The sequence below is a fragment of the Salvia hispanica genome, chromosome 5 (assembly GCF_029641045.1).
Source record: "Salvia hispanica isolate PSC_SH4W2 chromosome 5, Shi_PSC_v1, whole genome shotgun sequence".
NCBI lineage: Eukaryota > Viridiplantae > Streptophyta > Magnoliopsida > Lamiales > Lamiaceae > Salvia > Salvia hispanica.
The window spans coordinates 8880944-8950623 of record NC_142696.1 but is presented as its reverse complement, the minus strand read 5'-3'; the positions used below and the strand labels follow the sequence as shown (position 1 = coordinate 8950623).

At 40.7% G+C, this 69680-nt stretch overlaps 3 long non-coding RNA genes across 7 annotated transcripts; 1 reads left to right on the top strand and 2 right to left on the bottom strand.

Annotated features, from left to right (window-relative positions):
- Positions 1-35272: 35272 nt before the first annotated feature.
- Positions 35273-37216, bottom strand: LOC125186631 (uncharacterized). The gene is made up of 2 exons (XR_007170477.2): positions 36822-37216; positions 35273-35760 (listed from the first exon to the last, which is right to left on the bottom strand). It is a non-coding gene; the product is annotated as an uncharacterized LOC125186631 (long non-coding RNA).
- On the top strand, positions 35756-47981 carry LOC125186632 (uncharacterized). Of its 4 annotated transcripts, none has more exons than XR_007170479.2 (6): positions 35756-36426; positions 36536-36568; positions 36630-36692; positions 37872-37936; positions 39379-39497; positions 47733-47981. It is a non-coding gene; the product is annotated as an uncharacterized LOC125186632 (long non-coding RNA). The 4 variants fall into 4 exon arrangements; XR_016130852.1 differs by lacking the exon at positions 47733-47981 and adding an exon at positions 45700-46063; XR_016130853.1 differs by lacking the exon at positions 47733-47981 and adding an exon at positions 43306-45688.
- Positions 47982-48155: 174 nt separating this feature from the next.
- LOC148924323 (uncharacterized) lies at positions 48156-59482 on the bottom strand. Of its 2 annotated transcripts, XR_016130850.1 has the most exons (5): positions 59201-59482; positions 58029-58120; positions 57053-57132; positions 56409-56833; positions 48156-48448 (listed from the first exon to the last, which is right to left on the bottom strand). It is a non-coding gene; the product is annotated as an uncharacterized LOC148924323 (long non-coding RNA). The 2 variants fall into 2 exon arrangements; XR_016130849.1 differs by lacking the exons at positions 48156-48448; positions 56409-56833 and having other exon boundaries at positions 56854-57132; positions 59201-59476.
- Positions 59483-69680: the final 10198 nt, after the last annotated feature.

Genomic DNA, 69680 nt, shown 5'->3' with positions numbered 1-69680 from the left:
TGAGCTCTTACTGGTCCCGGTTCAAAGGACTGTTGGATGCTTGTCCGAACCACAGGATGATCAAGGCAGAGACTTATTATCTGTTTTACGAAGGTGCAAACCTTGAATCAAAGGATTTGATGAATTCCTCGAGCGGGGGAATTTTGCCAAAAATAAAGCAAGTGAAGCCAGAGAAACATTGGGGAGATTGATCGAGGCGAAGAAGGCCTATGATAACCCGAGGAGTATTTTGAGAAGGGGATCAGCCAATGCAGTGACAGAGCAAGATGATAAGAAAGTGGAGGACATGATAGATAAGTTGGAGAAAGCACTGTTGAATGCAATTGAGAAGTACAACCCTCATGCCCCACAAGAGAATGAGAAACCCCCGGGTCCAGAGGAAAGGCAACTTCAACCTTATTACGGTCAACCCGGTGAAGGAGAGTACCAAGCCTAGGCGAATTCGATGGGGAGCTGGAATCCAGATGGAAGTTGGAATCAGGGAAGGCAAAAGGAGGCCCCATGGAGAACTCACCCTAATTTTAGATGGACTGACAATGATCAAAGTCAACTGCCTCCACTGCAGATCACAAATTATGCACACCCTCCAGAGAGGCAGTCCAACTGGTCTGGGAGGAATCAGAGGGGGCTACTGCAATTGGGATACAGGAATCAGGATCATGCTAATTAGGGAAGCAGAAATCAGAACAATCCAGGGAGCTCCTATGTGCCACCACATCAGAGGAATAACCAAGGGAATTACCAAAGCTCCCAACCTAACAATCAAGGGAATCAAGGATCTGACAACCAGTACAATAACCACCAAGGGAATCAAGGGAATTATCGGCAGAACTAGGGACAGAACCAAGGTCAAGGGTCGAATTCAAATCAATTCAACTCCAGACCACAAAGGAGTTTGGATGACATGGTCCATGACCTAGTGAATTCACAGCAGTTCATGCAGAATAACCTGCATTCCAACAATGACGTGGTGCACAAACTGCAAGACGCTCAGTTGGAACACAAAACAGCCATGGACATGATGGCAAAGCAGCTGTCTCAGATTGCGGTTTCTTTAAATGAGATGCGAGGAAATGAAGGAAAACTTCCTGCCACCGTCAAGCCACCTGACCGAGCAAACATTAGTCAGATCACCTTGAGATCCGGGCGGGGCTATGAAGGACCGACGCTGGAGATCGAGGAAGACACACCCGCACAGGCAAGTAAGGGGAAGGAGAGCCAAGTGTTTCACAAGGACAGCCCTAGACCCAGAGAAGTTCATGCTTAGGATGACCTCCAGGAGGGAGATTTAGAAGGATCTTTACCTCGAGCAGTTGATCCTTTTTTCCTAGATCCAGAGCCTGAGTTAGAAAGTAAGGGAGTGAGTAGGGAAACTGGCAAAACCCCGGCTGGGAGTTCCACAAATGCGGTGAAGCGAATGAAGCTGTTTCCATACCGAGGGGAAGCAAATAAGAGCATAGATAAACTAAAAGCAAATAAATCAAGAGAAAGACAATAGAGATAAGGGAATCCCAGGGATGTGTGTTCACAGTTATGGTTATACAAAATTCCAACTACAATACCCTAGCACAGTTATTACTTTGATAGAACGAGTCACCTAGATTATGCTCATGCGAAACAAACATTGATTACAAGATTAGGGTTGTCAATCCTAACACGTAACTCCAAAAATCTCCTAAGACCCTTGAAAAGTCCTCCCTCTCAATTAACAGTGCCGTTTTAAAGGAAGCTAACTGTAGTGTCTACTAAGTGGACCTAACTCGCTAGAACTCTGTCACAGTTATGAAGCAAGTTATATTAAATCATACACGATTGTGTCACTCAATCATGAAGCATCAAGATTAACTTAGGGAAGAAACAAAGTAAAAACAAAACGGATATTAAACAGAAAACGGAACGTGTATAACCAAAGTCGTTACTAACACATCCCTAGAATCCTATGAGTTTAGTTACACACAATTGAATAAGCTAAAAACATAGATTGAAGGGAAGACAATTTGAACATAAAACTAAAGCAAATACAACTCGTAGGTTGAATCCTTGTCGTTCTTGATGTTCTTGAAATCCTGCTCCAACTCCTTGCACCAGTGAAGTACTCTAAGCCTTGATCTCTATGAAGTATTTTGCAATTAGAAGTTCTCCCTTTTTTATGAAGCTTGAGGCCTTATTTATAGGGAAAAGCCATGCCTTGTTGTAGAAGAAAAAAATCTCCAAAATATGGTAAAACTGAGCGCAAATCTAGGGCTTTTCGGATTCGCCGCCTTTCTCCGGCGGGCCACCGTACCTTGGCCGATGGTCGCCGCGTTGGAGTCCAGAGAGTCTGTTCCCTCGGCGGCGGACCGCCGCACATCTTCCGGCGGTCGCCGGACGAGACTTCTCTTCTAAGCACATTTTTCCGAGGCGGACCGTTGCGTTGATCTGCCCACCGGGCACCGGCGGTCGCTGCACACATCCGCGGCGGTCGTCGGTCGCCTTCTGACTCCAGATTTTCAAACTTGGCATTTTGGCTCCCTTTTTCGGCTCAATTATGCACATTTCTCACAAAACACGTCAAAATACCAAAATAGACAAAATATGCAAATAATGGACGTGTAGAGTGACTTTGACATAAAAAACGGACCAAATAATGGCCTTAAAACAGTTCAAAATCCGAGCGTATCAACTCCTCCAAACTTACATTTTTGTTTGTCCTCAAACAAAATAATAAAGACACCAAAAAGACGCACGGAATGCACAAGGACTAGACATCATAATTGCCTCAAAAGATGGAAGAACAGTTTAAACATGTATTAACGCAATGAAATCAAGCAAGGCTTATTAGTGCACTTTCATTACTAACTCGTGGAACACTTTGAATTCAAGCCCTCACATGTGGCAAACTTCCAAAGATGGGAAGTGTTCTCTCACTCTCAAAGTGTATTAGGGTAATGTGTACATAAGCACTCAAATCATACATCATGCAAAGTTTACCATAGGCTTGCTCAAAGTCTACTCCCTCCTCTACTAAATGTGATTAAGCTTCAAAAGTCCGAAAGGTCTTTATCTTTGGTTGTAATGTAGGCTCTTTGGTAGGTGAGGAATATTTGGCTAAAAAGTGACTAAAAATAAAAATATCCCAAGTAGAGTAAAGATAACTCCACTTATTTATATTTGGTTCTAACCCAAGACACTTTTAACACTTCATTTATTTTTCTCCTTCAACTCACTTTCCAATCCTTTGATTTTCTTCTTCTTTATTTTTTTTTTCAACCTTTCACATTTTTTTCTTTTTCTTTTTTTTTTCTTACACATCCTTTCTTATTTTTTTCTAAGACCAAGCACATGTTTGCATTCTTTCTCAATTTCACAACTTGTACTTTCTTTACATTAAGCACACTACTTTTATACTTTCCCCTTATCTCTCCAATTTCTTTACAAATAAGATAGCAAAAACTAACTAACCCGAGGAATTGTCCCCATTATTTTGGCTTCTAAAGAAAAGGCTTAAAGGCTCAAACTTGGCTCCAAAGGGAAAAATTTTAAATTTTTGAGAGGGTCAAAATTTTGGATAAAAGTAGGCTAAGAAAAGATGGCCAATCATCCTCCTAAATCAACTTAAACACTATGTAAACCCTAAACAAGGAGCAAGTTCTAGAAACATATACATGCATGCAGATAAATCACACAAGAACAAATTTTTGGCTCAAATCCTCACAAGGTATAAGCATGATTCAAGGCGAACAAGCAATTCACTAATTATGCACCTTTTTACCAAACCATCAAATCAAAACGTTAAGCCACACTTAAACATTAGATGGAATGTAATATCATCGGCAACTCGATCTAAAGTATGTCCCTAAGCATGCGTGTTTCTAAGTTCTTCATGTTGAGTTCACGACATGGATTCAAGAAAACATTTTTAGAATCCAATTGCCATTAGAATTGTAGTATCCTGCGGCGTTTGCTTGCTCCACATCTGCCGAGTTGTCCGGCTGATCATATGGTAGTTCTGGGGCCTCTTTTCTTCCAGTCGGAGAAGGTGGTGGAGTGTTTTGCTTGATTGCAGTCAGTAATTCCTTCTTTAGAAAGTTAAAGGCGATAACTAAATCTAACTTTCCTAGGCAGAATGAAGCAAACTCAAACCAAAGAGACATTCGGAATAGAAATTACATAACTTAAACGTTTGGATCTTCACCAAGTACTTCAAAAGGCAACAAAGATAAATGTTTGCAATAGATCCAACGAAGTAAACATGTAAAATTAAACTAGAAAGCAAATAACGATTGTTTTGCCAGTCCAGGCGGTGATACTGCTATACTACTACGGCAACTGGCTGGAACGGTAGATCGATGACTTCTCCGACAGACTCTTGGACGTCAAGTGACCATAGCTGTGGCGAGGAATGAGAGATTGGACAATGCTGAAGGATTGATCTTCTAGAGAGAATTCTACTAAGTGTGTATGAGAACCGAACTTGCAAACTCCAAAGAACGAACTCCATTTCTCTCTCCAAGTGGCTTCTTTTATAGGGAGGCTTGCCCTTGCTTTTAGGGTAGACTTCCTTCACGATTTGACTTTTCTGCCCTTGTTAATGATAATCCCAGCTATCCTTCTTCTCCATCTCGAGCCTTTTCTCTGGCATGCATCCTGGTCAGTATTGCACCCTTCTAGCGCTCTTTTCACTTGCGTCACCTGAATCGTCTCCTACTGGCTTGGATCCCTTAATCCTGCACACTTGAGCAACTGTTTTGCAGATAATACATGCATTTCACGACATACTGACCAGTAACCAAGGCTTAGAATACGACTTATCAAACTGCTCACACTTACCACATGCTTGTCCTCAAGCGTGAAGACAAACAAAAAGAAATAAGTCGAATTCGAGCCTGGTTACTCCCCCTGACCGACTCTACTTAACTAGACTCAAGACTCTGACGCAAAGAAAAAAAAACAACAACAACACAAACACATGACACATATAAATAACTTAAACACATACAACATGCTATATTTTCAACTATCCCTCCCCTCGAGATCAGGTGCAATCCGGTCTTAGGCAGCCTTGAACTTCCGCCGCCCCTCTTTTCCTCCCCAGTCAGTATATCCGCTTGTCAGGATCACCAAATCCTAGGACAAACACTGGGTTCACTCAGTCACTCATTCCTCACAGGGGATGTTAGGACTGTTTTCTCTCAATGCCGAACCACAGATGCTTCGGACTCAGATCTCACGTGCAGCTCCTGAAGGTCTTTAAGGCTTGTAACAGGGCTATTGGTTTGTAATGTTTGGGGTGGTTGTTCCTAAGGCTCTAAGGTTCAAAAACTAACTACTTATTACAGTGTGGGAGAACTGAGTGCATTTGGGCTTCTGGCTAGGGCTTCTTCTCCGGCTGGACAATTTCTGACATTGGCTTCCAACTGGTTAGTAGCTTCCTTGTGGCTTCGCCACCCTTATTCCTTCTTCCTCCCTTTTCTTTTTGCGGTCAAGTATCTGCGACCATTTTCTTCGATTTTCTTTTCTGTGGATTTGCCACCCTTATACCTTCTTATATTTTTGGATCTGGATTTTTTTAGATCGATTTTCTCCTTCTTTCTTTGCTTTTCAGTTGGTTTCTTTTGTATGTCCTCCTGGGCAGTTGTCTCCTTGCCTTATGTCTTGCACACACACAGTTCCAGTGGTTGATGGGTTATTTCGGGGTATAGATCAGGTTAGAAAATGGGGTTCTAAGGATAGGTTTTTTTTTTTTCGGAGGGTTTCCTACTGTCTTCAGGGTTTGCTACACGCGGTGACCTCGCCCTAGACATCATGTAGTAGCCACTCTTCTTTTCTTTTCAGTGTTTAGTGGAAAGCAGTTCCACTTTGGGCTTCTAACTCACCTTTTAAGAGGGCTTTCGTGTCTGACCTAAGGGATGGGTTTTTTCCTTCATACTTGCATCATCTATACTGACTAGGGGTTACTGGAGGGGGTGGTTTCTGTTTTCCGGCATGCCTTATCTCCCTCAATTCCCCTCACCGTCAGTTCGAGGCAGTTGAGTTTTAAGCCCATTCATAAAAAAAAACACATAACACATAATTCCTAGATCTAAACAAACCCTAAAAACACTAACATGCACTGACTCACATAACACATTTACACATGTCATACTGGCCATTTGCTCCCCCCTCTCCCTTCACAAGTTTCTGCCCCAGATACGGGCTGTGAAGTGAAAAATGGGAATGGCTAGTATGACAGACACACATTTATAACAGCACATATTATATCTAAAAACTTGGAATAGGCTAAGTGGGAGAGTTTCAGGTATATACATAGAATTAACAAAACAGAACAGAATATTACAAAACATGCTATATACACATATAAACTCCTCACACTTAGACTACACATTAGGCTAAGTGTGAGTTAGCATGGTTATGAAAAAACACAAAAAACTTAAACAAGACACATGCACCGAAGTAGCAAACCCTTTACTTCTCACACTTAGACTATTAGATAGGCTAAGTGATATGAATGGGGTTTGCTCACCTTATATACACATAATTCTACTTATTTAACAAAAGTAAAAGAAAACAGAAATAAAAGAAAACTAAAAATTATAAAGAAAACTAACTGGTCAGTTTGGGGGGTGGTTCGATCAAACGTTCCTCCTGCTCCTCCTTGGCGCAGGGGTCTGTGCAGGTGGTTCCTCTTCAGTGGGTTCCGGTTGGTTGTCATCTGCTTTCTCTTGTTCATCACCTTCTTCTTCCTCAGGTTCGGTGGGTGCATCGTTCTGGCCTCCATGTCCACTTGTTCCAGCTCCAGTGCTTTCCTTTCCTCTCGCTAATTCCTTTAGTATGCTCTCCATCAGGGTTGTCAGCTTTGCCATCTCAGCCCGTGATTGTCTATTTTCCTCAGCTAGCTCAGTGACTGCCCTCTCCAGATTTTCTTGCCTTAGCCTTTGCGCTTGTTCAATCTGCCCAGCTTGCCCCTCTTGGACCTGTTGTGCCCTTCCACCAGGGGCTTCTCCCATTGGGTAGAATTGGGGCACTCATTCTCTATAGTATACCAAGTTTGTGCGGACGAAGAAGGGTATGTCGAATAGGCCAGGAGCGTCGACCATGTACATCGGAGATAGGTCTTCTGCCTCTGTTATGATGATGTTGTTGCACACGAAGGCTCCTAGTATGTGGCAGAGGGACAAGTTCCTAGCTGGGTGGGTTGCTATCAGGTGGTATTGGTAGGCTGTCCAGAATCCCAAATGCAGCCTCCTACCGTGATTAGCGCACCACACCATGTACAATTCAGTCATAGATGTTCTGGCAGCCGAATTACTCTGTCCCAGTAAGTTGTATCCCAAGTAGAGTTACACAAGTCTGAGCATGGAATTGTTGAAATGGATGGATCTGGATGTAGTGGAGGCGAACTGACCAGCATCGGGGTGGGTTTGCTCCTCCCAGGCTTCCTGGGGCTCAAAGTCTATGTGTCTCCTCGGTACCCCCCTCTCTCGGCTTCTCCATTCTGGTCCTATAGCCTCCTCCAGGCTACAAATTCCCAGTCGCACGGTCCACTCGATCAGACTCATGGACAGCTCTCCACCGAATATCTGAAGGAAATTGACACCTCGTCTAGGTCCGTTGTGACTTGGAACCTAAACGTGGTGAAGAACTCCTTCGCTAATCTCACAGATATCTCTGGGTCCCTATTCTCTAACAGCCACTCAAACCCCAATGCTTCCATACTGGCTAGGAAGGAATCACGAACAGATAACTCATCCAAAGAGGGTATGTGGAGTACCTTTCCGCATTTGACTTGCTTGGTGCTATCTTCCTTGTCGTCAAATGCGTCTTGAAGCTTTTTGGTGTTGTAGTGCTTCATGTCCTCCATAAGCTCATCAGTGAGCTCTACCCTCCACTGTCGGTACACAATCCTCTCTACCGGAGGGTGGACTAGTTCTTGGTGGTTGTCGGGGAGCTACTGCTCATGATACACTTCCCCTTCTAGAGAGATATCGCTCTCTAAGTCTGACTCCTCGCTGGAAGTGTAGTCGCTGCCACTTAACCTCCTTCTTTCTTCTGTCTCTCTGATCACTATGCTGGCATTGGTTGTGCGCTGTTTCTTTACGATTTGCTTTGTCTTGACAGGGGCCTTCCCCTTTCTCTTTCTTTCCTGGATGTACTTTTCTTCGACTTCCATTGCCTTTGCTTCTTCGTCGGCTTGTGTTGAAGTGGCCTCCTAGGTAGTAGGCTCGGTCACCATGCGGGTACTAGTATCACTTCTTGTCGCCTCCTCCCGACCTACTGACTCTGATGCGAGGTCCAGACCCTCAGCCACCTTGTCAGCATTCTCCTTCTGGTCAGTCGGCGTTGATGATACTATCCTTGTTGCCATTTGGGTGTCCTTCTGGCTAGCTTTCGAGGGCTCCTCCCCAGGTTTTGTAGGAGTAGTCTTCTCGTCTTCGCTAGAGACCTCCACTGCATCTGCTGCTGTGTTTGCTCCTGCCTTGTTGGACTTCCACTTTCCTAAGCATCTCTGTGACACTCTCTGGGGTTTCTGCCTTTCTGCCTTGGGGTCGTTCTTCAACACTAGCTTCCTCTTTACTAGCTTTGGTTTAGACACTATTGAGGCTTCCTCTGGTTGTGTTTCTGGTTCCTGCCTCTTCTCTTCATGTTTTTCAGCTTTCTCGGGTTGTTCTTCTGTCATCTCCTCCACGGATTGGTGGACTACCCCCTCTGACTCATCTGCTTCCATGACTGTTTTCCATCTTCCTACTGCCTGGGATGCGAGGTCCAGTACCTCAGCCACCCCTTCAGTATTTACCACGATCCTATCTCCCTTGTGTAAAACCGATTGGAACTCCTCATCCGCCATTAACCCTTGCTTCTTGGCCGTTTCGTTCAGGTCTATCTCCTCCTTCTCTGCTTCATCGGCTGTGGCTTCAGTGGCCATTATCTCCTCTGCTTCGCCCTTCTCGCCCTCGCTTACTCCCTCTCCGCTCTCTTTTTCCTCTGTTTCTCCCTAGTTGGGATCTTGATAGGCGGAAAGAGGGCTAACGTCGAGCGGCTCTGTTTGTTGGTGTATGGGAGAAAGGTGAGAGGGTTCTGATTGTGCAGTTACTGTTGGGGAGGTCTTTTCGGATGTCGGGTTTGAGGTTTTTAGGGTGGTGAAGGATGAGTTTACTGTGGTTGCAATTGGGGTAGGGTTTGGTGTCGCCGGCATTCCTCCGGTCAGGCTAAATCCGGCCAGGGTCGCTGTCCAATCCTTGTTCGGGTCCTGTTGCCTCAGGTACGCCGCCAGTGCGTCTAAAGGAACCATTGCCGGAATTTGTGTCGTCGGCGTTGGCTGTGATCGTTGTGGACTCGGTGGCTGCGATTCGGCTGTCGCTCGGACTTCTGGGGGGTCTTAGCTGGTGGTAGATGCCGGGTTGTTGGTTGCTTTTCTCTTCGCCATGGTCTGTATCGGTGGTGGTTCTTTTTTTCAGTTAGTGGTTCACGGTGGTTTTAGGATTTGGGTGGTAGTTTCCAGAGTGGGGTGGTGGTTGTGGGTGAGAGAATGCACGTAAGGGTTTGTAAAGTGAAGGGGAGTAGGCGGTGGGGTATTTTATAGTGGGGTGGGCAGTTGAGGGTTTTGACGGGTTGTAGGCGGTTGCCAGGTTGCGACGCTTCGGGTGGGAAGCGGTTGGGCGTTCTCGCAGCTGATTGGACGTCCCCTGTCACATCTCTGCTCCACGCGCCCTCCCAGTCTCTGCACTCGCCTGCAAAGTTGCAGCACCACAAAATTCAAACTTCACTCATCTCCCCCTTCTCAATTAGCTAAAAATAGAAATAAAGCAATTAAATGGCTCTTAAATATAATTCAGAATTTCACCCAAGTGGTATCCTCGTGGTCAGTACGGACTCCAAATTAATATTTAAGATCCGAAAATCTTTTTGGTATTTTTCTTACTTAACTTAAGTTAAATTACTAAATATTCACAATATTTACATCATTACTAAGGGTATTTAAAGTTTTACCTGGTCAATAAGCACAAATCATATTACGTTGACCAGGTGGAACTCCAAACCCCTTTTCTACTGGTCATTTAGACGCTATTGAAGTGTAGTGGAATTTCTTCCACTATACACATCTCTTCATTTTCCCTATATATTTTTAATCTATGCCCATTAACGACAAAAGGTTCAGAGTTAGGGACACTCCCTGAAATCTCAACCGCTCCATTAGCACGTAGTGCAGTGATAATGTAAGGTCCTGCCCATTTTGACTTGAGTTTCCCAGGCATAAGCTTCAATCTTGACTGGAAGAGTAGTACTTTCTGACCAAGTTGGAGATCCTTGGTTCTCAGATTTTTATCGTGCCACATCTTTGTTTTCTCCTTGTACCACATGGCTGAGTCAAACGACTCCAATCTGAGTTCTTCCAGCTCTTGTAGCTGCAACTTCCTTTCCTCTTCACAGGCCTTAGCATCCATGTTAACTTGCTGAACTGCCCAGTACGCTCGGTGCTCAATTCCCACTGGCAAGTGGCACATCTTCCCAAAGACGATGCGATATGGGGACATCCCGATAGGCGTTTTGTAGGCTGTCCGATATGCCCACAGAGCATCCTCCAACCTTATGCTCCAATCTTTTCTAGAGGGGTTGATTGTCTTCTTTAAGATGCTCTTTATTTCCCTGTTTGAGATCTCCGCTTGCCCGTTGGCTTGAGGGTGGTAAGGACTAGATAGGCAGTGATGGACCCCGTACTTCTTCATCAATGTTTCGACCGTTCGGTTGCAGAAGAGAGTCTCTTGATCGGAGATGATTGCCCTTGGTATCCCAAATCGGCTGAATATATGACTCTTGAGGAACTTGGTGACTTCTTTAGATTCACAAGTGCTCGTGGCTTTGGCTTCTATCCACTTTGATACATAGTCAACTGCCACCAGGATGTAGGAATTCCAATAAGATGAGGGAAAAGGACCCATGAAGTCCATGCCCCCGATGTCGAACACTTCGCAAACAATCACTGGAACTTGTGGCATTTCATCCCTCGCGTAGATCCCACCGGTCAGTTGGCAGCGGTCACAGCCCTTGCAGAACTCGTACGCATCTCTGTTCAGAGTCGGCCAATAGAATCCGCTATCCAGCACTTTTCTGGCAGTCTTCCTTGGTCCGAAATGTCCTCCACATGCCAAGGAGTAGCAGTGCGTTAGTACATCCCGTTGCTCCCAGTCAGGAACACATCTCCTTATAACTTGGTCGGTTCCTGCCTTCCACAAGTATGGGTCGTCCCAGAAATAATACTTTGCTTCACTCTTGATCTTCATCCTTTGAGCCTTTGTCACGTTTGGCACCATTGGTAGCTCTCCCGTCACTAGGTAGTTGGCCAAGTCCGCATACCAGGGTTCTTGTCCTACTTTCTCCTTACCCTTGGTTGTTGCGTCCTGCCCAGTAAGCCTCATTACTTCTTCCCAGTCGATCTTCCTTGCAGAGAAAATCACTTCACACAAATGCTCTTTCGGGAATCGATCTCTCACATCCTCACTGTTCCCTTCTTGTACTATTCTGCTCAAGTGGTCCGCTACTTTGTTTTCAACCCCCTTTTTGTCTTCTACTTCCCAATCAAATTCTTGTAAAAGCAGCACCCATCTGATCAGTCGGGGTTTTGATTCCTTCTTCGCAATGAGATTAATTGCCGCATGATCAGTATAGACGATGACTCTGGATCCTAATAGGTACTGCCTGAACTTCTCGAATGAATAGACAACAACCAACATCTCCTTCTCGGTGGTGTCATAGTTCCGTTGGGCTTGATTCAAGGTCTTAGATGCATAGAATATCACGTTCCATTGGGCTTGATTCAAGGTCTTAGATGCATAGAATATCATTTACCTCTTCCCATCGATCTTCTGACCCAGTATGGCCTCCACGACATAGTCACTGGCATCGCACATCACCTCGAAGGGGTGATTCCAGTTAGGAGCTTGAATAATCGGTGTAGAGATCAATTTTTCCTTAAGAAGGTTGAAAGCAGCCTTGCAATGCTCGTCGAAAATGAATTCCACCTCGTTCTGGAGAAGTCTGGTAAGGGGTTGGGCAATCTTGGCGAAATCCTTGATAAATCTTCGATAAAATCCAGCATGGCCCAGAAAACCTCATATTCATTTCTGGTCAGTAGGTAAGGACAGTTTGGATATGACTTCCACCTTAGCTTGATCCACTTGGATTCCCTTTTCTAACACCACGTGTCCTAAGACGATTCCTTCTGTAACCATAAAGTGGCATTTCTCAAAATTTAAAACCAAACTCCTTGCTTGGCACCTTTCTAGCACCACATCCAAATGTTGCAAGCACGAGTCGAAAGAGTCTCCGTAGATAGTGAAATCATCCATAAAGATCTCTATGCAATCTTCAATCAAATCCGAGAATATGCTCATCATACATCGTTGGAAAGTACCGGGAGCGTTGCATAGGCCATACGGCATACGCCTATACGCATAGGTTCCAAAAGGACAGGTGAACGCGGTCTTATCCTGGTCCTCCGGATTCACGTAGATTTGAAAGTAGCCACAGTACCCATCCAAAAAACAGAAGTACTCCCTCCCAGCCAGTCGCTCCAGCATTTGATCGATGAATGGCAAGGGGAAATGGTCCTTCCTGGTTGCAGTGTTCAGCTTCCGGTAATCTATACACATTCGCCATCCCGTGACTAGTCTGGTGGGCACTAGCTCATTCATCTCATTCTTAACCACCTGGATCCCTGACTTCTTGGGGACCATATGGATTGGGCTGACCCATTCACTATCGGGTACCGAGTATATAATGCCCAGCGAGAGCAACTTCAAGATTTCCTTCAGTATCTCTTCCCGCATGTTTGGGTTCACCTTTCTTTGTGAATCTCTATGCGCCTTGGCTCCCTCCTCCAGCCTAATGTGGTGCATGCATACATCCGGGCTTATCCCCACCAGGTCCGTAAGGCTCCATCCAATAGCCTTCTTGTTTTTGCTCAGCACAGTTAGTAGTTTTGCCTCTTGCTCTTCAGTCAGCCCGCTATTGATGATTACAGGGAACGAGCCTTCCTCCCCGAGGTAGGCATACTTAAGGTTCGCTGGCAACATTTTTAACTCCACTTGAGGGGGTAGCGTGTCTGTAGGTAGAGGGTTCTTTTTAGAATCCTCCTCTCGCTTTTGTTCACCATCTGATTTTTCCTCCATACTGGCCGGTAGTAAAGCCCCTACAGATCCTGCTAGTTCCGACTTCTGACAGAATTCCGTAATTGCTCCTTCGATCTCCTCGTCAGTTAACCCTCGGCTACTGATCAGATCACACCATGCAGCTGCTTCCACATCAGCCTGGGCATACACATCCAAAGCTTGGAGTTTTTCATGCAATAATTCGGTCTCAAGAAATTCTTGGACTAAGGGCTCAATGACATCAACATAGCATAGATTTTCAGAATCTATTGGCTTTTTCATGGCTTCATTGATGTCAAAAACAAATTTTTCATCATTAAAGTCAATGCAGATTGTCCCCTCAGCCATATCCACAATTGTCTTAGCCGTTCTTAAAAATGGTCTCCCTAACAATATCCCGCTAGACTCCCTAGCTTCTGGTTCACTCATTTTAATTACATAAAAATCAACGGGATAAGTAAAGCCCTGTACCCTGACCAACACATTTTCTAACACACCCTCCGTATTTATATATGACCTATCAGCCAGTTGGATCAATGCTCCTAAATCACACATTGCATGCTCAATTTTTACATCTCCAATTGTTATGGGTAAAGTAAACATACCTGGGTCAGCTCTCTTGGGTGGTAGTTTTTCCTGTACAATAGCTGACGCTATCCTTCCACCATGATTTTTCCATCCTCCTGGGCCTTTCCGACTATGAACTCCTTTATAAACTTCCCCAGAGGGGGCAGTCTCACGGCTTGGAGGAATGGTATGGTGACATCCAGCTTTCCGAAGATCGACATGAAATCCACAGGGTTTTCTTTCTTCCTCTTCATAACAAACTGGTATGGAAACGGTTTTTCTCCTTTAGCCTCTTCAGTTAGCCTTGGTGGAATTTCCTTTGGTTCCTCCTGGGTTTGAGGTCCCGATGTGGGTATTGCTTCTTCAGGTTGCTCGTTTCCAGGTTGTGTTTCTCCCTTCTTTCCTTCCTCAGTAGGCTTCTCGTTCAGAAAAAACGGATCCTCCATCTGAGGTAGAGGCCTCTTGAGCTCTTCCGCAGAGACGGTGTCGCTCAACATCCTTGCTCTACTAGATTCCCCAATAGGGTTTTTGAGTTGAGGTCCTTTATAGGCTGTTCCGGACCGTAGTGTAATCTTACTCACATTTGCCTTTTCAGGTACATGGACTGTAGATAGGAGTTTCCCTGAGTTCCCTTTCATTTCGCCCACCGAGTTAGCGAGCTGGGCCAACTGCCTGTTCATCATATCCATATTTGCCCTATGCTCCATCTGGGCACTTTGCATCCCTTGCATTGTTTCATTACTGGACTGCAAGTCGCTTTTAATGCTCTGCTGCGAAGCAAGCATCTCTCCCATCATGTTCTCCATGGACCTCCTCGACCTGTTTGGGTGATGGAATTGGTTCGAGCCCTGGTGCTGGTAATGCTGGGGTGGTGGGTTTGACTGATAGCCCGAGAAATTTTGCTGGTTTGGGTTTTGTGGGTACTGGTTATACTGGGCAGGAGGGTTGTACTGGTCGTGGTTGTGCTGGTACTGATTTTGGCTTTGGTTGTGGATGTTATGTTGAGGCCCTAGGTTGAATTGGTTCTTGTTTTGGTTCTGGTTGTTTCGCTGATGGGATGGCACATAGGCAGGGTTCGGGTTCTGGTTTTGAGGGTTTTGGTTCTGAGGATGCTGGTTTCTTCCTACCCAGTTAGACTGGTAGTCAGGGTTCGTTGGGCCACAATTGGAATTTTGGTTTGGCTAGGGGTTGGGTTGATTTTGAGCCTGATTTTGGTTTTGATTCTGTTTTCCATCTCCCAATCGGAAGTTTTGGTAGTATCCTGCGGCATTTGCTTGCTCCACATCTGGCGAATTGTCCGGCTGATCATATGGTAGTTCTGGGGCCTCTTTTCTTCCAGTCGGAGAAGGTGGTGGAGTGTTTTGCTTGATTGCAGTCAGTAATTCCTTCTTTAGTTCCTCCATCTTCAAATCCATCCTTTCCTCCTGGTCAGTAGCAGAAGCACTTGCTACCCTTTCTCTGCTGTACCCATCCCTTGCGTTGTCGTACGTCTTCTTTGCATTCAACAGTTTGCGTAACACCTTCTTGGCTTCGCTGACTCTCAACTGTGTGAAATCGCCTCCGGATGATGAATTCGCCAGATCCTTTGTTTCCTTGTTCATCCCCTCATAGAAGGTGTGGTGCACCTCTATCTCCTTCATGCGATGGTTGAGGCATGACTCCAGAAGACTCATGTACTTCTCCCAGTACTCACTCAGGGTCTCATCGTATTCTTGTCTTATACACGATATTTTCCTCTTCAATGCACTTGTCTTTGAAGACGGGAAGAACTCAGCTAGGAAAACTGACTTGAAATCGGCCCATGTATTGATGGAGTCGGCTGGCAAGCGCATGAACCAGGTGTTGGCCTCTCCCTTTAGGACAAAAGGTAAGGCTTTCAGTCTGTTATCATCCTCGCTTGCTCCTGCTGGCCGCCTCTGCGCCTTACAGATTTTGCAGAACTCATTTAAGAATTCATAGGGTCCCTCGTAACTCTTCCCACAGTACGTCGGTAGGATTACAATAACGTGGGGTTTCACATCACAGGCGGTCTGGCCTGGGGTGACCACTATGGCTTGTGGGGGATCTTCGTCAGCATGTGCAGTAAGTGTTGCGAGCTCGGGATCGTCCTCACCTTGGTCAGCCATTCTCACTAGTGTTCTTACTTGTTGGAGTGGAAGCTCCGGGATTTGGTACTCTAGATCTTCTTTCTCCTCGTCGCTGCTCGTGCCTAGGTCGGACAGTGCTGTCGACAGGCCAGAACGAGTGGTAACGAGTATCGTTCCTCGGGGAAGTATCCTTGGTCTCCACTGGTCAGGAGCCGAGCCACTTCTCATAAACTGAAAATAAAAAGAAAAAGAAAATTATAAACAGTATGTACACCAAAAAGATCACACACAATAACAGGTATGAACGCCATCCTTCCCCGGCAACGGCGCCATTTTGAAAGCGCAGGTTTTCTCTCGGTCAACGTATGTAACTGCAAGATTGTATTCAACTGATCAGGATGAGATTCCCGACCTAGCTGAGTCGTCGGCACGATAACCGGAACTTGTTATCAAACAAATATTCCTCAACCCACTTCTACTGATTAGTATAATGGAGGTAAGGGTCGAATCCCACAAGGATGGACACTTTCGGATACTGCGGTGACATTCCTGGGTGTTTTTGGTTAGCTACCACGCTTGGGTTGAGATTTTACCTAGGCAAGAAATAAAGGTGGTACTCTACTGACTAGTAGGCGTGAAAATAACAGGCATGTGGTTGTGTTCGTGAAATTAGGGGACAAGGTGTCTCAGAGGTATATGAAAAGTAGAAAGTTACTAAAAAAGGAAATTTAGACAACAAGGTATATCTGGTGGCTGGCTGGCTCTCTGACAGGTCTGGAAGGTACAACTGAAAAGTAGGGGACACAAGCAAAAGTAACTTAAAAGTAAAGTGGTCCAAACTAAAGTTGATTTTGACGTTTTGTTCTTCACCAAGCATTAACAGAAATCATATGAACACAAACACCATGACTAAACTCAGATTCATGACTTCGAACTCAAGATCCATTGATTAAAATGCTTAACTCAAGATGAACAGCTGAAAATACAGACTACCTCTACTGACTAACATGCAAGTGGTGATCACAGTGCAGAACAGGAAACTCATGCACGAAAACTCAAACTGAGACGTAACTACAATTTTCGATCAACAACAACAGATCTAGCCTACTCGAAGGAAAATACATGCACACACTTAAAAGTTAAATGCGATAACTAAATCTAACTTTCCTGGGCAGAATGAAGCAAACTCAAACCAAAGAGACATTCGGAATAGAAATTTCATAACTTAAACGTTTGGATCTTCACCAAGTACTTCAAAAGGCAACAAAGATAAATGTTTGCAATAGATCCAACGAAGTAAACATGTAAAATTAAACTAGAAAGCAAATAACGATTGTTTTGCCAGTCCAGGCGGTGATACTGCTATACTACTACGGCAACTGGCTGGAACGGTAGATCGATGACTTCTCCGACAGACTCTTGGACGTCAAGTGACCATAGCTATGGCGAGGAATGAGAGATTGGACAATGCTGAAGGATTGATCTTCTAGAGAGAATTCTACTAAGTGTGCATGAAAACCGAACTTGCGAACTCCAAAGAACGAACTCCCTTTCTCTCTCCAAGTGGCTTCTTTTATAGGGAGGCTTGCCCTTGCTTTTAGGGTAGACTTCCTTCATGATTTGACTTTTCTGCCCTTGTTAATGATCATCCCAGCTATCCTTCTTCTCCATCTCGAGCCTTTTCTCTGGCATGCATCCTGGTTAGTATTGCACCCTTCTAGCGCTCTTTTCACTTGCGTCACCTGAATCGTCTCCTACTGACTTGGATCCTTAATCCTGCACACTTGAGCAACTGTTTTGCAGATAATACATGCATTTCACGACATACTGACTTGGATCCCTTAATCCTTGCTCGTTTTTCTTTTTCAGCTTTTGCCCGAGCTCTCCCTTCTCGCATCTCTTCCACATCCTTTCGGAGGGCGATGATAAGATCGTGGTTGGTAGGCTCCGCCATCTTATTATCTCCACAAGATACGCAAATCTGCACAACCTGCAGAAACTAAATAAAAAATAAAAAATAAAAAACAAAAATAAAAATAAAAATAAAAATAAAAATAAGAACGAAAATAAAAATAAAATAAAATATGAAAGCAATAAAATCCAAAGTAGTAAAATTATCTGTTTGAAGATATCACTCCAAAGTGAATTGTCTTCCCCGACAACGGCGCCAAAAACTTGATGTACTTTTTATTAGCACTAAATAAACCTGCAAGTATACAGAGTATATATAGTATAGCTAAAGGTCAGTACCGGATATCGAACACGGGCAAGACGAACACAAAGTGTCTATCCTCTACTGAGACTCAATTACTATTTGGAAAAACATTTGGGTTTTGAAATTTTTTGAAAAACTAAAAGAAAATAAGAGCATAGATCAACTAAAAGCAAATAAATCAAGAGAAAGACAATAGAGATAAGGGAATCCCAGGGATGTGTGTTCACAGTTATGGTTATACGAAATTCCAACTACAATACCCTAGCACAGTTATTACTTTGATAGAACGAGTCACCTAGATTATGCTCATGCGAAACAAACGTTGATTACAAGATTAGGGTTTTCAATCCTAACACGTAACTTCAAAAAGCTCCTAAGACCCTTGTAAAGTCCTCACTCTCAATTAACAGTGCCGTTTTAAAGGAAGCTAACTGTAGTGTCTACTAAGTGGACCTAACTCGCTAGAACTTTGTCACAGTTATGAAGCAAGTTATACTAAATCATACACGATTGTGTCACTCAATCATGAAGTATCAAGATTAACTTAGGGAAGAAACAAAGTAAAAACAAAACGGATATTAAATAGAAAACGGAACGTGTATAACCAAGGTCGTTACTAACACATCCCTAGAATCCTATGAGTTTAGTTACACATAATTGAATAAGCTAAAAACATAGATTGAATCCGTAGGTTGAATCCTTGTCGTTCTTGATGTTCTTGAAATCCTGCTCTAACTCTTTGCACCAGTGAAGTACTCTAAGCCTTGATCTCTATGAAATATTTTGCAATTAGAAGTTCTCCCTTTTTGATGAAGCTTGAGGCCTTATTTCTAGGGAAAAGCCATGCCTTGTTGTAGAAGGAAAAAATCTCCAAAATATGGTAAATCTGGGCGCAAGTCTAGGGCTTCCCGGATTCGCCGCCTTTCTCCGGTGGGCCGCCACACCTTGGCCGGCAGTCGCCGCGTTGGAGTCCAAAGAGTCTGTTCCCTCGGCGGCGGACCGCCGCACATCTTCCGGCGGTCGCCGGACGAGACTTCTCTTCCAAGCACATTTTTCCGAGGCGGACCGCTGCATTGATCTGCCCGCCGGGCGCCAGCGGTCATCGCACACATCCGCGACGGTCGCCGGTCGCCGTCTGACTCCAGATTTCCAAACTTGGCATTTTGGCTCCCTTTTTCGGCTCAATTATGCACATTTCTCACAAAACATGTCAAAATACCAAAATAGACAAAATATGCAAATAATGGACGTGTAGAGTGACTGACATAAAAAACGGACCAAATAATGGCCTTAAAACAGTGCAAAATCCGAGCGTATCACTAGGGAGACCATTCTTACACACTGCCAAGACCATTATCGATGTCTTTGATGGAACGATTTGCTTGGACTATAATGGGGAAAAATATACATTTAGCATAGATGAAGGAATGAAAAGTCCATTAGATGTTGAAAATTTGTATGATATAGATGTTATTAACCCCCTGGTCCAAGAATATCTTGAGACTGAATTGATACAGGAACAAATTGACAACTCGGAGTTGAGCTATTTAATCGACCGAGAAGTTGTAGGGTGGTGTGCAGCAATGAATACAATGGAATTGACAGATGAGGAACTAACAGAAGCCATCATGGAGTTTTGCAAAAATCCCGAGTCAGCTAGATTAAGGGGATCGGCCCATGTGGCCAGTCTGGAGAATTCTCCTGGGTCTGGGAAGGAGACATTCACTGATATTGCAGAAAAAAATCCCTTGCCCCAGGAGACGAACGACACCAAGAAGGAACTAAAGACACTCCCACCAGGTCTCAAGTATGCTTACTTGGAAGAGAATGAGGCATTCCCAGTGATAGTCAACAGTAACTTGACCAAGGAGCAGGAGAAGGAATTATTGGAAGTAATCAAGCGGAACAAGAAAGAAATAGGATGGACCCTCTCCAATTTAGTAGGAATCAGCCCTGATCTCTGCATGCATCACATCCAATTAGAGGAGGGTGTGAAGGCTCACCGAGACGCACAACGAATCCGAACATGCGGGAGGAAGTTTTGAAGGAGGTGTTGAAACTGCTCTCTCTAGGGATCATCTACTCCATCCCGGATAATGAGTGGGTCAGTCCTGTCCATATGGTGCTCAAAAAGTCTGGAATACAAGTTGTCAAGAATGAAAAGAACGAGTTGGTGCCCACTAGGCTGGTGACTGGGTGGAGGATGTGCATCGACTATAGGAAGCTGAATGAGGCCACGAAGAAGGATCACTTCCCCCTACCTTTCATTGACCAGATGTTAGAAAGGTTAGCTAGCAAACAGTATTTTTGTTTCCTTGATGGATACAGTGGCTATTTCCAGATCTACGTTAACCCAGAGGATCAGGGGAAGACCACGTTCACGTGCCCTTTCGGTACGTATGCATACCGAAGAATGCCGTTTGGGTTGTGTAACGCACCTGGAACGTTCCAGCGGTGTATGATGAGTATTTTTTCGGATTTGCTTAAGGTATGCATTGAGATATTCATGGATGATTTTACCGTATACGGAAATTCATTCGACACTTGTTTGGCCAACTTTGACCTAGTATTGAAAAGATGCCAAGAGAAGCATCTGGTTTTGAATTTCGAAAAATCCCACTTCATGGTGACTGAAGGTATTATCCTGGGTCACGTGGTTTCTGAAAGATGGATACAGGTGGACAAGGCGAAGGTGGATGTGATATCGAAGTTACCTTACCCCACAAACCAAAAAGAAGTTAGAGGCTTCCTGGGTCACGCGGGGTTTTACAGGAGGTTTATCAGGGATTTCGCAAAAATTGCGCAACCGCTCACCCATCTGTTGCACAATGATGTGGAATTCGTCTTTGATGAACGATGCAAGCAAGCTTTTCAACTGCTCAAGGAAAAACTCGTGTCAGCACCAATAATCAGAGCGCCAGACTGGAATCACCCTTTTGAGATAATGTGCGACGCTAGTGACTTTGCTGTAGGAGCTATCCTTGGTCAAAAGATAGAAGGGAAAAGTTATGTGATCTTCTATGCATCCAAGACTCTAAATCAAGTTCAGAAGAACTATGATACCACGGAGAAGGAAATGTTGGCTGTTGTGTACTCATTCGAGAAGTTCTGACCCTATCTGCTTGGGTCGAGGGTTATTGTTTTCATATATCACGCAGCGATAAAGTACTTACTGGCAAAGAAGGAGTCTAAGCCAAGGTTAATCCGTTGGGTATTGATTTTGCAAGAGTTTGATTGGGAAGTGAGAGACAAAAAGGGAACAGAAAACAGAGTAGCCGATCACTTGAGTAGAATTTTTCAAGGGGAAATGGAAGAGGCCATACTCGATGCTTTTCCTGAAAAACATTTGTATTATATAGGGGAATTCCCTAGACCGATCAGTTGGGAGGCAGTTTTGGCATTAACTGGTCTAGGAGAATCTGACAAGGGGAAGCGAACACTAAGTGCAGAACCATGGTTCGCTGATTTAGCAAACTACTTGGTCAAGGGAGAGGTGCCAAGTTCAGAAGAAATTTCCCGAGCCCAGAAGATGAAAATCAAAAGTGAAGCCAAATATTACTTTTGGGATGATCCTTACTTATGGAAGATGTGCTCAGATCAAGTTATCAGACGATGTATTCCCGAATGGGAACAAAGAGATGTGCTAAATCATTGCCACACCTTGGCGTGTGGAGGTCACTTTGGACCAAGGAAAACAACGAGGAAAGTATTGGATAGTGGGTTCTACTGGCCGACGCTTAATAAAGATGCCTTCTAGTTTTTTCAGTGTTGCGAAAGGTGCCAACAGACAGGGGGAATTTCAAGGAGGGATGAGATGCCCCAGGTCCCGGTGATTGTCTGCGAAATCTTCGACGTGTGGGGGATTGACTACATGGGACCGTTTCCATCATCCTATGGGAACACATATATATTGGTCGCAGTAGACTATATGTCTAAATGGATAGAAGCCAAGGCCACCACGACATGTGAATCGAAGGAGATAGCAAAGTTTCTGAAGGCCAATATCTTCAACAGATACGGAGTTCCTCGAGCCATCGTCTCGGACCAGGGAACACATTTTTGTAATCGCACCATCGAGGCTCTGATGAGGAAATATGGTGTGCACCATAGGGTATCTACCCCCTACCACCCTCAGTCTAACGACCAAGCAGAAATTTCTAATCGAGAGATCAAGGCAATACTGGAGAAGACAGTCAATCCCTCGAGGAAAGACTGGAGTAAGAGGCTCGGTGATGCATTATGGGCCTACAGAACTGCTTTCAAGACTCCTATCGGAATGTCGCCTTATAGGCTGGTGTTTGGCAAAATGTGCCACCTGCCCGCGGGTATAGAGCACAAGGCGTACTGGGCAGTCAAGGAGATGCGTATGAAGCCTTCAGCTTGTGAAGAGGAAAGGAAATTACAGTTACAAGAGCTGGAGGAACTAAGGCTGGAGTCTTATGAGTCTGCCATGTGGTATAAGGAAAGGACAAAGTTATGGCATGAAAAGAATCTTTGAGTTAAGGAACTCCATGTGGGACAGAAGGTGCTCCTTTTCCAATCGCGGCTCAAGCTTATGCCAGGAAAGTTGAAGTCTAAGTGGATCGGTCCATATACCATTGTCGGCCTCTAAATGGAGCTGTAGAGATCCAGGGAAGTGCCTCTAACTCTATCCCTTTCCTTGTTAATGGTCATAGAGTAAAGGTCTATAGGGATAATTCTGAGTTGTGTGTAGTGGAGGAAGTACCACTACGCGCACTCCCTATTATTACCTAGATGGACAAGGAAGTGTTCTCGATGAATTTCTGGGTCAGGTAAATTGGGTTACATTCTTTTAATATATACACTGAACCAGGGGATCTTGGGAATACTCCAACAGATTGTGTAAATAGTTTAATTGCGTTATGTAAATAAGTAAAAATCCAAAAAAAAAAGAGAAAATCTAAATCTTCCAAAAAAAATTTCGAAGCACCAGACTCCATAGGAAAATCGTTTGTCTTGTATTTTATCCTCGACCTGGGAGTCTGGTGTTTCCTTTTTATATATGTGTAAAGTCGTGGTCAGGGATATTAGCTAGGGGAAGGAAGTCTAGAGAAGGAAGTTTAGGGGGGGATGGGGAAAATTTGAATTTCAAAATTAGCCGATATTTATGGAAGGTGTACAGTTGCTTACATCACGCCTGCAACCGCACCATCTTTTCACCAAAAAGGCTAACCGCCAGTTTCTCTCTCCAATAATCCCAAACGATGAACCGTAGATTCTCTCCCTTCTCTCTACTTTAATTTCAGATAACAGTGATGGATCCAACTCACACCACAAGGAGTTCACGGCCGGAAGTGTCAGCCACAGGATCGGAAACCGTACAGAACCCATACGACGCGGTTCTTCTGGCAGAATTGACGCAAAAATTGGGGAGCGTCGAGAAAGCGAAGGAGGTCTACGCCCTATTCTCAGCCAGCCTGATGACATCCGCGGCTGCCGCACCACCGCCGACAATCCATGTTGATTCGACGGCTCAAACCGCAGTGCCCCACGACGAAAGTCCTCAAGCTTCAACCGGAACACCGGACTCTGGTCTTCAACAGGCGGAAACCGCTCCAAGCACAAGTCCACTGGAGACGGACAAGAAAGAGGCGACGGGGGAACTGGCGGCAGATGGTGGGCTGAAAGATGATGATGAGAAGGTGGAGTCCGAGGGACAAGGAAGTGAAAACTCTAACTCCGAGGGTGAGAAAAAGGGGGAAACCCCTGTTCTAGAGAAGTTTGCTGAGGGGGAAACCCCTCTTCTAGTAGAGTTTGCTGAGGGGGAAACCCCTCTTCTGGAAAAGTTTGCTGAGGGGGAGACCCCAATGGAGACCAGGGATGAGACCCCGAAAGATTTTAGGGGAACGACCCTTGAGCCAATGGAGGAGGGGGCAACCCCGAGTGATGTCAAGGGGGAAACCCCTGTTTATATTGAGGGGGGGACCCCAATGGTGGATGATATGGGGGAAACCCCAAAGGAGCCTTTAGGGGAGACGAACCCAGACGATACTGGAGTACCAGAGCCCGTCGAAGAAGGGCAAGATTTGATTGTGGACCTGGTGGATGACCAGGACGAAGACGAACCAAGGATTGACAAAAAAACAGAGAGGCGGAGGGACATGAGGAGTTTACTAGACGAAGTGGACGACTGAAGCATCTGTTCAGGTACATTCCTCGGGTTTTCGTATGTAAATTGGTTTGTATCCAACTGATCAGGAAGAGATTCCTGACCCAGCTGAGTAGTTGGTACAACAACCGGGACCTGGCTTCAAACAAGTTTCCTCAACCCACTTCTACTGATTAGTATAATGGAGGTAAGGGTCGAATCCCACGAGGATGGACACGTTTTGATAACTGCGGTGACTTTCCTGGGTGTTTTTGGTTAGCTACCACATTTGGGTTGAGATTTTAACTAGGCAAGAAATAAAGGTGGTACTCTATTGACTAGTAGGCGTGAAAATAATAGGCATGTGGTGGTGTTCGTGAAAATAGGGACAAGGTGTCTCAGAGGCATATGGAAAGTAGACAGTTAATCTGGTGGTTGGGGGCTCTCTGACAGGTCTGGATAGTACAACTGAAAAGTAGGGAACAAAAGCAAAAGTAACTTAAAAGTAAAAGTGGTCCAAACTAAAGTTGATTTTGACGTTTTCTTCTTCACCAAGTATTGACAAAAATCATATGAACACAAACACCATAACTGAATTCAGATTCATAACCTCAAACTCAAGATCCATTGATTAAAATGCTCAACTTAGAACAAACGATGAAACTGCAATTTTACTTCTACTGACTGACATGCAAGGTGGTAATCACGGCGCAGAAAAGAAACTCACGCACGGAAATTTGACTAAACATAACTACAACTTCAATTCGACAACTCCAGATAAGAAAACACTTAGAAATTAAAAGCAACAACTAGATCTAATTTCCCTAGGCAGAATGAAGCAAACTCGAAACAAAGCGACATACGAAATAGAAACTTCATAATTTAAGCGTTGGAACTTCACAAAGTATTTCAAAAGGCAACAACGATGAGTGTTTGCAACAAAATCAACGACGAAAACAAGTAAGAATTAAACTAGAAAGCAAAGTAACGATTGTTTGGCCACTTCGGGAGATGATACTACTATACTACTACGATAACTAGCTGGAACGGTGGATCGATGACTTCTCCGGCAGACTCTTGGACGTCAAGTGACCATGGTTGTGGCGAGGAACGAGAGATTTGACAATGCTGAAGGAACTGATCTTCTTGAGAGAATTCTACAAGTGTATCTTTGAACCGAGAACTAAAGGTCGAACTCTCAAGCGTGTACTTCTCTCTCTCCAAGTGGCTTCTTTTATAGGGAGGCTTGCCCTTGCTTTTAGGGTAGGCTTCCTTTAAGTTTTGACTTTTATGCCCTTGTTAATGATCATCCCAGCTATCCTTCCTCTCCATCTCGAGCCTTTTCTCTGGCATGCATCCTGGTCAGTATTGCACCCTTCTAGCGCCCTTTTCACTTGCGTCGCCTGAGTCGTCTCCTACTGACTTGGATCCTTTAATCCTGCACACTTGAGCAACTGTTTTGCAGATAATACATGCATTTCACGACATACTGACCAGTAACCAAGGCTCAGAATACGACTTATCAACGACTTGGCCTATTCTGAGAAAGAAGAGTTCCCAGCCCGAGGGGCAGCAGTTGATGAGGCGGAGGATAGCCGCCTGGCCAAGGAAAGGGAAGCAAGCAGCTGCGACCCAGTCAAACCGGTCAAGGAAAACTCCCTCCGTCAAGGAGGTTGAGGAGCCACTTTCCCCACTGACCGAAGTTTCCTCCACCGAGGAACGAGCCGAGCCTACTCCAGGGTCCGATTCCGAACCCGAAGAATCTGATGGGGAGTTTAACTATGAGTGCCCGGAGGTTTGGCTAACTAGGGAACTGCTGGAGTCAATGAGACGCTTTGATGATCAGAAAAGGGCCGCCACATACAAGGAGAGATGCAACACAGGGAAGATGGCAAAATCAGGGAAGCAGTACAGCTCCAAAGAACTTAAGATGATTGCATGCGATGAGAAGTTCCGCGCGTGTATCTACGCGATCGGATTTGAGTGGTTATTGAAGCACAACCAGAAAAAGGTGCCGGTGGACTTAGCTCGAGAGTTGTTCTCAACGTTCCGACTAAAGAACACTTCTGACCTCGACGCGGACTCCATCACATTCAGACTTTTCAATGAAGAACATGAGATGAGCATCAGGGAGTGGTCCTTGAGGATGAGGTTGTTTTGCCAAGGCCGATGATGATGAAGGCATCTGGAATGAGAGGATGGTCGGCACCGAAGAACACACCAGGGTTTAAAGTACAGGCAGCATGGGAGCTGGTCACCCACTCTAATGCGGGGGCGTTCAAATCCAGCTACTCCAAAGCCTCCCACATTGAAGACCGCATCCTCCGATTCGCCCACTCATTTATTAGCTATAATCTTATGGGAACGGCGAACTCAGCTCTGACAACCACTGACCTCTACTTCACCTGGTGTATTGCGAAAGGTGTGAAGGTACATTTCGACTACTGGTTGGCCCAAGCATGCCATCAAATGACAAGCAGTCCCGCGCGACATATGTACACATGCCATCTCCTCGGCGCTTATCTCCAACGGAACATCAACATGAAGATAGCCAAGACCGCTCCTCTAGTCGTGATGTGTGAGCCCCCAGAGATATTTAGCGTTGAATATTTCTTCAACAAGGAAACCTTCTTCTACGAGGTGGGAGATAAGGTGAAGACGGAGTCGGAGGCTGTGGAGGTTGTGCCCAGTGAGGAGGTTGAGGAGTTGAAGAAGGAGATGCAAGTGATGAGGAAGGAGATGATGAAGGAACTCGGTGGGATGCGGAAAGAATTGAGCGGGGCCCAGGAGGAGATAAAGGCGCTGCGGGGGAAGACACTCTCCCTGACCCAGCAGAAGCCGTGGAGCTGATGATGACAATGTCAAAATGGGTGGAGAAGACACTCTCCCTGACCCAGCAGAAGGCGCTTCCTGGATCCAGCGGTGAGGTCAAGCAGCCCGGCCAGGGCAGTTCCTCCATCCAGCAACCACCACACCGGCTCAAGCCAGTGGTCACCCCATCCGCGTCCAAGCCAGTGTTAATCCCATCCAAATCAAAGTCCCTGACGTTAAAGAAACCAGTGTCCGATCAGCAAGAGAAGGAGGAGGAAGAGCCGGAGCTGCCGGCGAAGAAGAAGGTGAAGATGACCCGACCCAGTATCCCACCCCAGTCTGGCTCTCGAGGGGGCCAGACCCAGAAGTGAATTTCCCCCCCATGACCAAGTAACTTTTATTTTCTGTATTAGCGTAATTGTTGTCTTTTTTTATGTCTGTGTTATTGTCTGTGTCTCTGTTGATAATTGCTATATGTGTTTACCTTATCCCACTTAGCCCAATGCTTGGTCTAAGTGTGAGAAGTTTATATTTTCTGTTTTATTGTGTCTTCTCCCACTTAGCCCGATGCTCGGTCTAAGTGTGAGAAGTTTTATTTGGTTATGTTGTTTGTTTTATGTTGGATTGCCTGCCCTGTTTCCCCCCTTCACGACGATGGCTTGGGGACAAGCTTGAGTGAAGTGGGAGGGAGAGGGGAGTCAATGCTTGTATGTGTTTTAAATGTTAAGAGTCGTTAAGTCTAGGTTTTGTTTATGTCGCATGAGCTGGTGAATATAATACGGCATGATCTCCTTAGTGAGAGAATTTGAAGACATGATGTATTTCAACTTAGAAGCCTTTTCCTTTAATAAGCCGATGTCAATCTGGATGAAGTAAGAACGATAGAAGATGCCTTAGCTGACTTAGTTGTGAAGCCCCACTATAAGAGCGAGTTATAAGCCTAAAAACAATTTTGAGCTAATATATGTAAAACTGGGCCGCCACTGAATACTTAGGGAGAAGAGTCATGAAGGAGAAAAAATAGGGCGAAATTGGGTTATAAAGGTATAAGCTGGATGAAGTCCATGTAAAGGAAATTAGTTATAAGCTGAACGAAGTCTAGAGAAAAAAATGGAGGAATAAGCTGGACAAAGTCCAGAGAAAGAAAAAAAAAAAAAAAAAAAAAGAAGGAGAGAAAAAAGAGGAGGTATAAGCTGGACGAAGTCCAGGAGAAATATGTCTAAGGGCAGGAAGCAATAGTAACCTTACTCTCATAACCCGACGCTTCAGTGGTATGGCATTAACTTATGAGAAATTCGGTCCTAACATCCCTGTGAGGAATGAGTGATCGAGTGAATCCAACAAATGGGGAAGTAAAAGGCTATCTTGACGAACTGACAGATTGATTAGGTAGAAGAAGGGAAGGGGCCAATTTGGAGAAGTGCAGCCTGTTGGATTGACCTTAATCTTGTGGGGACGGTTGCCTAAAAGTTGAAGCTAGTTCATGCATATGTGTTTATGTGTTTTTCTTTAAGTGTTTGTTATTTTGTGTGCCAGTTTGTGTCTAGGTCTAGGAGTCTGTGTTAAGATAGAGTCTAGAGAGTCGGTCAGGGGATAACCATGCGTTGAAATTCGCCTTATTTCTTTTTTCTTGTCTTTATACTTGAGGACAAGTATGGTTTAAGTGTGAGCAGTTTGATAAGACTAATTTCATGCATCGGTTATGTGATGAAAAATTTCCAATTACTGGGTCTAACACAATTTTTAAGCTAGGTGTGTGAAGGAATTCGCTAGGTCCAGGAAGAACTTAAGGCAGTGGACCAGCGAAGGAAGGAGATGAAAAGTGAGCAGAATCAAGGAAGAAAATGGCTAGACGAAGGGAGTCCAAATCTGAGGGTAAAGAAGACTATTCACACAAAAGAGCCCCTGCTGGACCCACTTCCATGCCTATATAAAGAGGAGCATGCAACACACAAGATATACATGATTTAGCTCTCAGCTCACACACACACTCACACACTTAGGAAAAATGGGGATTCTGGGGTAGTTTAGAGGTTCATCTTCAGGAAATTCTGTTGCAACACCGTCCTCAAGGAGGGCGAAGATACAATTGTTTACTTTTCAGCTTTTGCGTTTGATTTCCGTCGAACTTCACCGTTTTCGAAGTCGGTTGCTCGTTTGCTACTTATCGTTTATCTATGAATTTTATTTTACGTCACGATGGTGTTGATTTTGTGTTGATTTACGTTGATTTTATGTTTTGAGGTTTTATTTCGGAGGTTGATTGTTATTCTCTGCTTTGGATGTTTTGTGTACTTGATCTGGGAAATCTGAGTTGATATGTGGTTGTTGTTGTTAATCTGTGGCGAATCGGCGAATATGCAGTTATGGAGATGATTTTGATCGGAGTTTGTCTCGGATGCTTGGATCCGAAGTGGATTTAGCATCCGAAGTGTGGATCTGAACAGGGGAACTGAGTTGTGCATGGATCTTTGATTTTCTGCTTTCGTTTTTACTTTGCTTCATCTAGTAGCCGTAGATCTGCCTTAGTTTTAACTGTTCTTCGGTTTTGTTACTTTTAATTCCATCTGCTTCGTTTCGATTTACGTTTTCGCTCTGTTTTTACTGGTTGTTTCATGCCAAATGTTGGAGAAGATGATGTCGCTGTTAGTTAGTCCTTTAGTTAGTTATTTTGCAGCTTTTCAACCGTACTCTACCTTTTCAGAAAATGGTCTCCACCTTCAGTTGTTTTCTCAGGTCTAGGTTAATTTAGGAAATAGTTCTTTGATCTAGTAATTGTCTCGCTTATTCCGGTTTATATGCATGTTTTTAAGTTTCTGCCTAGATCTAGTTGTTAGAGTAGCACATTTCAATTACCAAGTCTAGGATAAAAAAAGCTCAACCCTAAAATTGCGTGGCAGCAACCAACACAAAAATAGTCCCCAAGTCTTTGAACATGTTTACTTGCACATTCATCTCTGTGGAATCGATCCCTACTTCCACGTGCTAGTCTCTTTTAGCTAAACGGGTTGAAGGTTTTTGAAGAGGGAGTTAAGGGAGTGATTGTGTGCCCGATGACAGGTAGCTCAAGGTTCTCTGAGTTCCTAGACCCAGTGTCTAGCGGATTTCTTTGACCGAGGGTTTTCTTCAGTATTTTTAAGAACACGCTTTCACTAACCATCATTAGCTTCTAGACCATATCACATAAGGAAAGCTCTTCATTCTCCACTCACCGTTCCTCTATATAGCATTTGAGTCCCCCTCTACGGGCACACTCTCAACCACCCCAACATTCAGCATCCTACTCGCCCAATTCCTCTGTAGTGCCCAACTTTGGTACCCCCAATTCCACTTTCCCACATTCAGACTTAGCCTCATCGTTTGCGTTGTCCTCAGGGCAGCGTCCCAATCACCGGTTCCGAAACATGTCTCAGGAGGAATACCAGAAACATAGGGCCGCAGACACATGTTTCCAATGCGGCCTCAAGTACAGCCCAACGCATCACTGTCCAATGCTTTAAGAATGTGAACACAATGCTTTAAGAATGTTAACACATTGCTTATATTGACATTCTACATGTATTATATTGACATATTTTATATAGTATGTTGATATTTTTGCTTGTGCGAAAAAATTAAAAATTTTCGAATTTTTTTTCAAATTTTGACGTCGGAACATATGCATGTATGATATCATTGGAATCCTTATGAAATTTAATTTGATATATGTTATATGAATTTAAAGTTTTGGGATTTCTTTTAAAAATTAGTTATAACTAAACATGTAGTTAATTGACATTAATACTCGTATTGATATTTTTTAGAATTAATCCCATGGCCTTATTGACGTTTTTTTTATCGTATTGACATTTAGGGATTAATGATCTAAGCCCTTAATTTGAATATCTAATGGCTATTATTTAGTTGTAGTTAGTAATTAAGTTATGAGTTAGCAATATAACACTCCCCTATATTATATTCTATTAGTATATAGTATAAAATAAAATATTATATATAATATATTAATGTATATTACATTTTTTTGGTTTTTTCGGTTTTTTTAAGAAAATTTTGGTTTGTTCGATTTTGTTCGGTTTTTGAAGTTCGATTTTCGGTTTTTCGGTTCTGTTCCGTTTGGATTTTGAACTAAATTTGGTTTTTCGGTTTTGGCAAAAAATCGAACCGAAACCCGAATGCTCACCCCTACTAGTATTTGCCGATTACATATTACCAAATCCGTTTCTGATTTAAATTTTTGGAAATTGATTAAAATACCCACGCCTGCAATATCCAACACATAAGACTGCAATTCGAACTTCATTTCATCAATTCAATCCTAGGCGTCCATCTCAAAGATCTAAGGGCTAGGATTAGTGTTATGGTGCCACTTTAAACACGGTGTCACCCTAATGCTCCTATGTATTACTCCCTATGTTTCTTTATAGTTGAGTCATTTTACCATTTCGGGAAGTTTCTTCATAGTTGAGTCGTTTTCTTATATGGTAATTTTTTCCTCTCTCTTACTTTACTCCCTCTTACTTTATTCTCTCTACTTTATTCACTTTATACTTTATTCTCTCTACATTTTCCTCTCTCTTACTTTTTTATCTATTTACTTAACACACCCAACATTCATTTCTAAAACTCCGTGCCGAAAAGTTCTGCCTCAACTATGAAGAAACGGAGGGAGTAGTATATACTATAAAATAAAATAAATTACACACACACACACATATATATATCTTAATGTATTTTTTTCAGTTTTTTTGGTTTTGCTCGATTTTTTAAGTTCGGCTTTCAGTTTTTCGGTTTCAGTTTTTTTCTTTGGGTTCGGTTCAATGAGTTTTGAACTAAATACGAATTTTCAGGTATGGTTCGGTTTGGATAAAAAACCGAACTGAAACCCGAATGCTCACCCCTACACAAAACCCAACCATACCATGTCTTATGATGTGTAATTTTCAATTTCAACTATCAAGTGCAAGATCATACAAATTTAATAAAAATAACTCTAATATTATAACGATACTGCAAGAATACAACGTTGAATGTAGTATTGAGTGTCAATCCAAAGGGAAGGTAAAGATTATATAACTCTAAAGCAAATAAAACACATAATAAAAAGTACTTTAGTTTGAAGATTTTGATTAAAGAAAATGCAACAATAATTAAAAGAAAAAAACGAGCAAGATGAATTAAGAGAAGAGATTGTTACGCCAAACATCTACCGATAAAACAATGATTTATTCTAATATTCAATTCTATGTTATGAATTACGGGACTATAAAATGAATTCTCAATGCTAGCACTGAACATGCTCGACATACAATAGTTTAAGAATAGCTGAACACATATTCTATAAACTAACTTTCATTAACCTAAGAATCCTACGGATGCGCGAGACTCAAGATCAACTACTGTTAGCACATGAAATATCATTATCAAATTATTATCTAAACAATTCGAATTGATAATTCACTACCACAAATATCTATCTTATTCAAAGTTAAAGAGACATTTAAATAAGAATAAAGATCTACTACAAATGATGCATCAAAAGTAATAGATTCAAGCAATAAAATTGTGATACGACGATCATAAGATAAAGAAGAACATAAAATAAATCATACAAACAAATCATTCATCTACATGTTTGGAGCATGAAGAGATTTTTAGCCAAGCATTATCAAACTAGGAACAATAACAAATGGAAACCCTAGAATTCATGGAGCAACAATTTGAAGATGATGATGGCTTGACTTGTTGGAACTTTCTCTAGAATTTCTCCTCTAACTTAATCTCCAGCTTAGCAACATCCAATTTCTCCAATAATTCTCCCATAGTCCTCACTCCAATCTCCACGCTATCTCCTAAATCTCCCCATGAATCAAACTTTAAAATCCCCCAAATATTAACTCTATCTCCAGCCGTTTTTCTCCCCCCCCCCCAACCCCCCACCCACGCTTCTGTCAAAAACCGTCGTATATACTCCTCAAAACTTGCTGCAGTAACCGCCCAGAACTGCCAACTCACCCACGCTTCTGTCAAAAACCGTCGTATATACTCCTCAAAACTTGCTGCAGTAACCGCCCAGAACTGCCAACTCCAGCGAGTCACCGCTTCAAGACCAACCTGGCGGATCGCGAGGAAGCTACGAGAATTTTGCATACACAGCCGGCGTGTAATCCCCCACTTTTTGAATCCTAATTTTCGAACCTTTTTATTAATCGAGTGAACTACATAAATAGTACCTAATGTTTCACTTTCGCACATAAATGGTACCTGATCTTTATTTTATATCGTTTTTGGTACCCCATGACAAAAATAATCTTAGGTACCAAACATGTGATTTTTTTGTTATGGAGGATATTTTTGGAATTTCAATTAAATAGAACCAAATATGTAATTTTTTTTTCTTCCTTTCTTATTTCTGTTTTTCTTCTTTAGTTTATTCTTCTTTCTTTTTTTTCATTTTCTTCTTTCTTTTTAGTATTTTATCTTCTTTTCTTGTTCTTTTTTTTTCCTTAGTTTATGTTTCCTCTTTTTTCTTTTCTATTTTTTTTCTTCTTCTTTTTTTTAGTGTTTTATACATTCATCTAATTGCATTAATAATATAAATCAATAACAAAACACCTAATTAAATTAATTATTTAAAATAATTAAATCAATTGAATATTTTTAATCAATTATTTATACTCATTTTAAGGTTGAAACACCTAACTAAAAATGCTCAACTCTTTATCATTATGAATACAATTCACAATTTTAAATTTTGATTAAGACTATATTGATTAGTTATTAATTTAATATAAAATAATAATTATTATTTATTAATTACTACTAGTTATTACTATTATAACAATATTATTATTATTATTATTATTATATTTAAACATAATTATAACTATAATTATGATTAAAAATATTTAAATGATATTAAAAAATAAATAAATTATTAATTTATAACATCAAAATAATAATATTAATATTGATTAATAATAATAGTATAAAGAGTGGGGAGAATGAGAGAAGGTATTATAATATCATTTTGGTACTAGTTTTGTCAATGCCCAAAATACCCTTTATGACACAAATGGAAAAATGAATTTGTTTAGAGGGTATTTTGGGGTGAAAATTGCATCAGGTACCAAAAATGTGATTAATAGGTACCAAAAACGATATAAAATAAAGATCAGGTACCGTTTATGTGCGAAAGTGAAAGATCAGGTACCGTTTATGTAGTTCACTCTTATTAATTTAATGCTTTTAATGTCGTGAAGTCCGTGAATTAAATGACAAATGAGATGGTTATTTGATATTCTAGCAACCTTATTCGATTTGAAGTTTTGACTGTGCGTTGACTAAGTCAACTTCATTGATTATGTGACGAGACTTTTTAAATAATCAGTACTTGGTGAATTTAATTGTTATTCAAATGGTTGGGATCATTGCCAAGACACAAGATAACTTGCTTAACTAGTTTGAAATTGTAACGGTAAAATCACAAGTCGAATATTAATAATTTATTTCCTTGAGGAATATTTATTGGACTCAATTCCATGTTTGGATCCGATAAATTAAATAAATGATACAAATCCAATCTTTTGAAATACTATAAAGTATGAACTACAAAATTTAAATAAAATACAAGGGATGTGAGCCCAAATTAATTTAATTAAATTCTAGGATCTTCAATTGCAGAAAATTAAATCTGTAAAGATCCACTTCTCCGATTCTCCCATTATCTGCAAAATAAAGTTCTCAATTAAAACCAGTCAATCAGCCCTTATTCTTCGCTCGTGCTATCCACATATTAATATATTTTTAAAATATTAATTTTAAATTTTAAATTAATTAAATAAAATTAGAATCAATATTAACAATAAACAATATGAGTAACAATTTTAGTTATTTGAGAATAAAAAATCTATGCAAATCAACAATGAAACATAATAAATCTGAAACAAATTACTTAATATAATGTTTAAATATTAAATTATGGAATAAGAATATAAAAATCTAACACAATAAAGAATTAAACACAATGGATAATTACTCGTCATTTTTAAAACTTCTTTATAAACTACATTAACTTTAAAATTACAATAAATCTCATCATTATAAACTAAAACCTTCAATTCTTCACAATTCGTCATTCTTCGATAGAACTCATAGGTAAAATAACTCGTTTGTCATTTTTAAAGTCGCCCGCTTCACCTAAAACTACAATATTTACCTAAAACTACAACAAAATAGAGAACAAAATCAATTTGCAATGCACAAAATCAACAATCAATATGTATTAAAACGATAATATGTAGGGCAAAGCATAAGATGAGACCGTTGAGAGCGCACAATTGAACAATTCACACCACATGCATTCGATGAAAGAACAAAAAAGAAATTATTTGGAATATTGTATTAACTACTCCAAGTAATAATAATAATAATGTGATATACATTATTATTACATCAGCACACCAAAGGAACAGAAAGAAAAACAATTAGTAGGTAAGAAAGTTAATTTAAGAGAAAACAAAACCTTAAAAACTTCTCTTCGGAGCCCTTTGTCGGCAGAGCTGTAGTAGCCATTTCTTCTTGTGGCCAAGGTGGAATTCTCATGTTCTGCATATTCTCCAAAGGGAACCCTTCCGTTCACATCATTATATTTTTGAGACCAAGACTCTGCTTGTTTGTCTCTCACTTTGCCACCAAAAGCTTGCAGATTTGAATATCTTGGCGTTGTATCTATTGTTCCATAATGAGAATCTTTGCCCTCAAAGCATCAGCATTGTCTACATCAGTAATGAAGTCTGACGTAGTGTCCCCCGTGAATGCAATTTCAGTTGTTGTGTATGTGTTTGTAATCTGCCAATAGAGTAAGCTCACAGCAGAAATATGAATACTCAAAATTTTTAGCAAAAGGAACCGACAGCTCAATGAGTAGAGTAAGTGCAGTTATACCTATTTCATAAACAGAATGCAACCAAACCCATCATAAATGAAGTAAATGAGATGTAAAGTAAATCAAATCATCTTATTCACATATAAAAAAATTGATTTGGTAGGATAAATAAGTACTCGTGAAAACATTATGCCACTAACTATACCATTAATCCACTATAGAACTAAATAACCAACTCTTATCCACTAATTATGAAATTAAATAACTGACTCTAAACCAAATACGTTGTCTTCAACATTCATGTTAATATTTAAATAATAATATATATTTTAAAAAGGCATTTTCCTAAATACCCTCAAAACTCCTCTTATTTCCCTAAATACCCTCAAAACTGTCTTTTTATATATTGTATAGATTTCTCAATCAATTTGGAAATTATTTCCCCTCTTTAATTCATTGACAATCACGGTATTTCTTTTCCCAACCGTAACCCTAACCTGCTCTACTCCTACCGCCACTTTTCCATAATATTCAAATTAAGTTTCACCCCACACCTATTGTTTCTCTAAAATCTGCAACAACTCACAAGAACAATGCCAATTCTCTTAACTCTCACTCACTCGGTCAAGGTAATCGGCCACATAACTTTTCACGATTTATTCCTTCCTATAACCACACGTTTTGGCTAATTTAACAATTTGTTGTTTTCTACACAATCTGCAATTCTTGCTTGAACAGGCTTCTTCATAACCAAATCCAATCCAGCTTAAGGTAAACTCCCTACAACTATTCTTCAAATGGCGGAAACAACTCACTGTAACCCTTCTGTCAGAAAATCAAGGGAGGAAGTAGCGCCTATCTTTTTGTTTCTTTCACTCACAGTCTGTTATTGAAGGTATACACTTCTTCCACCCAATTTGAATTTCATACTACTACATCCATACATTCTACGCCGTCGTCTCTCTGCAATCAAGCTACTAATCGAATAAATCGAAGTCGAAACATAAATAAATCAAGATCGTACCTTTAATGGGGAAACGGGGCTAATCGGGGTCGTTTGGGGCAGTGCGACGGCGATCTGCAGCGGTGAATTGGAAATCTCGTTTTCGATGTGGTGAGAGAGAGCATGAGAGAGACGGAGCTCTAATTTCTATTCAATTCGTGTCGACGGAAATTTCCTTTCTGGAGGTGTATGCTTGAGTCCCATTTTTGGGAAGAAAGGAGAAATTTGGGGATGGGAATATTTTGTTGGAGCGTCTATTTGATGATTGTTAAAGTGGAGGGTCTACGTGTGAGAGTTGGAGTGGGAGTATATATTTCATTTCTTTTTTCTCTATTGTTTTACCACTAGCTCCCTTTTTTCTTGTTTATTTCTTTTGATTTGGGCCAATAATTGAGTGGGTTTGTTATAGACTTGGGTTTTCTACACATTATTTTTGGTTGGTTTGGGCATAATAGTGGGCGGCATGATTATTTTTGGGCCTACGGAAATTTAAAATGTTTTGGGTTAGAATGGATTAAATGTGCGTGCTATTTCTTTTAATATTATTGGGGCTAGAGTAAAATTATACACCCTTCGTTCCACTATAAGTGATGGATTTCTTTTGGACATGAAAATTAAGAAAATGATATATATTAAATTAAAGTGGAGAGAGTAAAGTATGAGAGAGGAAAAAGTAAGAGAGACAAAGAGATAATAAAGTAAGAAAGAGAATAAAGTAAAAAATGGTTGAAGTTTCGTTTTTAGCTAAAAAAATGAAATTGATCACTTGTGGTGGGACAACTCTAAATGGAAAGTTGATCACTTGTGGTGGGACGGAGGGAGTATTGTTTTACGACATCATCCCGAAGGAGAAGAAGAATTTCGAGAACGACAACACGAGCTTGTTGAAAACGTGAGTGGTCGGCCGGCGTCACCACGACCTTGGGCAGCCAAAATTAATCGAAATACCTAAGTTTCTAATTGGAAAAATTTGTAATCTTATCGATAAAAATAATCAAAGCCTTACGATGCATGCATCTTATTTATTTACTTGATTCTTTGTGTTGATAATTTTTTATTTAAATTCTAAAGGTGAATCTTCGCAAACGAGCCGAGATCGTAAGGGAAAGAATTTAATCGAGGATTAAGCACTCGAGGTGAGCTTTCTTTTAAATGTGAATATGTTTATCGATGAGAATTTAATAAGGACAATGTCCTAACTATTTTTATCGATGAGAATGAAATGTGAATATGTTTATCATGCTGTATTTTGTTATTAACGTGTCTATCTGTAATGGCTTTGCCATGTATTATTTAAATCGAATTAGAATCCTTGTAGAGCCGCAAACCTTACTTGGATTAGTGTACACCTATGAGAGACTGTATGTCATCTTATGGGTTGGCCGGTCTAGTGACTTGGATTGTTACCACAGTGTTGGGGTTTGTATACTAAAAGATGTTTCGAGCGTACATGGCCTTGTACAGTCAGCTCATGCACGTATACGAGATAACGCCACTTCCACTTGTAAACCTAATTATGAGAATAGATAATATAATATAATGGTTTATTTATTGAAATGTAAATAAACAAGTCCAAAGGTTAAAGTAGGGAATCTGATGGGTTCTCAGCAGGGGACTTGACCGAATCTAGTAAGAAGAAAAAATAAATTACAACCTAGATAGACATTGGATATATATTGGTATGGTTACAGTGTTTGTGATAATTCTCTCTTACCTAAGAAGAGATTAGTAACACTAGTGTGGTAGAGCACTGAATGGATCAACCCGAAATATATTTTTTATTGCTATCTACTAAAACAATATACTTCAGAAATTTTAGTATTTCTTAGTCTTTGCAAATATTAATATTGTTTATTTAATCAGACGTCACTTTGACTTGTCAATATGTGAGAGTTTTTCGCAAGTCAATCATGATATCTTGGGTGGTAGTAATTGAATAACATGAAAATATTATAATATTATTTCATAGAATTCGCATGTCAAGTATGGTATGATTTTATCTCCAAGAGATGTTTGAAAAAGCAATTTATTATTTAGAAATCTGCGTAGTTCCATGAATGATAAATAAAGTTTCAAATCACATAGCAGACAAAGAATAAAATTAATGAATTAAGATAATCTTAAATGCTAAAATAAAATAGAACCCAAGTTCTTCGTGATTTAGTGATTTAGATGAGAGTTCAATATTATTCTTTAATGGAATAAAATAATACTCCATTAAATAATATGTTAAATCATAGGTTAATTGATTTAATAAGTTTATTGTCTAATGGGCTAACCCAACATCTAATCACTCCATGGATTCTCATTCTAGCCCAATAGAAGTTCATCTTATAAATAGTGAAGAGAGGTAGGAAACCCTAGCACACAATAGCACAACACACTCCTCTCCAAACCCTAGTCGTCGTCGGCCTTCTCTCTCTCCCTCTTGCATCTGTTTTTCGTGCCCTTGCTCTAGGGAGATTATGGTTTTGGATTTTGTTCTTGTTCTATCCTAATTCATAAGATTAGATTAAAACAGTCTCATGTTATTTCGTGGTTCTCCCAAAATCTCACTTCACTATATTGATTCTTCAAGATCTGCCCACTCGGATGAACATTCAAGTACATGGGAATAGAATGGAATATTCGTGGTCGAGAAATCATGGATTGACGGGAGATTCAGCTAGCAACATCAATCCATTCATGGATCAAAAGGTAACAATCGGTTCTCTCATCAAATAGCTTGCTTATGTGCGATTTGATGTGATTTTCTATAGATTTAGATTGAATTGCATGAAATTGGAATTAAATACATAATCACCTAAATAGATCCGTAAGGATATGTTTGTTTTCCGTGTCTTCCTCTACGGTAACCCCAACAATTGGTATCAGAGCCAATTTCTTAGGCTTTGATTATGTTTTTTTAATTTAATATTTCAAAAATTAGTGTAAAAAACTAGGGATTTTTGAAAATCATGCAATTATATATTATATGTTTATAATATGCGTTGGATTTATGTTTTAGGGTTTAGGGTTTATGTTTTTATTGATTTTATTGATTTTATTTTCAAATCCATGACATGATGTTCTAGATCGATGATTGAAAATTGAGATTATTGGATTTAAATCCCAAAATCTACAAAATATTCTAGATCAATGATGAACATCATTAGATCTATATATTCTAAGTAATATACACTAGATTATATGTTTAAATTGATACACATATGTATGTGTTTAAGTGAATATGTGTTTGAATCATGAAATAAGATGATCCATGATTGAATACTTGGATCGATGATATTCTAGATCTAAGCAAGCATTCATATATCTATGAATTTATGTTCTTAATATGCTAGAATAATTTAAATTGCTAAAAGCTTGAAATTTAAATATGCATGTTTTGACATGAACATAAGTGATTGTTACAATTGAGAAACGAGAAATCAAATTGAATTGAAAACGAAAACAAAATTTGAAACTAGGTTTTCGAAAAACCCTAGCTTCGAGCCCATCAAAGATTGGCGACAAGTAGGGGTGTCGAAACGGGTAGCGGGTATTGGGTACCCGCACACCCGACCCGATACCCGTCGAGTATCGGGTACCGCTACCCGACGAAAACGGGTAACGGGTCGGGATCGGGTAATCATATTTTTGGTTTTGCGGGTATCGGATTGGATACCCGATATTCCCGAAAATTATCCGATTATAGTCAAATATTTTGTAAGTATAAATATTAATATAACTTAAATTATTCGGGTCACACTCAGATTTCAACATATAATTTTTTTGTCATTTTTTCCTCTAATAAAGAGCATACAAATACCAATACTCTATAGTATACAGTAGTATATGTATATAGTAACATATGTACAGTAGCATATGTATAAATATGGTAGCATATGTACAGTAGCATATGTACACACACTGGAGATATAAACAGTAGCATACATATACTTATTAAATTGTAGATGTTCAATGTCTAATCACTAATGATCTGTGGATTCTTTTATATGCTTTTAGGATGCATCAAAATACTAACATTACTACGGATGATGATCAACAAGTTGAGGATAATGCAAATAATAAACAAAAAAGATTTTTTTGGATTCTTTTATATGCTTTTAAGATGCATTAAAATACTAACATTACTACGGATGACGATCAACAAGTTGAGGATAATGCAAATAATAAACACAAAAACATTTTTTTTTAAAAAAATCGGGTCGGGTCGGGTCAGGTACCCGCCGTGTCGGGTGCAGGATACCCGACTCGGGTATCGGGTAATACCCGACATAGTGCGGGACGGGTATCGGGACAACAATTTTGGCCGAAATCGGGTGCGGGTACCCGCGAGTACCCGTTTCGACACCCATAGCGACGAGGGAGGAGCTGGGGGCGACGACCAGTCTTGGTCGTCGTCCGGTGACAGCTCCAGTCCAATGAGAGCACGATGGCCGACGGTTCGAGGATGCGGTGGTGCTCTCGGCGGCGCGTCGGATTTGCTTCGATAGATCCAGCGACATGGGCCTCCTAGTTGAAGACCGTTTGTGCTTGATTTTTATGGATGTAAGATGTATGAATTGTTTTATGGTTATTTGCAATTTCATGATATTTTACATGTTTATAATATCGGTGTTTGTTCTCAGCTTGAATGAAACGTGCTTACAACTAGGGATATTTATAGTGCAATTCTTAAATCAAAGGAATAAAATAATGATGTATATGTGGAATGGAAAAAGAGACTCGATACTGATCGATTGTTTGGTGATCTGAAATTGTTCCTCACTATGAATCGTCCTTCTGCCTTTCATACACCAGACAAGGATATGGAAGCTTATGATCGATGGCATGCTGCGAGTAGTCATGTTAAGTAGCTTTTGTTAGCCTTGGTCGGCAATGCTCTTGGCTGGATTGACAAGCCCGACAGACCATTGATATAAGAACCCAAATGGTTTGATTGGTTGTCCACCAAGTGTCTTATGAGATCGGTGGTGAACACATTGAAGAAAACTATCTTGAAGGAAGACCAAAACATGAGTGACTATGTCATAGAAATGTGGTATGGTTTTGATGGATTCGAAACGATGGATGGGAAAATAAGCCCGGAGACCCACAACTCATGATCCTCGATGGTCTTCCAAAGAGCTATGAAGATGTAAAGAATGAGATTTTGTACACTTGTTGGCCAACGTCTCTTCTAGTACTGTTCAACAAGCTTATTGATGCTCAAATCAAGATGAGAAAGATACAAAAAAATGTGACAAAGAACTCTTTTGACTGTAGTACGCGAGTCCGACATGGCAGAAAGTTCAAGTTAAGTTCATATGAATTGAAGAAATGTTTAATTTCGATATAGCCATAGCATTTTTGTGTTTTTGAATAGTGGGAGTTTATTTTGCTTATATTTACTATTGTTGAATTATAGTTTTTGATATTTTGAATATTGTTTTTTATGTCACATTGGATTATTGGTTTGGAATTTTTATACTTTGATTATCAATTACTGTTTTGGAAAATCAATATCATTTTATAATGCTTGCATTATTGGAAAAATGAATTTTGATCTAATTATTAATGACATCGAATGAAACCAGATTTAATATCAAAATGTTTACTTATGTATATTCTTGTTGATTTAACAACTTAGAAGTAAAACTTCTTAATAACTTAATCAACAAGAAATATCACAAGTAAACATTTTGATATTAAATTTAGTTTCATTCGATAACATTAGTAATTGGATAATCAAAATTCATTTTTAATAATGCAAGCATTATAAAGCGATATTGATATTCCCAAACAGTAACGGATAATATAAGAATAAAAATTCCAAACCAATAATCCAACGTGACAAAAAAACAATATCAAAAACTAAAATTCAACAATCGTAAATATAAGCAAAATAAACTCCCACTATTCAAAAACACAAAAGTGTTATGGCTATGTCGAAATTAAACATTTCTCCTCTTCAAATGAACTTGACTTGAACTTTCTGCCATGTCGGACTCCCGTCCTAGGTCAGAAGAGTTCTTTGCCACATTTCTTTGTATCTTCCTCATCTTAATTTGAGCATCAATAAGCTTGTTGAACAGTACTAGAAGAGATGTTGGCCAACAAGTGTACAAAATCTCATTCTTTGCATCTTCATAGCTCTTTTGGAAGGCCATCGAGGATCATGAGTTGTTGGGTCTCCGGACTTTATTTTCCCACACAGCGTTTTGAGTCTATCAAAACTATACAACATTTCTACGACATAGTCACTCATCTTTTGGTCTTCCTTCAAGACAGTTTTCTTCAATGTGTTCACCACCGATCTCATAAGACACTTGGTGGACAACCAATCAAACCATTTGGGTTCTTATATCAATGGTCTGCCGGGCTAGTCAATCCAGCCAAGAGCATTGCCGACCAAGGCTAACAAAAACTGCTTAACATGACTACTCGCAGCATGCCATCGATCATAAGCTTCCATATCCTTGTCTGGTGTATGAAAGGCAGAAGGACGATTTCATATCACCAGCTAACTGATCAGTATTGAGTCTCTTTTTCCATTCCACATATGCATCGGAATCATGTTCCTTTGATTTAAGAATGACACTATATATGTCCCAAGTTGTAATCACATTTCGTTCAAGCTAAGAACAAACACTGGTAATATAAACATGTAAAATATCATGGAATTGCAAATAATCATAAAATAATTAATACATCTTACATCCATAAAAATCAAACACAAACGGTGTTAAACTAAGAAGCAATGTCATATTCATGCAAGAAATTTATTAGGTTTACTGGCCACAATATCGACAGCCACAAAAATGGCATGACTGACTAATATTGCTAAAGCGTTATAACCATGCACTACGGATTCCTTACTTATGCGTGAACTCCTCTAAAGAAAGGTCGAATCGGACAAGCAATTCCTCCTATAACTCTCTCCAAACATTATTAAAATACAAGTCGTTATAATTTCGTAGCAATATTGCTCTGGTAAAGACCAGTCGCAATATTACTGAAAAACTAATTTTACCGATTTTAATAACCTTTATTTAGAGAAATCTAAACATACAAACTGGTAATGTTCCTCCCGTAATGACAGGTCGGTCACTACTTCGTACTTAGATCAATTTTATGGAGGCCATGTACAAACTTGTTGTAATTATCGCTTTATATTTTGGAGTTTTTGGTTTACTGTTAAATTACTCCCTTCGTCCGCCATTAGGAGTCTCATTTCTTGGCGGCACGGGTTTTAAAAAATGTTAAGAAAAGTGGGTGGAAAAAAGTTAGTGAAATAGGGTTCCCACTTGTATATATTAGTTTTAAATGAAATGTGAGTGAAATGCGTTAGTGGAAGGTGGAACCCTATTACCATTTATAGTAAAAGTGAACCGGGACTCCTATCCGCGGACAGAGGAAGTATCACTTAAGCAGATCAGACAGACATCCACATTCAAAGGATAACTAAACATGTTACTAGCTATGCATGCACATTTCTAAGGCATTGAAAGCACATTATCCATAGCATACAACAAGTACATAGGCGATACTTAAGTTAAAACTAGATTTTAACAAATAAAATCACAACTTAGACGATTAAATATCCATAAATCATCATAGAACATGTAAACACACTTGCAAGAAGTTCACATAAACATAATGACGAAACTTGATTATTTAATTAAACATCTAATATAGATAAAAATAATATTCTACCTTCACATAAACAAGATTATCTATACCTAAAGTCTAGTCTTAAATAATCATACATTATTAATTAAAACAATGTATCTTGATTATTAATACCTTTTAATATACTTAGAATATACTTAGATAGAAATAATCCACCATTCCTAAATTATTGTCTAGGTGTATATCATAAAAGATTAGCCAAGTCTTAATTTAATAAGATAATGCCCACATGGACATAAAAATCCGCATTTATCCAATTAAGACTAAATCCATTTAAAAACACCAATTAAATTCGAGAATAAAAATTCTCATAGCTTTCAGAAAATCACATGATAAGAAGAATTTTATTACATCTTTAATTTGTAATGATGTTCTCTAAATGAAATAAAATTCACCTTAATCAAAGATTAAAGACAAAATTCAATTTAAATAAATAATTAAGGGTTTTAATAGCAAATTGGTGCTATATGAATTTCTCATAGCTTTAATTTAAATTGACGTTCTTTAAATGAAATAAATTCATCTTCATAAAAAACTAAAGATACAATTCAAATTTTAATCTAGGAATTGAATTCCAATTAAATTCCAATTAATTATTTCAAACTTTAATAATTGAGGATTTCAATGCCAAATGAATTTATCTCTATCTTTAAATTAAATTATCGTCCTAAATGAAATAAAATTCATCTTCATCAAATTAAAGATATTCAGGTTTTTAATCTAGGAACTGAATTCCAATTAAAATTCATCCAATTTTTAACAATGTAATTTTTGAAATTTTAAGGCCTTTAAATAATTTTTTTATGTCTTTTGCCAAGTTATATTTCAAGGAAATAAATCCACAAACCACCAATTAAAATAAAGACAATTTCAATTAAGCCTTAAAATAAATATGAAAGCATATATTAGAGATAATATTCTTTTAAAATTCCATCCAATTATAGAAAGGCCAAAAAATTAGGTTTCAAATATTGAATTTTCTTATGTTAATTATTTTGACTTTACCAAGAGGGAAGGAATCTACCTAAATCAGTTAATTAACAAATTAAATAAATTATTGAGCTAATTATTCTAAATGGCAATTTTAAATAAGGTAAGAAATTCCCTTACAAATTGGAAATCATGATTAATTAATTAAATCATTCCAATTTCTCACAAGTTAAGTAATTCTTCTTAGTTTAATTGGTTTAGGATTTTAAACCCAAATTATAAATTTGTGTATCAGGAAACGAAACGACAACACGAAAAACAAAGGGACGAAAACCAAAACTGCGGACCAAACCCTAATTAAGGTTTCGGGCCGCAGTCGACCGCTGCAGCCGCTGCTGCAGCCTCTCGCCGCCGCCTCGATCCATCGTCTGTCGTGCTACCACTGGACTGGAGCTGTTGTCGGATGACGAGTAAGGCCAACTCTCGCCCCGATCTGCAGCGGATACCAAACTAGGGTTTTCGAAACCCTAGTTTCAATTTTATTTTTTTCTTTTGATTCAATTTTATCTCGTTTTTCAATTGTAACAATCACTTATGTTCACGTCAAAATATGCATATTTAAATTTCAAGCTTTTAGCCATTTAAATCGCTTTAGCATATTCAAGAACATAAATATATAGATCTATGAATACTTGCTTAGATTTAGAATATTTTTGTGAAGAACTTGAATTAGATCTAAAATTCGTAATATTCTTTCATCGGTCCAAATATTCAATCATGGATCACCTTATTTCTTAATTCAAACACATATATTCACTTAAACACATACATATATGTATCAATTTATACATATAATCTAGTATATATTACTTAGAATATATAGATTTAATGATGTTTATCATAGATCTAGAATATTAATCTCAATATTCAATCATCGCTAGAACATCATGTCATGGATCTGAAAATAAAATCAAGAAAAACATATATCCAACACATATTATAAACATATAACATGTAATTGCATGATTTTCGAAAATCCCTAGATTTTTACACTAATTTTCGAAAATTTCAATTAATCAAATACATATCAGAGCTTAATAAATTGGCTCTGATCCAATTGTTGGGGTTACCGCAGTGGAAGACACGGAAAAGAAACATATCCTTGCGGATCTATTTAGTTGATTATGTATTCGGTTCCAATTTCATGCAATTTAATCTTGATCTATAGAATATCACATCAAATTATTGATAAACATGTTATTTGATGTAGAGATCGTTGATTGTTACCTGGGTGTATCGATTTTTTCTCTTGGCTACCCCATTTTGTTCTGGAGTGTAGGCACAAGAAGTCTGATGAACTAAACCATTTTCCCGAAAGAAGTCTTGCATTTTTTCATTTACAAATTCTCTCCCATTATCTGATCTAAGGATTTGGATTTTCTGATTATATTGGGTTTGGATAAGAGCATAAAATTCGCTAAACTTCTCAAAACTGTCAGATTTATTTTTTAGGAAATATACCCAAGTCATGCGAGAATAATCATCCACAAATAACAGAAAATAATGAAATCCATAACCCCCAGTAATCGGTGCAGGACCCCACACATCAAAATGAATTAAAGCAAAAGAATTTTTCATTCTAGTAAAGTGGCTCGATGTTGCTAGCTGAATCTCCCGTCAATCCATGATTCGTCGACCACGAATCTTCCATTCCATTCCCACGTCCTTGATTGTTCATACGGGTGGGTGGATCTTGAAGAATCAATATATTGAAGTGAGATCTTGGGAGAACCACGCAAAAACATGAGATTGCCTTGATCTAATCCTATGAATTAGGATAAATCTAGATTTAATTGTATGAAATTGGAATCAAATACATAATCACCTAAAATAGATTCGTAAGGATATGTTTGTTTTACGTGTCTTTCGCTGCCCCAACACACAGTCCATATCATGTATGTGCAGATATGGTTGACGTATATGGGAAATTTTCTTCGTAGTCATGATTTTGAATGATGAAATATTTTAGTGTCTTAGGCTTTTCTAAAGCTAAATCCCCGATGGTTACTTGATGATGGCATGATAAATATTTTTGATAGCACAATATTTTATACTCCCTCCGTCCCAAGATATTAGACCCCTTTCTTTTGGGCACAGGAATTTAGGAGATGTTGTTTAGTGGCGTAAGTGGAGTTGCTAATAAAGTAAATTTTTACCATAAATAGAAATGGCTCAAGTATGTTGGACACCCCAAAATGGTATATGAGTCTAATATCTTGGGATGGAAGGAGTAGTACTCAGTCCTGAATGTGTTTTTTTCATGTGCAGGTTGAGAGGCAATGAGCTTGGGGTGGTGTTGAGTCGAACTTGAAAGTCTTGTTGGGTTTTATTTTGAACTTCGAGGGTCGTCGTGTCTTCACACATGACGTCACTCTTTCTCTTGAATGCTTCCGTTGAGAAAAATACTATTTTTCACAATTATGTTTTTGAGCCCCATTTACTCTTGGATTATTAATTATGATAACCGTTATTTTTGGATTTAAATGTCAAGTCATTACTGTAGTTTTTCCTCTGCTATTTGAATATTAAATGTTTTGGTCAAACTATTTATTTAAACTGTAACGACCCGCCCATTTAGGGTATATTAAATGCGGCGATCGTTAACTAGGCGGACTTAAATGCAACAAGATCATAGGCTAGGGTTTCATTTAAAGAAATTTTCCCTAAGTATCTAATGAGCAACTATCAATAAGAGAAGAAATAATGCCTTAGCGATGAGATTTCAAGAGAAAGGACTATCACAATTAACATTCCCAAAATGACAAGGTTTCAAAAATAACCCCAACGGTAATCATGTCTCAATATCCCAAAGAAATAAAATAATTCGAACATCAAAGAACTATAGAAAGTTTCATATTTTTCAGCGGAAGCAACCAAGAGAAGGTGAAGCCATGTATGAAGACACAACTACACACGAAGTACCATAACAATCATTTTATTCAATTATCCTGCTCAACACCGCCAACCGCTCGTCACTGCTCAACCTGCACATAGGGAAAACACATGCAGGGCTGAGTACTATAAACATACTCAGTGGACTTATGCCGAAAGCAGATTTATAAACCATAGCAATTATCATGCCATTTTCAAGTGTCCATCGGGGTTTTATCTTTAGAAAGGCCCGAGGCACCAAATTATATCCTTTATCAAATATCACGGTCGCGCAACCATTTTTCACATCGACGTTTACCATATCCTCATTCTACATGACAAGGAATGCGGCCGCAATCCAGATCACTAGACCGGCCGACCCGTATGCCAACACTCGGTCTAACATTGGTGTATACTAACCCAAGTAGAGTTTGCGGCTCTACGAGGATCCGAATTCGATTAATCAATATTGGCATAGCCACGAGGGATAGGCACGATAAAACAAATCAAGGCATGATAATACAGATCTCATTCTCATCAATAAAGATTTAGGACCATGTCCTTATTTTTCTCACTTCTAGGGTTAGGTTCTCTCTTATTTATAGAGTGCAAAAATAATATCTTTAATTAAATAAATTAAAGATTGGAGAAGATATGGAGAGATTTGATTTAGTAGTTGGCGTGTAATTTGGGAAAATAAGGGGGATTTTCGAATTATAGGCTATTTAATAAGCCTATGATTTTATTTGGATATTTTACAGAGTAGAATAAAATATCACGGAGCACAAAAATAATAAATCCTCCCAAATAATTATGGAATTGGCGATTTTTATGCCTATGATTTAAATTCAAATCCTAATTCAAATAGGATATAACAAGATCTTCTTAGATATGGTAAGATATGCTAAGATATTTGAATTTATATATGGAAGAGAATAAACAAGGGATCAAATAATATAATAAAATAATCCCTTCTCCCAATAATAGGAGATTTTCGAAAATCTCCTTGATACAATCATGGGGGCCGAAAATTTATGATATAAATTAGGAATATTCGGACTTTGGATTTAATTCGGATAATTATCCCAAGTAAATAATTAAATCCAAGAAAATAGGATTTCTCCTCCAATAATGATATGGGTCGAAATTTCCAAATAAATAAATAGTGCTCCTATTTAATTCTCACTCATCCCTTAGGAAAAATAATTCACCACAATATTATTTCACCCCACATCAAAATATTCACATATTCGAATTTCACCTCCACTTCACATTTTCCAACGACTTTGACCATTCCACGGCCACGTCATATTTTCCACATCTTTGACTTTTCAACGCCATGTCATATATTTGACTATGCAAATAAATCTTAATTCCACAACGCGACTAGGTCACAAAGCAATCATGCAATTAATTCACTCATCAATAATACCATAGCACTAAAGGCATTTAATGCAAAAATTTTATAACCCGAAATTTAGGGTTTGAAAAAGTGGGGCGTTACATTCCACCACCCTTAAAAGAAATTTCGTCCTGAAATTTTGTACCTTCATGGAAAGAGTTCTGGGTACAGTTCCATCATCTTGTCCTCAAGCTCCCACGTGGCTTCCTCGTATTCGTGGTTTCTCCATAGTACTTTTACACTAGTAATGGATTTAGTTCTCAAATTTTGAACCTTTCGGTCCAAGATCATCTGGGGTCTCTCTTCGTAGCTCAAGTCGGAATTTAGCGCGACTTCTTCATAGTGGATCACGTGTTTCGGATCAAACACATATTTCCGCAACTGCGATACGTGAAAAACGTTATGCACATTTCCAAGGCTTGGTGGTAGCGCCAATCGATAGGCTACGGGTCCTACTTCTTCCAGAATTTCATAAGGTCCGATAAAACGCGGTTTCAACTTTCCTTTAACACCAAAGCGCGTTATCCCTTTCGACGGGGACACTTTGAGGAAAATTTTATCGCCGGCTTGAAATTGTAAGTCGGTCCGTCGGACGTCAGCGTATGACTTTTGTCTGTCCTGGGCTTCCTTCATTCTTGCACGAATTTGTCGAACAATTCCAATCATCTCTTCGACTGCATCGGGTCCGAGTACCCTTCGCTCGCTGATAAGGCTAATTTCATGCATCGGTTATATGGTGAAAAGCGTTATAATTTGCTGGGTCTAACACGTTTCCTAAGCCAGGTGTGTGAAAAAATCGCTAGATCGAGGAAATGCTGAAGGAAATGGTCTAGCAAAGTAACGAAGTGAAGTGAGCAGAATTCAAAGGAAAGAAGGCGTGACGGATGGAGTCAGTAGCTGAGGGCAACAAAGTCTATCTATACCTCGCTGGACCCCACTCCAACGCCTATAAATAGAAGAGCATGCAACGCACAAGGATATCACTTTTTTTTACTCTCTTTTAGCTCACACACATAACACAGACTTGGGAATGAGAGATCCGGGGTAGTTCGGGGTTACGAAGGGTTCATTTCTTTAGAAGGTCTCAGTTGCAACAGCGTCCGCGTGTGAACGAAGATACAATCTCTTTTTAATTTCGGTTGTTTTGCACTTTTGCGTCGAACTTCACTTTCGGGAGTCGACTTGGCTGTTGATGTTACTCGTTATCTTTTCGCTTCTGTTGGTTGCGTTTAGTTGTGATATTTCGAGTTGATTTACGTAGATCTTGCTGCTGAGAGTTTATTTTAACAAGTTTTATGTCGATCTCTGTTTTATTTTGATGTTGTGGTACTCGATATGGGAATTTGGTGATAGATCTGTGGTTTATTGATTGATTGGAGGTTATTGTTTAAATCTGAAGTGATGAAGTGTTTCTGTTGGGAGGAGTTTGCGTCGGACGCTTGGATCCGGAGTGGATTTAGCGTCTGAGGTTGGATCCGAAGTGAGAAAAGGAAGTTGTTAGATGGATTTGAGTTTTCTGCTTGTTTCCTGTTTTACTTCGTCTAGCATCTGTAGATCCGTTCAGTTCTTCATTGTTATGCATCAATTTGATTTAGATTTAGTTTGCTCTGCTCTGATTTCATTCATGTTGTTTTCCTTATGAGTTTTTTTTACGCAGTTTGGTTGAAGAAGATGATGTCGCTGTTAGTTAGTACCCGAGTTAGTTATTCTGCCAGCTTTTCGTCCGTACCCTGCTTTTTCAGTCATGGTCCCCAAGTCAGTTTGTTTCCTAGGTCTAGGTAATCAGAGTAGTTTTCTTAGATCTGGTGATTGAGCAGTTAATTTTCTTGCAACGTTCTCTTGTTATTTCGTAAGTCCAGCTATTGGCATAGGAGTTTTAAGATTCCTAAGTCAAGTTTAATTTGTTTCCTCAACCCAAGAAAAATGCGTGGCAGCAGCCAACACCAAAAACAAGTCCAAATCCTTGAACATGATTATTACGCATCCTTCTCTGTGGGATCGGTCCCTACTTCCCTATTGATACGCCCGGATTTTGCACTGTTTTAAGGCCATTATTTGGTCCGTTTTTGTCATCAAAATCACTCTACATGTCCATTATTTGCATATTTTATCTATTTTGGTATTTTTAACATGTTTTGTGAGATATGTGCATATTTGAGCAAAAAAAGGGAGTAAAAACGCTAAGTAGGAATCTGGAGCTTCTCCGGCGACCGCCGTAACACTTCCGGCGACCGCCGGCGCTTAGTGGAGACAAAGACACGCCCGGCGACCTCCGGGAAGTGCGTGGCGACCGCCACAAGGAGTCAGAAGCTACTGGACTGCGCGCGGCGACCGCTGGCCAAGGTGTGGCGACCCGCCACAGAAACGCGGCGCGCGACAGCTGTCTTCAAACTCAATTTTCCGGCGATCCTGAAGTCCGATCGGAGCGTTCTACACACCATTCTCTTCGTCTTGAAAAGAGCTTCAAGATGGTTCAAGAATTAACTCAATCGGAGTTCTGTGAAGAGAGTTGTGGCCGTTCTACCAAAGTCGCGCAAAGCTGCCAGCTGCAGTCTATGCGGGAATTTGAAGAAGGAAAGAAGATCTTACCTTGTGAAGCCAAATATTTTCCTTCTACTATGGGGAACGAAAATTACATATTTCCTAATGCTTGGAGGACACTTATTACCAAATTTAAATCCTTCTAAAGCCTATATATACCCCATAACCTCATTCATAAAATTCAACCCTTCCTTAGCCCCCAAAAGGGGAGCTTTCATAGCTCCTCCTCCAACCCTAATCTTTCATCATCTTTTTGCCAATTACTTCCATAGCATAAATTTGAGAGTTCTTCATTGTGCAAGGGGTTGGAGAAAGAAGCAAGAACATCAAGAACGACAAGGATTCAACCTACGGGTTTTATTTGCTTTAGTTTTATGTTCCAATTGTTTTCACTTCATTCTATGTTTTTAGCTTATTCAATTATGTCTAACTAAATTCATAGGATTCTTTGGATGTGTTAGTAGCAACTTTGATTATACAATTCCGTTTTCTATTTAATACCCGTTTTGTTTTTACTTTGTTTCTTCCCTAAGTTAATCATGATGCTTCATAATTGAGTGACACAATTATGTATGATTCAATACAACTTGCTTCATAACTGTGACAGAGTTCTAGCGAGTTAGATCCACTTAGTAGACACTACAGTTAGCTTCCTTTAAAACGGCACTGTTAATTGAGAGTGAGGACTTTTCAAGGGTCTTAGGAGCTTTTAGGAGTTACGTGTTAGGATTGACAACCCTAATCTTGTAATCAACATTTGTATCGCATGAGCATAAGCTAGGTGACTCGTTCTATCAAAGTAATAACTGTGCTAGGGTATTGTAGTTTGGAATTTGTATAACCATAACTGTGAACGCACATCCATGGAATTCTCTTATCTCTCATATTTTATCTTTGTGATTTAATTGCATTTAGTTGTTTGATTGCTTTTAATTGTTTTTACTTTCAAAAACCCAAAACTTCTCTTGTTTCTCTAGATAGTATTTGACGCTTAGTACATAATAGCCAGTTGCAACTATATTCCCCGTGTTCGATATCCGGTACTGACCTTTAGCTATACTAGATCTACTCTGTATACTTGCAGGTTTATTTAGTGCTAATAAAAAGTGCATCACCTATACTAGGTTTAGTAAAGTGGTTGAGAGTTTTTGAAAGAAGTGCTCTGTGTGTCCGACGACCAGGATTTCCTACGACCAACGAGTTCCTAGACCGCGTGATCTAGTGGATTTGCTGGACCGAGGGAACCTGTTAATTCCTTCTGTGCGCACCGTGAACACATCCACGTACTTTCACTCGCCAACATCATCCCAGTAGAGCGGTGATCTACACATTTTCCCATATAGTGCTTCATACGGCGCCATGTTGATTGTTGCTTGAAAACTATTGTTGTAAGCGAATTCGATCAGGGGTAGTGTAGTCTCCCAACTTCCACCTCGGTCGAGCACCACGGCTCTTAGCATATCCTCGAGAGTTTGCATCGTCCTCTCGGATTTCCCATCGGACTGCGGGTGAAACGCCGTGCTAAAATTTAGTCGTGTTCCAAGCTCGCGCTGTAGATTGATCCAAAATTTTGATGTGAACTTCGGGTCACGATCGGACGTGATTGTCACTGGGACTCCATGCAATCGCACAATCTCCTTTATGTAAATCTGAGCCAGCTTGTTCGATCCATGAGTTATAGGAATCGGTGTGAAGTGCGCACACTTGGTAGGTCGATCTATAATCACCCAAATTGCGGTGTTTCCCGTTAGGGTCTTCGGCAAGGCCGTCACGAAATCCATGGTGATGTGCTCCCATTTCCACTCGGGTATCTCCAGTGGTTGTAATTTTCCATGCGGTCGTTGATGTAAGGCCCCTTCACCTGTTGGCAGGCTAAGCAACGCTCTACAAATGTCGCGATATCTCTCTTTATGCCATTCCACCAAAAGGACTTCTTCAAGTCTTGATACAACTTCGTGCTTCCAGGGTGAGCAGTGTATGGAGTCTCATGAGCTTCACTCATGATCTCGTTCTTGAGTTCTTCGTTGTTTGGCACGCACAGTCTACCTTCAAAGATGAGGGCGTTGTCGGACTCCTCACTAAAATTTTCGGATTCACCGGTTCTCACTTCAATTCGGATTTCCTCCAGTTTCGCATCCATCCGTTCCGCTGCAACGATTCTTGTTTTCAGATCCGGTTCAACCACTAAGTTGGCAATTCGTCCTTCCACTGTTTCGGGTGCCCTTAACACTTCTAATTGCAATTTACCAAAATCTCATATCAAACTTTCCTCCTCTGTAAGGAAAGTGGCTAGTTGCGAATGGTTTCTACGGCTCAAAGCATCTGCCACTACATTCGCCTTGTCAGGGTGGTAGTTGATGCCACAATCGTAATCCTTTACGAGTTCGAGCCATCTTCGTTGTCGCATGTTCAAATCCCTCTGCTCGAAGAAATACTTCAAGCTCTTGTGGTCCGTAAAGATTTCACATCTAACTCCATAGAGATGATGCCTCCAAATCTTTAGGGCATATACTACTGCTGCTAACTCCAAATCATGGGTTGGGTAGTTCAACTCGTGTGGTTTCAATTGTCGTGACGCGTAGGCAATCACCTTGTTGTTTTGCACCAATACGCATCCTAGTCCAACCTTCGAAGCGTCGGTGTAGACTACGTAGTTCACTCCCGGCTCTGGCACAGCTAACACTTGGTGCGGTGGTCAATTTCTCCTTCAAGAGTTGAAAACTCGCTTCACACTCCGGAGTCCAATTCACTTTGACTCCTTTCTTGAGTTGTTGGGTCATTGGTCTTGCTATCTTAGAGAATCCCTCAATGAATCTTCGGTAGTATCCTGCCAATCCCAGGAAACTCCGAATCTCGTTCGATGTCGAAGGCGACTTCCATTGTTGTACCGCCTCAACCTTGGCGAGGTCCACTCGGATTTCTTCTGCCGACACAATGTGTCCTAGAAAGTTCACTTCCTTTAGCCAGAATTCACACTTGCTGAATTTGGCGTAAAGCTTCTCGGTCCTTAACGTCTCAAACGTGATTCGTAGGTGCTCCTCATGCTCCTTCTCGTTCTTCGAGTAGACTAGTACGTCGTCTATGAAGACTAAAACAAATTTATCCAAGTATGGGTGGAATACCCGGTTCATTAAGTCCATGAATACCGCTGGGGCATTCGTTAGACCGAACGGCATCACAACGAACTCGTAGTGTCCATATCTCGTATGAAACGCAGTCTTCGGGATGTCCTCCCTTCGAACTCTTAGTTGATGATATCCAGGCCTCAAGTCCATCTTTGAAAACACGCCGGCTCCTCGTAGTTGATCGAACAAGTCATCTATTCTCGGCAATGGATACTTGTTCTTGAGGGTCAATTTGTTTAACTCTCTGTAGTCGATGCACATTCTCATCGATCCATCCTTCTTCTTCACGAACAGTACTGGTGCGCCCCACGGCGACACACTAGGTCTATTGAAGCCTAGGTCCATGAGCTCTTGGAGTTGTATTTTGAGTTCCTCCAATTCCTTGGGCGCCATTCGATATGGTGCCTTGGATACGGGTGCGGCTCTCGGCTCGAGGTTGATTGTAAACTCCAATTGTCGATCCGGCGGCGGTCCAGGTAACACTTCCGGAAAAACGTCTGGGAATTCTTGCACGACAGCGACATCTTTCATCTTCTTCCATCTTCTCCTCTCCATGGAGGTAAACGAGATAGGCAGTTCGCCCTTTTTTCATCATTGCGGTTGCTTGAAGCGCGAAAATTATTGCGGTTCGCCGGTTCATCGAGATTCTATGGTATATGGTGGGTTCTTCCCCCGGAGCTTGTAGCGATATCTGTCTCTCCTTACAACGAATCGTCGCAAAGTTCGTAGTCAACTAGTCCATTCCTAAGATTATATCGATATCCTCCATTTTCATGACTCGCAGGTCGTGAGCAACTATCTTAAGTTTTCCCATAACAATTTCTACGTTCGAGCATGTTCTAGATATTTCTATCATTCCTCCTACTGGTGAGGTCACCATCATTCTATGTTCAGATTCGCTAGTAGGCAAGTTCATAGTGTGCACACATAGTTCAGATATAAATGAATGCGATGCGCCCGTGTCAAACAACACAACAACGGGGGTATCGAGAATTTCACCCATACCTGTCAAGTTTCGTTTCTCACGATCATCTTGCTCTTTCTTCGGCTTCTTTTGTTCCAGCGCGATCGCTCTAGCTTGGGGAGGAAGTCTTGGGCGGTGAGGTTGTTGCTGCCGCAACGGTGGGTCGCGATTTCCTCTCGATTCATTTTGCGGTGCCCTCGATTGCTGACGGGATCCTTGATCGTTCTGCCTTGATCCCGATCCCACCTTGTTATTTGCGCACTCCCTAGAGAAGTGGTCGTTTCCTCCGCAGGTATAGCACTTGATGACGTTCTAATATCGGCATTCTCCGAAATGGTACTTAGAGCACACATTGCACTGTGGTGCTCTGGGTCGGTAGTCTCCTCTCTGGCTGGACGTATGTTGTCCTCCTCCATGCTGGGATCGATGCTGATTCGACTGGTGCCGTTTTCCGTCATAGGAAGTCCTAGAATCATCCCACTTCGATTTATCAGACCCAATAATTGGTGTCACATTTTGATACGATATACCTCTTATTAAGAACCTGACTTTCTACATGTACATTTTTTTTTTTTTTGAAAACATATAAACTAATACACACTATTGCATAATTAGTAACATGCTACAACAAAAATCTATTCAACTGTACACGTGTATAAATCCTCACTAAGCATGCCACGTGTACCACTTTAACTTATGGACAAAAGAGATAGTGACTTGACCACGCAGCTGCCCAACTAGCGAAAATCCTCACTATACTATACTCTGCAAAAGGAGAAGAAATGAGTGAGCTTGAGCTCGTAGTGTAACCGCATTCCAAAATATAATCCCATGGATTTCAACTTATAACGCTATTACTAAACAATCACATTATTACCTGGAATGATGTATACATGTATTCATATTTACCTCCCAATCTGATATCAATCAACATTACCAATTTTTTTATACTAAAAATTCTGTCAAATCATGTAACAAATATAATCATAATAATCAAACTATACTTCCGATAATAATATATTACCTGTCGGATTCATCATCATATAACATATCATCCTCCTGTCAACTTTATCACTTTCTTTCATCAATCAATAAAGCATTTACCTTGGCATTCACAACATATTGATAATTTCTTTAGCACATATATCATTCTCAAATAAACAACCCCTTAGCCCCCAAAGCATACCCTCAAATCAAACAACTAATATATACTTATGTTCAAAACACAAATTACTTTCAACAACGATGTGTCACCTATTAACCAAATTAATACATGTCACAATTATTGTACAAATATTACATAATACTCTAACAAGTTATTACTTTATTGGTCAATCAACACAATATACAGCTTTTGAAAATAATCACTGTACTTTGGATCATTTTAGGCACAAAGCTTCTTTGAATCACATATATATACATAACAAATATAGCATAGTATAACACTTCATCATCACCCTGTCAGATCCACATTAAATTATACAGTCCACAAAAACTTAGATCACTATTCAGCTATTCCACAATATCACATAGATTTAGAGAAGTCTCATATATTTCAAATACTTCCTTAAGTTCAAGCGCACAAAATACCAATCACATAAACACACGTCCTAATATATATCAAGTTAAAGTCAATAAATTATAGAATACACGTACACTACCTGTACACGTCAACAAAACTCCATTTACTTCTCCATTTACTTCAAGGTCTTGCTCTTTCCTTTGTTATTTGCACTTGCATTTGGTTCGCCTACTTTTAAAAATAAACACACATACTATAAATATTCGAACCCTCAAAGCACAACCAAAAAAAACCAACTATTATACCTCTTTTGCCTTTCTAACCTTAGATTTTGAGCTTCATTAGCTCAAAACTCATAACATGTGCTTATCTTTTATACTATCTCATATTTCTCTAAAATAATGCTATTACATCACATAAACTAAGTTAAAATATTTCCATAAATTCTCATATCAACACGAAAGAAAGTAGTTCAATTTAACTAACTAAGAAATCCCGGGAAAACTAAGTTTTCACGACTGTCAAAATCATATATCTCAAGTTTCACTCTTTCCTCCATAATCCATACTTGTTTTCAAAGCGAGAGTGAATTTCAAGCCAAAACAATACTAAGACCAAGCACAATTCTCAACTTCCAAACCTATAATTAGCTGTCCGGAAAGTCCTTTATTATCAACAATCATTTTTATCTTCACAATAACTGCATAATATTGTATAACAAGGCAGCCCCAACTAGATATTATCATCAATTCCACCAACAAGATAACTTTCTTTGTTTAAAATTAGATTTCACAACTTACCACATAGAATTCAAAACCACTTCATGCTCACATTTTAGTGGTAGGAATCAAATTTTCAGATAATTATCTATTCAATAAATCAATTTTTCAACAAATTAATCTAAATCTCTTACCTTAAATTCATAAACTTATGGCCACCATATTATCCCCAAAAATCTTGTCTTTCTAGTGTTATCATACTTGTAACATCATGACATAGTTCCAATTGCATAATTATGAAACTAAAATGCACAAATTTATCACACTATAAAAGCCCCAATTCAAAGAACCCTAACTTTTGATTTGTCACAAACTAGAATTAAAGGCTATTTTCATAATCAAAGCATGTTACAAATTCGTTAAGAGTCATATCCCATCAATAAAGATCACTTAACAATTCGAAAATAGAAGTGAGAAAATTGACAGCTTTTCAATCTTCTTCCTACTCATACCTAGAGTCCAAAACTACCCAGTATAAAACTCAATAATAGCATTAGAAGCAAAAATAACATGTTGGGAAGAAGATTCAAACCTTAAATCCCAAGAATTTTCGAAATAGATATACGGAGCTTCAAGTGTATATTTGGAAATTAGAGGCAAGTTCAAGAGATATGGAAATTGTGGTTAGCAGCGTGGGTTGCCGGTGCCATATCGGCGCTGTCGCAGCGGCAGAATGAAGAGAGCAGGGCTTTTCATGGAGATTATAGAGAGAGACGTGTGAAGCGAAAAGGAAAACAAGGAGAAGAAGAAATTTCTGATTTTGTATCTCCCTCACAACTTTTTCTTTTTCCCTATTCTAATTCCTCTTCTTTTTTTTTCTTTTTTTTCCTTTTAGTCTCCAAAAGACACGTTTCACTCCCCCATTTCATCATTATCTTTTTATTATTTTTCTTTCTCTTTTTCTTTAGCATATTCTCTATTTCTCTTCTCTAATTTAACCAATAAAAACTCAATATATCACACACTATAATTTGAATTCTATAATTTGAATTCTAATTCTAATTAGTTCAAGCATAGAACCCACATAAATAAAATACTAAACTCCTATATTATCATATTTCTGTTTCTAATTAGCTTAGGGATATTTCACTCTTCCCTTATTTTATTTCTCATACACTAAATTATTGACTTTTTTTTTATGTTAACTATCATTTGCACATAAACACACACACAAGAAACATATACTGAAATCCTAGATTTCCCAATTCTATTTCTAATTTAACTTTGGGATATTACAAATCATACTTTGCAATTCCCAATAAATTTGTCGAATAATTTCCATATCGAATTATTCGAAAAAAAAGTCTTGATTTTTTTTTATTTTCTTATCAAAAAAAATCAATTTTCATCTAGGGTCATTTTTGGGATATTATACATATCTTCCACATTCCCATGGATGATCAAAGGATTGGTCGCATTAGCCTTAAGCCTTAGCTTAGTAGGGACACGATCAACATGCGGCTCCTTATCGCAACGATATCTCCATCGACGAGCTTGACTCGGCGGATACTTGAGCGGTGGGGGACTAAGCGGCGGTCCATCCCTCGCAGCTGCCATGGCTGGGAGTAGCACTCCTATCAAGCCAATCATATCGCCTCGGGGCGTGTACTCCGGCGGACTGAACCACGTAAAAGGTAACGCAGCTTGGGCAGTCCATTCACTCCAAGGAGAAGGCAGGCTGTGGATCAATTTCGAAATCCCTGCGTGATGGGTAGCTCCACCATACGCGTATGCATCCATCCAGCGGTCATAGAGTTCGGTGACGTAGGTCAGGAGAAAAGACTTTCCATCCCATTCAAATTCTTGGTAGGTTTCAACAGGGAAAACCTTATTCTTTGCGTAACGGTCTCGCATCGGTGCATAGTACCGGTTAAGCATCTACAAAAAGGAAAATCTCAGCATCAGCACAAGGATCGGAAAGTCAATAGTGTATGAGGTTTCAAACTGATGCCGAGAGTATGATGGATATATATATATATGTGTGTGTGTGTGTGTGTGTGTACGCGTCGAACGACGGAGGTGTGAAGGTAATATCATATCAAGAAATAACGGAATTTCCTTTCCGTGGCAAAAGGTTTGTATATATGTATTTTCGCGTTTCGATGATTCGCAATTCGTTCTCATAAGTCGCTCGCCTCGCATTCGGCGTTTGATGCCTCCAAGTTCGATATTATCACAAAATTTTCATTCACGACACGACTTACAACTATGTATAGCAGCATGCTCAAGTTCATTCTCATAGATGTCGTTCATCACCCAATCAAGCAGTCGCAATTATATAGCATCTCATTTATTCAACTCAAAGAAGTCTTAACACATTTTCATTTGCGTAACAGCATTCATCATTTTTGGCATAGTCGAAGATAGCAATTTCACATTCATGCATATTCGTCATTTCATACTCCAAGAAAATCTCAAAATGTCACAACAATTTCCATTCATTGCAATTTCCAACATTTCACATTTCAAGTCAATATTCGAGAGATACTTGTTACCTCATTCATCGGTTGTTGCTTCGACTTTTGGCGGGTCTTCGCCGGTGGTAGATGCTGGGTTACCGGTTCTTCTTCCTTTTGCCATGGCTTGTATCGGTGGTGATTCTTTTTCTGGTGGTGGTTCACGGTGGTTTCCGTAGTAGGTGGTAGTTTTCGGAGTGGGGTGGTGGTTGTGGATGAGAGAATGCAGGTAAGGGTTTGTAAAGTGAAGGGGAGTAGGCGGTGGGGTGTTTTATAGAGGGGTGGGTAGTTGAGGGTTTTGACCGGTGGTAGGCGGTTGCCAGGTTGCGACGCTTCGTGTGGAAGGCGGTTGGGAGTTCTCGCAGCTGATTGGACGTTGCCTGTCACGTCCCTGCTCCACGCGCCCTCCCAGTCTCTGCACTCGCCTGCAAAGCTGCAACACGCATTAAAATTCAAATTTTACTCATCTCCCCCTTCTCAATTAGCTAGAAATAGAAATAAAGCAAATAAATGGCTCATTAATATAATTCAGAGTTTCACCCAAGTGGTATCCTCGTGGTCAGTACGAACTCCAAATTAATATTTAAGATCCGAAAAAAAATCTTTTTGGGGTTTTTTCTTTCTTAACTTAAGTTAAATTACTAACTATTCACAATATTTACATCATTACTAAGGGTATTTAAAGTTTTACCTGGTCAATAAGCACAAATCATATTACGTTGACCAGGTGGAACTCTAAACCCCTTTCCTACTGGTCATTTAGACGCTATTAGGGTGTAGTGGAATTTCTTCCACTATACACATCTCTTCATTTTCCCTATATATTTTCAATCTATGTCCATTGACGACAAAAGGTTCAGAGTTAGGGATACTCCCTGAAATCTCGACCGCTCCATTAGCACGTAGTGCAGTGATAATGTAAGGTCCTGCCCATTTGGACTTGAGTTTCCCAGGCATTAGCTTCAATCTTGACTGGAAGAGTAGTACTTTCTGACCAACTTGGAGATCCTTGGTTCTCAGATTTTTGTCGTGCCACATCTTTGTTTTCTCCTTGTACCACATGGCTGAGTCGAACGACTCCAATCTGAGTTCTTCCAGCTCTTGTAGTTGTAGCTTCCTTTCCTCTTCACAGGCCTTAGCATCCACGTTAACCTGCTGAACTGCCCAGTATGCTCGGTGTTCAATTCCTACTGGCAGGTGACACATCTTCCCAAAGACGATGCGATAGGGGGACATCCCGATAGGAGTTTTGTAGGTTGTGCGATATGCCCACAGAGCATCCTCCAACCTTGTGCTCCAATCTTTTCTGGAGGGGTTGACTGTCTTCTCTAAAATGCTCTTTATTTTCCTGTTTGAGATCTCTGCTTGCCCGTTGGCTTGAGGGTGGTAAGGACTGGATAGGCGGTGATGAACTCCATACTTCTTCATCAATGCTTCGACCGTTCGGTTGCAGAAGTGAGTCCCTTGATCAGAGATGATTGCCCTTGGTATCCCAAATCGGCTGAATATATGACTCTTGAGGAACTTGGTGACTTCTTTAGATTCACAAGTGCTTGTGGCTTTGGATTCTATCCACTTTGATGCGTGGTCAACTGCCACCAGGATGTAGGAGTTCCCATAAGATGAGGGAAAAGGACCCATGAAGTCCATACCCCAGATATCGAACACCTCACAAACTATTACTGGAACTTGCGACATTTGAGCCCTCGCGGAGATCCCACCGGTCAGTTGGCAACGGTCACAGCCCTTGCAGAACCCGTATGCATCTCTATTCAGGGTTGGCCAGTAGAATCCGCTATCTAGCACCTTTCTGGCAGTCTTCCTTGGCCCGAAATGTCCTCCACATGCCAAGGAGTGGCAGTGTGTTAGTACATCCCGTTGCTCCCAGTCAGGAACGCATCTCCTAATGACCTGGTCCGTTCCTGCCTTCCACAAGTATGGGTCGTCCCAGAAATAGTACTTTGCTTCGCTCTTGATATTCATCCTCTGAGCCTTTGTCACGTTTGGCACCATTGGTAGCTCCCCCGTCACTAGGTAGTTTGCCAAGTCCGCATACCAGGGTTCTTGTCATACTTTCTCCTTACCCTTGGTTGCTACGTCCTGACCAGTAAGTCTCATCACTTCTTCCCAATCGATCTTCCTTGCGGAGAAAATCACTTCACATAAATGCTCCTCTGGGAATCGATCTCTCACATCCTCACTGTTCCCTTCTTGTATTATTCTACTCAAGTGGTCCGCTACTTTGTTTTCAACTCCCTTTTTGTCTTCTACCTCCCAGTCGAATTCTTGTAAAAGCAGCACCCATCTGATCAGTCGGGGTTTTGACTCCTTCTTCGCAATGAGATACTTAATCGCCGCATGATCAGTATAGACGATGACTCTGGATCCCAGTAGGTACTGCCTGAACTTTTCGAATGAATAGACAACTGCCAACATCTCCTTCTCGGTGGTGTCATAATTCCGTTGGGCTTGATTCAAGGTCTTAGATGCATAGATTATCACGTACCTTTTTCCATCGATCTTCTAACCCAGTACGGCCCCCACTGCGTAGTCACTAGCATCGCACATCACCTCGAAGGGGTGATCCCAGTTAGGAGCCTGAATAATCGGTGCAGAAATCAATTTTTCCTTAAGGAGGTTGAAAGCAGCCTTGCAATGCTCGTCGAAAACGAACTCCACCACGTTCTGGAGAAGTCTGGTAAGGGTTTGGGCAATCTTGGCGAAATCCTTGATAAATCTCCGATAAAATCCAGCATGGCCAAGAAAACCTCTTATTCCTTTCTGATCAGTAGAGAAGGGTAGTTTAGATATGACATCCACTTTAGCTTGATCCACCTGGATCCCCTTTTCTGACACCACGTGTCCTAAGACAATTCCTTCTGTAACCATAAAGTGGCATTTCTCAAAGTGTAAAACCAGACTCTTTGCTTGGCACCTTTCTAGTACCACATCCAAATGTTGCAAGCACGAGTCGAAAGAGTCTCCATAGACAGTGAAATCATCCATGAAGATCTCTATAAATCTTCTATCAAATCCGAGAATATGTTCATCATGCACCGTTGGAAGGTACCGAGGGCGTTGCATAGGCCAAATGGCATACGCCTATACGCATAGGTTCCAAACGGACAGGTGAACGTGGTCTTATCCTGGTCCTCCGGGTTCACGTAAATTTGAAAGTAGCCACTGTACTCATCCAAAAAGCAGAAGTACTTCCTCCCAGCCAGTCGCTCCAGCATTTGATCGATGAATGGCAGGGGAAAATGGTCCTTCCTGGTTGCAGTGTTCAGCTTTCGGTAATCTATACACATTCGCCACCCAGTGACTAGTCTGGTGGGCACTAGCTCATTCCACTCATTCTTGACCACCTGGATCCCTGATTTCTTGGGGACCATATGGATTGGGCTGACCCATTCACTATCTGGTACCGAGTATATAATGCCTAGTGAGAGTAACTTCAAGATCTCCTTCAGTATCTCTTCCCGCATGTTTGGGTTCACCTTTCTTTGAGAATCTCTATGTGCCTTGGCTCCATCCTCCAGTCTAATGTGGTGCATGCAGACGTCCGGGCTTATACCCACCAGGTCCTAAGGCTCCATCCAATAGCCTTCTTGTTTTTGCCCAGCACAGTTAGTAGTCTTGCCTCTTGCTCCTCAGTCAGCCCGCTATTGATGATTACAGGGAATGAGTCTTCCTCCCCGAGGTAGGCATACTTAAGGTTCGCTGGCAACTTTTTCAACTCCACTTGTGGGGGTAGTGTGTCTGTAGGTAGAGGGTTCTTCTTTGAATCTTCCTCTTGCTCTTGTTCAGCATCTGATTTTTCCTCTATACTGGCCAGTACCACGGCCCCTACGGATCCCGCTAGTTCTGACTTCTGACAAAATTCTGTAATTGCTTCTTCGATCTCTTCGTCAGTCAAAGCTCAGCTACTGATCAGATCGCACCATGCAGCTGCTTCCACATCAGCCTGGGCATACACATCCAAGGCTTGGAGCTTTTCCTGCAATAATTCGGTCTCAAGAAATTCTTGGACTAAGGGGTCAATTACATCAACATAACATAGATTTTCAGAATCTATTGGTTTTTTCATGGCTTCATTGATGTCAAAGACAAATTTCTCACCATTAAAGTCAATGCAGATTGTCCCCTCAGCCATATCCACAATTGTCTTAGCCGTTCTTAAAAATGGTCTTCCTAATAATATTCCGCTAGACTCCCTAGCTTCTGGTTCACTCATTTTTATGACATAAAAATCCGCGGGATAAGTAAAGTTTTGTATCCTGACCAACACGTTTTCTAAAACACCCTCAGGATTTATACATGACCTATCAGCCAGTTAGATCAACACCCTAGTATTTGACAACTTTACCCCTTTTAACCGATTATAAATGGATAGCGGCATAACATTGATAGATGCTCCCAAATCACACATTGCATGCTCGATTTTCACATCTCCAATTGTTATGGGTAAAGTGAACATACCTGGGTCGGCTCTCTTGGGTGGTAGTTTCTCCTGTACAATGGCTGACGCTATTCCTTCCATCATGATTTTTCTATCCTCCTGGGCCTTTCCGGCTATAAACTCCTTTATAAAATTCCCCAGAGGGGGCAGTCTCACGGCTTGGAGGAATGGTATGGTGACATCCAGCTTTCCAAAGATTGACATGAAATCCACAGGGTTTTCCTTCTTCCTCTTCGTCACAAACCGATATGGAAACGGTTTTTCTCCCTTAGCCTCTCCAGTTAGTCCTTGTGGACTTTCCCTTGGTTCCTCCTGGGTTTGAGGTTCCGATGCGGGCATTGCTCCTTCTGGTTGCTCCTTTCCAGGTTGTGTTTCTCCTTCCTTTCCTTCCACAGTAGGCTTCTCGTTTAGAAAAAACGGATCCTCCATCTGAGGCAGAGGCCTCTTGAGTTCTTCTGCTGAGATGGTGTCGCTCAGCACCCTTTCTCTACTAGACTCCCCAACAGGGTTCTTGAGTTGAGGTCCATAATAGGCTGTTCCGGACCGCAGTGTAATCTTACTCACATTTGTCTTTTCAGGTACATGGACTGTAGATGGGAGTTTCCCTGAGTTCCCTTTCATTTCGCCCACCGAGTTAGCGAGCTGGGCCAAATGCCTGTTCATCATATCCATATTTGCCCTATGCTCCTTCTGGGCACTTTGCATTCCTTGCATTGTTTCATTACTGGACTGCAAGTCGTTTTTAATGCTTTGCTGCGAGGCAAGCATCTCTCCCATCATGTCCTTCATAGACCTCCTCGACCTGTTTGGGTGATGGAATTGGTTTGAGCCCTGGTGCTGGTTATACTGGGGTGATAGGTTTGACTGGTAGCCCGAGAAATTTTGTTGGTTTTGGTTCTGTGGGTACTGGTTATACTGGGCAGGAGGGTTGTACTGGTCGTGGTTGTGCTGGTATTGATTTTGGTTTTGGTTGTGGGTGTTATGTTGAGGCCCTGGGTTAAATTGGTTCTGGTTTTGGTTCTGGTTGTTTCGCTGATGGGGTGGCACATAGGTAGGGTTCGGGTTCTAGTTTTGAGGGTTTTGGTTCTGAGGATGCTGGTTTCTTCCTACCCAGTTAGACTGGTAGTCAGGGTTTGTTGGGCCACGATTGGGATTTTGGTTCGGGTGGGGGTTGGGTTGATTTGGAGCCTGATTTTGGTTCTGATTCTGATTTCCATCTCCCCATCGAAAATTTTGGTGGTCCCTCCATGGTGCATCCCTCTGCCTTCCCGAAACCAATTGCCGTTGGAATTGTAGTATCCTGCGGCATTTGCTTGCTCCACATCCAGCGAGTTGTCCGGCTGGTCATATGGTAGTTCTGGGGCCTCTTTGCCTCCAGTCAGAGAAGGTGGTGGAGTGTTCTGATTGATTGCAGTCAGCAATTCATTCTTTAATTCCTCCATCTTCAAATCCATCCGCTCCTCCTGGTCAGTAGCCAAAGCACTTGCTACCCTTTCTCTGTTGTACCCATCCCTCGCGTTGTCGTACGTCTTCTTTGCATTCAACAGCTTGCGTAACACCTTTTTGGCTTCACTTACTCTCAACTGGGTGAAATCGCCTCCAGATGATGAATTCGCCAGATCCTTGGTTTCCTTGTTCATCCCCTCATAGAAGGTGTGGTGCACCTCTATCTCCTTCATGCGATGGTTGGGGCATGACTCCAAAATGCTCATGTACTTCTCCCAGTACTTGCTCAGGGTTTCATCATATTCTTGCCTTATGCACGATATTTTCCTCTTCAATGCGCTTGTCTTTGAAGACGGGAAGAACTCGGCTAGGAAAACTGACTTGAAATCTGCCCATGTATTGATAGAGTCGGCTGGCAGGCGCATGAACCAAGTGTTGGCCTCTCCCTTTAGGACAAAAGGTAGGGCCTTCAGTCTGTAATCGTCCTCGCTTGCTCCTGCTGGCCGCCTCTGCGCCTTACAGATTTTGCAGAACTCATTTAAGAATTCGTATGGTCCCTCGTAGCTCTTCCCATAGTACGTCGGTAGGATTGCGATAACGTGGGGTTTCACATCACAGGCGGTCTGGCCTGGGGTAACCACTATGGCTTGTGGGGGATCTCCGTCGGCGTGTGCGGTAAGTGTTGCGAGCTCGGGATCGTCCTCACCTTGGTCAGCCATTCTCACTAGTGTTCTTACTGGTTGGGGTGGAAGCTCCGGGAGTTGGTACTCTAGCTCCTCTTTCTCCTCGTCGCTACTCGTGCCTAGGTCGGACAGTGCTGTCGACAGGCCAGAACGAGTGGTAACGAGTATTGTTCCTCGGGGAAGTATCCTTGGTCTCCACTGGCCAGGAGCCGAGCCACTTCTCATAAACTAAAAACAAAAAGAAAAGAAAAATTATAAACAGTATGTACACCAAAAAGATCACACACAATAACAGGTATGAACGCCATCCATCCCCGGCAACGGCGCCATTTTGGAAGGTCAGGTTTTCTTTCCTCGGGTTTTCGTATGTAATTTGGAGTGTATCCAACTGATCAGGAAGAGATTCCCGACCCAGCTGAGTCGTTGGTACGACAACTGGGACCTGGCTTCAAACAAGTTTCCTCAACCCACTTCTACTGATTAGTATAATGGAGGTAAGGGTCGAATCCCACGAGGATGGACACGTTTTGATAACTGCGGTGACTTTCCTGGGTGTTTTCGTTAGCTACCACGCTTGGGTTGAGATTTACCTAGGCGAGAAATAAAGGTGGTACTCTACTGACTAGTAGGCGTGAAAATAACAGGCATGTGGTGGTGTTCGTGAAAATAGGGGACGAGGTGTCTCAGAGGCATATGGAAAGTGGACAGTTACTAAAAGAGGAAAATTAGACAACAAGGTATATCTGGTGGCTGGTGGCTCTCTGACAGGTCTGGATAGTACAACTGAAAAGTAGGGAACAAAAGCAAAAGTAACTTAAAAGTAAAAGTGGTCCAAACTAAAGTTGATTTTGACGTTTTCTTCTTCACCAAGTATTGACAAAAATCATATGAACACAAACACCATAACTAAACTCAGATTCATAACCTCAAACTCAAGATCCATTGATTTAAAAATGCTCAAACTTAAAATAAACGGCGAAACTGCAATTTTACTTCTACTGATTGACATGCAAGGCGGTGATTATAATGCAACGTGAAGACTTCAAGCACGAAGATTAGACTAAACATAACTACAACTTCAGATCGACAACTCCATGTAAGAAAACACTTAGAAATTAAAAGCAACAACTAGATCTAATTTTCCTAGGCAGAATGAAGCAAACTCGAACCAAAGCGGCATACGAAATAGAAACTTCATAATTTAAGTGTTGGAACTTCACAAGTACTTCAAAAGGCAACAACGATGAGTGTTTGCAACAAAACCAACGACGAAAGCAAGTAAAGATTAAACTAGAAAGCAAGGTAACGATTGTTTGGCCACTTCGGGCGATGATACTGCTATACTACTACGATAACTGGCTGGAACGGTGGATCGATGACTTCTCCGGCAGACTCTTGGACGTCAAGTGACCATGGCTGTGGCGAGGAACGAGAGATTGGATAATGCTGAAGGATCTGATCTTCTAGAGAGAATTCTAACTAAGTGTGGTGGTTGGACCTTTTTCGAACTCTAAGAGCGAACTCCTTCTCTCTCTCCAAGTGGCTTCTTTTATAGGGAGGCTTGCCCTTGCTTTTTTAGGATAAACTTCCTTCAAGTTTTGACTTTTATGCCCTTGTTAATGATCATCCCAGCTATCCTTCTTCTCCATCTCGAGCCTTTTCTCTGGCATGCATTCTGGTCAGTATTGCACCCTTCTAGCGCCCTTTTCACTTGCGTCACCTGAATCGTCTCCTACTGACTTGGATCCTTTAATCCTACACACTTGAGCAACTGTTTTGCAGATAATACATGCATTTCATGACATACTGACCAGTAATCAAGGCTTAGAATACGACTTATCAATAACCCCAACGGTAATCATGTCTCAACATCCCAACGAAATAAAATAATTCGAACATCAAAGAACTATAGAAAGTTTCATATTTTTCAGCAGAAACAACTAAGAGAAGGTGAAGCCATGTATGAAG